This window comes from Apium graveolens, chromosome 1 (genome assembly GCF_009905375.1).
Source record: "Apium graveolens cultivar Ventura chromosome 1, ASM990537v1, whole genome shotgun sequence".
Classification (NCBI taxonomy): domain Eukaryota; kingdom Viridiplantae; phylum Streptophyta; class Magnoliopsida; order Apiales; family Apiaceae; genus Apium; species Apium graveolens.
Genome location: NC_133647.1, coordinates 116,690,421 through 116,762,509, shown reverse-complemented (window position 1 = coordinate 116,762,509; position 72,089 = coordinate 116,690,421). Strand labels below are relative to the sequence as shown.

Genomic DNA, 72,089 nt, shown 5'->3' with positions numbered 1-72,089 from the left:
TATTATAGGGACCCAAAAGGTGAAAACATTTTCTAAAATCGGGAGTCGAGGATCCCGAGTAGATTTTGTATATATATGTATATATATATATTTATATATATATATGGTTATAGTTTTCAAAACTATTAATCGAATAAGGGTTATTCGATAACTTTATATTATTATTGAATATTACTTGGATATTCATTCGAGGATGTATGACTCCTTTATTTTATGAATATTATTTATAATATTCATTCGAGGTATTATGACTCCGCTTATTACTGAAATATATTCTTTATTTCATTAAAGAATAAGGTGTCAATAATCAAACTTATTTTCGATTATTCAAATAAAGATAGTACTTTCATATAAGTATATCTTTGGTTATTTAATATCCATTTCAAGTATAAGTTTTAATACTTCTACTTCGATTATTTTTATAAGGAATATCTTTATGAGAATATTATTTAAATAATAATATTCAGACATTTTCTAAATATATTGGGACTGATTTACTTCATTAAATCAGCACTACTCCAAACACTCTTTAAAGTATTTTCGAGTCTTCAAAATGATTTTTAAAAGTTAGAGCGGATCCCAAAACTCATTTTTATATTTAAGATCTTCCTTTTAAAAAGGGGATTTAAATACTCGCTCAAAACCTGAGGGATCCGGCTCTATGGTGTATTTTATATTCGCAACAAGGTTGCAGTTTTGGTAAATGAATTGATTACTTACCCAACGTTCGGGAAGTAAGTCCATCTATTGAGTCGGCATAAGCAACATGGGCTCAGTGGGCGTCCATGATAGTGTAAGTGGCTCAGTGGGAGTCCATCAAATGCATAAGTGGCTGAGTGGCAGTCCAGCATAAGGTCCTATTGCGACTAGGGTGATGACCAGTGGGGAATTCGTCCATCTACTAGTAGAAAAGGTTACTTATTGGTATCTTTGCCTGATCAGCAAGATATCAGGTTTATGCCAAAATTCTTTCCTTTCCAAATTTATTGGATATTGCAATTCTGTTCATACTTTACATGACCGAGGTTTTCAGGAAACGTATGTATATATATAGGTGTATATATATATCGGGACTTAATGAAGTATATCATAACTTCATTTCCTTCAAAATATTTCAAAGATTGAATCTATTCAAGTCTTATCTTGTAGTCTCATCAGTGTGATGAACTTTTGAAACTAATTATAACTTGAACGGTGGTGGTACAAGTAGTATTCGGAAAAGATATAAGTATATTGGAGTATCTTGTAACTTCATCTTTTAAACTTATATCTAGTAAATGATTATCTTATGCATGACAAAGATTTTCAGAAAAACGTTGAGACAAGGTTAGATATATGAGATCACCTTGCAACGATATTTTTATACAGTTATACACTGGAACTCTGTGTGTATTATGCATGGAAGAGGACTTCCCATATTTTGAAAAGTATATATGTATATATATACTGAATATTTTGCGACTTCATCGCATTAAGATATCAACTTGGTTCATTTCTTTTGACCAAGACTTTCATGAGTACTATGAGAAGGCTCATATATTGTTAATCATTATACATATTATGTTGGTGGGCTTGCTGCTCACCCTTGCTTTCTTCTTTCATCACACAACAACAGATAGAAAAGATGAACATGACCAAGCTCCCGATTCGCAAGCGATTAGGAAACGTTCCGCAGTTTCCTATAGGCATTGATGTCGCTGTAGCTGAGGTAGGAACTACCAATAGGCTAGGCTTTCAACTTTTGATGTACCAGACTTATGTATCTTTATCAATTGTAATAATGGCAAAGAAATGTAAATTTATTCAGAAACCTTTTTAAGGTGTATTGACATATAATTGTGGAATAAAATGACTTGTGATTATTTTTGGATATTCATCTCTGAGACTATAACTTGTGGTGTGTGTGTTTATTGTGGGGTCACAGTACAGAGTAGTTGATTGTGTATTAAGATTGGGTGTTGTTAAGGGAAATGGAACTCGTGACAACCCGGATCCCCGACCCCGGATTTGGGGGTGTTACAGAAGTGGTATCAGAGCTAAGCGTTATAAACCTCAGAGATGATGTGACGTTAAGATAATAAGTTCACTAAGATAATAAGAACTCTTGCCAAGTTCATAGTCGGACTACCTAACGTAGTACTGACAGGTAAAACCCTTATGGGAACCCTTATAAATATCGTGATAGAAGCGTAGTTCGTTATCTTATATGATAGCGGGACTCCGAACCCTGAGGTTGAGGAGCAACAACGCGATGGTGTTTATTACTTATTGGAGATCAGATTATGGATCCGATAGAGCGTCCTAACGCGGGACCGGATGATGTTCATATTGAGGATGTAGCGGTTGAGGATGTTGTCCTAGAAGGGATTGTTGCTGAGAAGAATCCCGTGGAGGATCCTGACAAGAATGAATAAAGGACCATTGAGGAATTGATGACTATGGTTAGGGCGACTACCAGAGGTAGGATTGGCCGGTTACTACCAGAGGTTTGTTCAAGTTCCTAAGGATAGTAGCCCCTTTAACGCGGCTTACTCGTAAGACTGAGAAGTTCGAATGGACAGAGAAATACAAGAACAACTTTCAAGAACTGAAGCAAAGATTGGTGATGGCCCCTATGTTGGCATTGCCGGATGGAAAAAGGAGATTTTGTGGTTTGTATTGACGCTTCGCATAAGGAATTAGGGTGCTCTTATACAGCACAACAAGGTACTCGCGTACGCGTCAAGAAAATTAAGGGAATATAAAATTCGATATCCCCACCCATGAGCTTGGGCTCGTGGCAATAGTTTTGCCCTAAAAAGATTTGAGGCACTACTTGTATGGAGAGAAGTGCGAGATTTACCTAAGCCATAAGTGCTCTAGTACATTTTCATGCGGAAAGAGCTCAACATACGCCAGAGGAGGCGGTTAGAGCTAATCAAGAATTATGATTGGGAGATTCTGTATCATTCGGGGAAAGCCCATGTGGTGGCTGATGCCCTTAGTAAAAAGGAGAGACTCAAGATGATCATGTCTTTGAGAGAGTTTATAAGAGATTTTGAGAAAATGGAAATAGAAGTGAAGGTAACCGGAGCCGGTACCGAAAAGATGTTTGAGATTGCAATACAGTCCGAATTATCGGAAGAGAACATATTGTGACAGAAAAAGTGATGAATGAAGGCAGAGAGCTAACAATTAGATAAAAGATTAATACCGAGAAAGATGATAAGGGAATAATGAGGTATTCCTACAGAATTTGGGTTCCAAATGTTCAAGAGCTTAAAGATGAGATCTTAGATGAAAGCTAGTTTGAGGAATAAGATTTAGGGCAAACCCTGAATGTGATAGTCAGGGAGGACGCCATCAAGATAGAAGGAACCCATAACATAATGAAGTGGAAAATGAGGATTTTAACGTATAAGATAACCCCAAGTATGGGAGAAGGATGAAACATTTCATACTAAGGAAACAGAAAGACGAGTAAGGAAAGGAGACCCGAGACGGTACTTCTATACGGCAATTCATGGACCTGTCTAAAAAGAACTTAGACTACTATCCCCAACCACCACCTTGAGAGGAAACACTACGGTGAGAAATTCTTTCAGGGCCTTTAAGTCGCTAAGCCCTTAGAGTTCCAAGGAACAAGCTGACCCAGCCAAGGCAAGAGCCTGGCTAAAGAAAATATAGGAATCATTTGAGATTCTAAATGATGGACGAATCACAAAAGACTATTTTTGTCACTTACCCTCCTAAGAAAGAGGCCACCCGCTGGTGAAAGGCCAAGGAAGGCACAGAGCAAGAGATTATAATAAACTGATTTAAGTTCAGACAATTATTTTCGGGAAAGTACTTCCCAAGGTTATGGAGGTCGTGTAAAAGCTTTGGAGCTAGAACAAAAGTGGATGAGTATGATGAATTATGAATCTAAGTTGTAAAAGTTATCAAGATTCGTTCTGAGGACACGAATCCAGAATGACGGGATATTTGAAATCAATGCTTATGTTGTGTTGGTTCATGAAATAATGATAAGGGAAAGGAAAATAAAAAGAAACTGAAGTGGAAAGGAATATAAAGGCAATAGAGTTTGAGGAATGATAAGGAAGTTGGGTATGAGGAAACCCTAAAGACTCGTAGCAATAGAAATAGAAAAGTATGTAATCGTCAGGATGAGGGTGATTCACCATGAGTTAAATTGATGGTTGAAGGCATAAGAGATAAATATATTTTATCCCCTGTAAGTTGGGAGGATTTGAGGAAACCTTGAGATAGTTCGAAGGATAAATATTGAGACGCGGATAGACTGAGGAGACAAGGAAGTAAGAAATTAGGAAAATTGGATGAAGGAAGTGACCTTCAAGAATGTGAAGTGTAAGACCGGTGGCATGATACCCAGAAAGGGAGACGCCAGGTATGAGAGATATCCCAACATTGAGATGACTGTTGAGATAAACAACAAAAGTAAATAAGGAATTATTAAGAAGAAGTTCACGTTAAACACGACCAATATCTTCCAGAACATCCTTGTTATCGTTACCAAATTAGGCAAGACAAGCGGATAACCGTTGTTATCTTTTGGAGGCCATATTGATTGACCCCATTTTGAATACAAATGTTATTGTGAAATTAGGCATATACTATCGAGGTGGAAATGATTGAATAAGACACCCTTGTCAGGGATATATGACTTGATTTATCCATGGAAGGATGCAGGTACCTTTTAAAGGTGGAATTAAGGATAGAACATCGGTAACTTAAAATGAATCCTAGGGGAATGCATAAAGGTTGGCATTTCACCCTTAATAGGGACATCATGAGTTTTGACAGTATGATTTGGAAAGGGGTTAAGGTAACAACAACCTTTAAGAATCAGTGGAGAATTTTTTTTCAGAAGTATATAGACAATGGTTCTAGTAATAGTAAATGGTATTTTGATATGCCCTGTATCTAGGGAATACAGGAGGAACGATTGAAGGATAACCTTAGAGGTTTTACAAGGAGAAAGATAATATTCAAAATTCTCAAGAATAGAAATGTTGATAAAGGAAATATGACGTAATTATAATGTTGCCAAGTGGGGCACGTGTTAAACCACGAGAAAGTATGGATCGAACCAGTAATGGTCGAAATTGTTCAGGGCAATTAGGACTTAAGATAAAAGATGTTCTAATTATGATTGAGAGTCAGTCATGACAGTGATTAACCTCTAAAGACTGAGGGGATAACTTATGGAAAAATGGTAATTTTTTTTTTACTCTTCAGATTTTAAGGAAAGCATTTTCACATAAGCTGTGATTGAAATAAGGTAGAAAATTTATTTAGAGGTGGTTAAAATGACATTGACTGTAAGGAAATTTTACTATCAGGAAAGGCCAAAGAGGTGGCCGACACTTTAAAGGTAAGAGGATAATTATTGGCGCTTGTGCCAAAGGAATACAGTGATGATGGTTAAAGCTATGAAGGTTGTATTATGGTTTGGAAGATTGACATTCCTTCTGATGACTGTGCAATATCCAACCGTAATAGTAGTTGGTAAAGGTTTAATTCGTGTAATCGCCATGAGCGGGCTATCTATCTCAGAAGATACTATCTTGAGATAAGCCAGGACCATGTTTCAAAAAGGACTAGATGAACCCTTGAGTTAAGTCTTCTATTTAGGGCGTATGATTAAGAATGGTATTAATCTGCTATCGTTGCTTTGATTGAAACTCTTCTGCAATTTTATCTGCTTCATGTCATGTATGTATGTCAGGATCAGGAGTGTTCTTCATGAATCATGAATGGTGATTATGTTACCTCCTTAGAAGGATTTGATACGACATGTATGGACTCCGTATGGTTAGATATTAAGATTTCATGGAAAGTGAATGACGACAGTAGGTCAGTGGTGGACCATAGTAATGCAGTAATGATTCTGCGAGTAATGAGCTGATTACAACCGTGAGAGTTGTATTGGAATGGGTGTTGAGATTGAGTACCACTAATCGGGTCGTGGTAGTGTATAAGTTATCATTGATAGACTAATTAAGTCGATTATCTACCTATGATATATTTATTCCTTCTTATCGATAAAGAGTAGTATTACCCATACGAAGAAGGTTGCGGTATAGAAATGGATTCTAGTAACGATGAGGTCTAGAATGAGATCCCAGATTCGATTTTCGATATCGAGGGAGTTTCAACGGTGATTGTGTATAAGCTCAAGGAAGAGCCTGGGTCCATAGAATGATGGACGGAATAGCAAAAATATTTAGGTATGTGAGATACGATGCGATAATACTTGATGTTGATATAAATACACATATGTTTTGTTCTCCTATGACAAACCTCTATAGTTCAGAGGTAGATTCCAAGCCAGATATTTTGTGGTAGTATATTTTATATATATACAATTCTCTTCAGTTCGTTCTTTTCTCTCCTTTTCATTTCATATAAGCTGAGAAGAACAACCCTTCCACAAGGGGAGGTATTGCCGAATGACTATCTATCTGTGTGATAGAAGCCTAGTAGGATACCATCTATTGTTTAATTGCTTATCAAGTACTAAAGGCTGGCCACCTTCTGTACTAACTATGCGATATAACAAGTGTTCATGATCATAGTGATCTCTCAATAAATTCTTTTACTTCTATATGAAGGACCAAGCTTTCGAAGATTGAAGCAGCTAAAGGAAGTAGTATCAGTACGGTGGTATTCCGATTCTAACGCGTTCGTGATACTAAGGTTGACGTGGTTATTAAAAGGTTATAGAACGCTAACGAGCAAAGGTGTAACCAGTATAATATTAGGAACGGAAGGTAGTAGCGATTACGAACTGGAAAAGAATTGGTATTGAGAAGCAAAAGCTATAATGTTAGAAGCTATAATGAGAGTCTGTGCAATAGACTTGAAAGAAATTGGAATGATCACATAACGCGGATTGAGCTTTCTCACGACAATAGATCATATGTCAGTATTGAGATATCGCCATATGAGATTTTTGAGGGAAGACAATGTCGATCTCCCTTATGTTAGGATGAAGTTGTAGAGCGCAAGATGCTCGGACCCGCAGTAGTCCAAAGGACCAGGGATATAATAGATCTAATCAGAGGACGGCTGGTAGTAACCCAAGATGGACATAAGAGGTATGCTGATTTGACACGAAAGGACAAGGAATGGGAAGTAGGGGACCTAGTGTTGTTATAGGTATTCCCTTGGAAGGGGTTAATGAGATTCGGAAAGAAAGGAAAACTAAGCCCAAGATACATTGGACGTTTGAGATATTAAGACGGATTGGAAAGTTAGCTTACGAGCTAGCCCTACCCCCGAACCTATAGCAAGTCATAACATGTTTCACGTATCAATGTTAAGGAAGTGTAATTCGGATGCCAGATAAATTAGGGCATATGAGCGCATAGGCATGCGACCAGACATAACCTAAAGGGAGCAACCAGAAAGGGTTATAGATCGAAAAGGAACAAGTGCTTAGGAGAAGGGTTATTAAACTAGTCAGAGTTTGATGGAAGAACCACAATGTGGGAAAATTTACTCGAGAGTTAGAAAGTGCAATGTTAAAAAAATATCCCTATTCATTTTCTATCTGATTCCGGGACGGAATCCTTTTAAGGAGGGGAGACTGTAATAACCCCAATTTTTGGAAATTTTTGAAACCCTTATGAATAGTGTTTTTGCTGAATGAGAAAACTTTTCATGCCACACTATGTAGGGGTTCTGATATGGATATTCTGAGATTTTATTAGTACTTTATATGGGATATAAGTGTATGTAAAGATTGTCAGAATCCAAATTCAAACACTTTGATTTTTCCCGGAAATCCACTAGATACGAAAAGAATTGAATATAAGGTAACAGGATACGAAGGATTTAAATTAAATGATTATAAGAGAGGATCATAAAAAGGAATATAATGTATTGAGAAAGGTTAAGGGAACCTAAGTAATAAGATCTCGGGTATGATCCCTCAAACGATAAACGAAAATGAAAGTTAAGCGAACCGTATAACAGATCAGCGGTCATTAGGCAAACAATTAGGAAGTTAATCAAAGGGATTAGAGAGGATGACGTCACCCAACCAATGAGAAGATGACAAGGAGGGAAAGATGACATCACAACATGACATAGGCATGACATGGGAAGGAAGGAGATGTGGTGGATTATTAACCACACAAAATCAAGGTTAAATTGGTAATTAACCAAAAACAAAACAAAACTACAACCAACCAAAAGCAAAACAAAGCAAAACACAAAAATCTCTCTTTCTTCTACATCTTGCTCTCGGCTTTTTGAAGAAATGCAAGGATGGGAATTTCAAAACCCAAGCTACACACCTTCAAAAATCAAGAGGTTTGTTTCTTTATCTTCCATAATTCATAGCTTAGATGAGCCATAAGTTTAAGCTCAAGATTCCATGATTTTCATAGCTAATTAATTCACCAAAGATTAGGGTGAATAGTGTTTTCAAATTTTTAACTTTGTGTTCTTGATTTCATTTGCAAGATCAAGGTTATATAAGGATAAATCAAGGTTCTTTGAGGCTCCCTAGTAACTTTTCACCCTCTAAGGAAGGTATAACTTCTCAAACCCTTAGTCTTAAGTTTTGTTGGTTTGGATTTCATAATGTTTAGATGATGGGTTAGTGTAATGAGTGTGTACTCATGATAGAGCTTTGTTTAGTAAGTGGTTTTGTTGAATTTGGAGTTAGGAGTGATGCTTGTTAGATTTGAAGTTCTTGGTCACATTTTTGACTTGGTTTAGATGAATAAATTGGTAATATTGAGTTGATTTGGGGCTGTTGTAATGTAGTTTAGATGGAGGTTTGATTGGGTTGTGAATTGGAGTTGAATTGTGGTTGGTTTTGAATGGTTTAAATTTGGGAAATCGCGTAAACATAGCCGTCGTAACGTCCGATTTTCTTTAGACTGTTTTTGTGCATAACATTAGGACCCGAGAACCCCCTGCTAGATGTTGACCATTGCCATGTTTAGATAGCTCATGTTACGAGCTTCGTTTTGATATGTAGTTCGTTCGATTCCGATGCACAGTTTAGGACAAACGACCGTTTCAAATAACGGCGTTTCGCGAACGAAACATTTCCCCTCGCCTTACTTTGAAACATAGGTTAAAGACCAAAAAGGGTTAATTAATGTATGAAACATTTATGGTAAGTGTGTTAGGCAGTTGGTAAGACACTCGACTGTTGTTGTGATGTATATATGTATATGCATTGTCTTGTGATAAATGCATGTTGGTTAATTAGCAAATTCTTGCGATATATTGTAGCATGTGATATGGTATATATGCATGCCTGTTTCGTATTCTTGCCATATATATCTGATTGGTTCAGTTGATAATACCTATGCTAAAGGATAGCGGTAATTTGCATATACCCTTATTATAGGGACCCAAAAGGTGAAAACATTTTCTAAAACCGGGAGTCGAGGATCCCGAGTAGATTTTGTATATATATGTATATATATATATATTTATATATATATGGTTATAGTTTTCAAAACTATTAATCGAATAAGGGTTATTCGATAACTTTATATTATTATTGAATATTACTTGGATATTCATTCGAGGATGTATGACTCCTTTATTTTATGAATATTATTTATAATATTCATTCGAGGTATTATGACTCCGCTTATTACTGAAATATATTCTTTATTTCATTAAAGAATAAGGTGTCAATAATCAAACTTATTTTCGATTATTCAAATAAAGATAGTACTTTCATATAAGTATATCTTTGGTTATTTAATATCCATTTCAAGTATAAGTTTTAATACTTCTACTTCGATTATTTTTATAAGGAATATCTTTATGAGAATATTATTTAAATAATAATATTCAGACATTTTCTAAATATATTGGGACTGATTTACTTCATTAAATCAGCACTACTCCAAACACTCTTTAAAGTGTTTTCGAGTCTTCAAAATGATTTTTAAAAGTTAGAGCGGATCCCAAAACTCATTTTTATATTTAAGATCTTCCTTTTTAAAAGGGGATTTAAATACTCGCTCAAAACCTGAGGGATCCGGCTCTATGGTGTATTTTATATTCGCAACAAGGTTGCAGTTTTGGTAAATGAATTGATTACTTACCCAACGTTCGGGAAGTAAGTCCATCTATTGAGTCGGCATAAGCAACATGGGCTCAGTGGGCGTCCATGATAGTGTAAGTGGCTCAGTGGGATTCCATCAAATGCATAAGTGGCTGAGTGGCAGTCCAACATAAGGTCCTATTGCGACCAGGGTGATGACCAGTGGGGAATTCATCCATCTACTAGTAGAAAAGGTTACTTATTGGTATCTTTGCCTGATCAGCAAGATATCAGGTTTATGCCAAAATTCTTTCCTTTCCAAATTTATTGGATATTGCAATTCTGTTCATACTTTACAAAACAGAGGTTTTCAGGAAACGTATGTATATATATATAGGTGTATATATATATCGGGACTTAATGAAGTATATCATAACTTCATTTCCTTCAAAATATTTGAAAGATTGAATCTATTCAAGTCTTATCTTGTAGTCTCATCAGTGTGATGAACTTTTGAAACTAATTATAACTTGAACGGTGGTGGTTCAAGTAGTATTCGGAAAAGATATAAGTATATTGGAGTATCTTGTAACTTCATCTTTTAAACTTATATCTAGTAAATGATTATCTTATGCATGACAAAGATTTTCTGAAAAACGTTGAGACAAGGTTAGATATATGAGATCACCTTGCAATGATATTTTTATACAGTTATACACTGGAACTCTGTGTGTATAATGCATGGAAGAGGACTTCCCATATTTTGAAAAGTATATATGTATATATATATACTGAATTTTTTGCGACTTCATCGCATTAAGATATCAACTTGGTTCATTTCTTTTGACCAAGACTTTCATGAGTACTATGAGAAGGCTCATATATTGTTAATCATTATACATATTATGTTGGTGGGCTTGCTGCTCACCCTTGCTTTCTTCTTTCATCACACAACAACATATAGAAAAGATGAACATGACCAAGCTCCCGATTCGCAAGCGATTAGGAAACATTCCGCAGTTTCCTATAGGCGTTGATGTCGCTGTAGCTGAGGTAGGAATTACCAATAGGCTAGGCTTTCAACTTTTGATGTACCAGACTTATGTATCTTTATCAATTGTAATAATGGAAAAGAAATGTAAATCTATTCAGAAACCTTTTTAAGGTGTATTGACACATAATTGTGGAATAAAACGACTTGTGATTATTTTTGGATATTCATCTCTGAGACTATAACTTGTGGTGTGTGTGTTTATTGTGGGGTCACAGTACAGAGTAGTTGATTGTGTATTAATATTGGGTGTTGTTAAGGGAAATGGAACTCGTGACAACCCGGATCCCCGACCCCTGATTTGGGGGTGTTACAACTGAGATGCATTCCTGAAAGATTTCAGTTTCACCTTATTCTTCACTATATTTTACCTCAACACAGCTTCTATTTCACTTGAACACTTCAGCTTGTTCTTCAAATATTCATTTTCTTGCTTGACAGTTTCAAGCTCAACAAGCTGCAGTTCCAAATCTTGTTTCTCAATCTCAAGGTTCTCATTTAACTTTGACAGCCTACTCACTTCCTCAGTAGCTGCCACCATGCTTGTGTGGATATGAAACATCTCTATACTCATCTTTTCAACAGTTTCTTTATATTGGCTTATATTTAAATCAATGGTGGTTAGAGCTGGTAGCTCATATTTTGATGAGGATGATTTTCCTTGCTCAAGAGCCATTATTGCATAGTTTCCAAACTCTTCATTCTCATCTTCATCATCGATATCATCCCAACTTTTGCCTTCAGCAATGTAAGCCTTTCCTCTCCAATTCCAAATAAGCTTTGTCCTTCTTTACCTTCTTAGGCTTCATGCACTCAGTAACACAACTCATTACAGTTGAAGCACCTTATATTTGATCTGTCAACAAATCCAGTCTTGTAGCCACCTTTGCTAGCTTAGTTATACCGAGTCTTTGGTTTCCAATTATTGATGTTGGAAGATAATCCCTTGTTCTTGAAAAACCTAGGCTTCTTAACTCTAATATTAGAGAATTTCCTATCCAAGTCAGCTATGGATTGGTCCATCTCATCTAGATCATCCAAGGTGTAAAACTCATCTTCCTCTAGCTCCAAAACAACTTGCTTCTGAGGTCCTTCATTCTTTTACTCCACCTTTTGAATAACCGGAACTTGAGCATCTTGTTCATCTTCACTTGTTTCACTGTCATTCACAACTAAAGCACTGAAACCATCAACCACAAGTCCTTGGTTTGCCTTTAATGACTTTCTTTGCAATATTTCAAGCTCATAAGTTTTTAAGATCCCATATAAAACTTCCAGTGTTATTCTGCTCAAGTATCTTCCTTCTCTAATAGCAGATATTTGTTGTTCAAGGTGGTCAGGAAAAGCTAGAAAAAACTTTAGGTTAACCTCCTCAGCTTCATAATACTTATCATGAAGCTACAAGTCATTTATCAATTTGTTAAACCTTTCGAAAAATTCAGTAATTCCTTCTTTAGGCTTTGCAATGAATCCTTCATACTGAGACACAAGTATCCTCCTTTGATTTGATCTAACTTCCTCTGTACCCTCACACAAAATCTCAATCTTCTCCAAAATCTGTTTGGCTATGTCATAGTTGACAATATTGTTGTACATAATATTTTCAAGTGACTCTATCAGAATTAGTTACAGGCCACTACCCAGGGAGACTTTTTCCTTTTCAGTTTCACTGTATTTTGAAGGATCTTTAGGGGCATAATGAGCTGGAATGACCATATCTCCATTAGTAGATTCATCAACCCTTTACATGGGAGTAAAATGACCATTCTTGAGAATCTGTATATATAATGGGTTGTCCATCCTTATGAACAACATCATCTTCTTTTTTCAAAGTCTGTAGTTGATTTTATCAAAGGCTGGTATCTTGATACTGCTTATCTTTTGTGCACTCATACTTCCAAAATCTTTATCTGTTTTCTTTCAGATTTTGCTCTGATACTACTTGTTAGATATTGAGTACAACACAGAGGGGATGAATGTGTTTCTTTGGATTTTGTTTTAAAAAAAACTTGTTTGGATATGGTGTGTGAATAAAGTAGTTTAATTGTAGAGATATTGTGTTAGCGAATTAAAACAATAAGCACAATATTTCAAAACTCACTTAATTTGTATTAATTAAGTTTGTTTGCTACATATTCCGTGTTCTTAAAAATATAAGAACTCAGCTTCTTTCTTAAGAGAATACAAGAAAATTTGAACCAGTTTGTTATTTCTAAATTAAGGACCAATGGATGCTTTATACACTAGCAGCATGGTTTACAAAACTTGCACTAAAATGTACTAAACTCTTTTCTAAAGCAACCTTTTTCTATTTTAATTTCTAGCTTAGAAAACCTGTGCATGATCTTGCAGGTCTGTGACCATCCTTTGTCTACTTAATCTTGGCCCTTGATCTTGTATTCTCTCCAGCTACTTTGTAGACTTTTCAATCTAGTTGATAGATCGTTTGTTGACTGATAATCTTGAATCTTGAATTTGTTTGCATTCTATACTTGAGAGGCATATCGAGATCTCCAGTTTATTCTATAGGGAAGTGACATCTCGATAAGTATAATGACTTATCGAGATTTCTGAGTCCTCTATAGGTATATTTGACTTGTCGAGGTCTCTTGATCTTTGCATGTTAAATGACTTGTCGATATGTCTGAGATCTCTACATGTAGAATTGACTTGTCGATATCTCGGAGATCTCTATATACATTTTGACTTGTCGATATCTCTGAGATCTTTAATGAGAAATTGATTTGTCGATATCTCCAATATTCACTTCTTCATTTTGACTTATCGATATCTCTGAGTTCTCTACATGCAGAAATGACTTGTCGATATCTCCAATCTTCACATCTTCATTTGATTTTTCGATATCTATGAGACTTCTCTATAAGCCATTTTGGACTTCTTAATAAGTTATTCTGGAGTTCTCGAATGACTTCTCTAAATTGCTTGATCTGTTAATTGCCGATATCTTGACTTAGAACATTTTTCATAAAAGAGTTTATTCAACTCCAAGCTTCTTCACTTTTCTCTGAGGCATGATCATGGCTTAATCTTATTTCAGAGTTTATTTCTTAGTTTGAATCTGTTTACAAAAAAATACTCTAGTCTAATCTTCTAACCATTTTACAGACTCAAGTAATATAATACAAAACATAAAGTTGATTATCAAACAACTAAATCTTAGGGTTGTCAATGTGACTTAGTCTTATTATTATATAGGCATGTCTTACACAACGGAGATTGTGGCCATTTTCGGTATTACATTTTGGACTTAATGCTCCTCAGTACTCACATAAGTACAAAGGAATTTTTAATATAAATATAGAGGATATTATTTTAACTAATTAAAATATTAGAATTCTACTGTTAAAACACGTACTCATATAACTCCAACATACTTAGGTGCATATTTCTCTTACATTTTTTGCATGTTTAAAGTTTCATTAAAAAAACTCTACAAAAATACGATTTTAAAAATAATAAAAAATTGTTAGAATGTTCCAATATTGTAAAAGAAATTTAAAGAGTGTACTAATTTGAAGAAAACAAAATAGAAAAATAAAATTTTAATATATGAAATACATTGATCAAAATCTAAAAAGCAAATTAGTGTAAATTGGAATTGTAATAAAGTTGAAAAATTTCACAAATTCAAGACATTGTAAATTATAAATAAATGATATTTCTTATATTTATTTATTTTGAAAAACAATTTGCAATCTAATTTTTAAATAACAATACCTTATCCGGTAAAAATAAATAAATATACAACAAGAAAAATCATATCTCCACAGAAATAAATATCCAGAAAATAAAATTCACATCTTAAAAAGGCCATTTTTGGATTACCACGCCATGTATATTTGAAATATTTTCAAAATAAAAACTCATAGCATATATTTTTGTTGTAAAAAACAAAGTAAATTTTGGTATTATTCGTTTTAGTACAATGGATAAATATAAAAATCAAATTAATAAATTCAGGAAAAAGTTAACAGTTTTTGAATATTGGGCTTTACAAAAACTTAGTTTAGAATCCGTGCGATGCACAGATTGTTTGAAATATTATATAATACCTTTTTTAGAAAGAAATTGAATTGAAAATTTCAAAATATGATATTTGTTCATATATCTTATTATTTGATTTTACGTCGGATCAAAATAAACATTATTTTGTTTGAGTTGGTCTAGTTTTTTTCAAGTTAATTGTATAATATTGTTTTAGTATAAACGAATGCATATCTTATATTATTTTGAACGAATACTCTCTAATTTCGTTTTAATAAAATATTATGAATAAAATAGATATTGAAGAAACCTTGTAATAGTATAAGCACGTTATATGAACCAAATCCAAGTAATTATATATATTTAGGTTGTTTCTAATTTTATTTTAATTCGGTGTGAAATAATATTTATTTTAATTCGGTTAAAAATATTATTTTATTTTAACCCGAATGAGTAGTATATATTATTTAGTTTTAGGTTTTTGCCCGATTTCATTATGAAGACCAGTGAATTACCTTTCAATTATAAGGTAATTGAGAAAATAACTGTTTTAGTTGAAAAGCAATTGATTTTTATATTAATTAGAATTTAAAATAGATTTAAAATAATAGGTTCCAAAAATAATGAAGGGCGGGAAATTTATTAAAACAACATGATTAATTAAATAAGGGTAACTAAGTAATTTCAGCAAGTATTCAAACTATTTCAATATTAATTTGTAAAGAACACCTTAGAGATGCTAAAGTGAGATCAATGAACTTGGAGAATTCAATGAACTGGTAATTGATGTAGGAAGCAACCTTGATTTTAAGAGATTGCATGGATGCACACAGTCAGGGGGTTTGGTGAAGAAGTGGAATTTTATTCCGACATGGAATTTGTTTAATAGTAGTCTATTTAGATACGAATTTGATTTGATTAATATAATTATAATTACCTAGCAGGGGTAATTTTGTAATTTCAACAAGTACCGACCGACTGACTACCAAACTTTTAATTTTTCGTCTATTATAATATATTATAGATAAGCTAGATACATATATTAAAATGTTAGGAGCAATTGATGATATCAAGAAGAAACTATCAGAAGTTCATATCAGAACTTATACATCAACGGATGATGATGACATCGACGGATGTTGATAATCGACGGATAATGATATCGACGGATAATGATATCGACGGATAATGATGTCAACAGATGATGAAATTAGTATTTGTCACATCAGTTGATCTTCGAGAGGGAAAAGGAAACAGGAACTCACTGCGGTGAAAGACTTTTATCAGAAACAATTGTATAGGTTTCCTTGTTGTTGATAGAATATGATTCCTTGTACATTGTGTAGCTATGCTCTATATAAATCACAGATTAGGTTCATGCTATAAGCATTGCGACATTGTTAAATCTTTCGCATAATCTAGCAGTTCTCAAAGATATTTGTTCATCCTTTCGAGAGAGTACGTTTGTAATAAGTTTTTATCAATTAATATAAAAACTGTTGATCCTGATGAAACTTTGTCGAATTGATTGTATTAACTGTATTCACCCCCCTCTACAGTTGATTAAGGGCATAACAATTGGTATCAAAGCTTGCTGTTAACGTACAAACAATTTAAGATCTAAAAATTAATCAACCATGTCAGACAAAGAAGAAGAAACACAGAATCCGAAGCCACAACCCCTAGCCACAATATAGATAAGCATCAACATGAGTAGGTATGAAGTAATCAAGGTGCCTATCCTGAAGATACATGAATATCCAATCTGGAAAGTCAGGATGGCCATGTGCTTAGAAGCCGTAGATCCTGAATATCTGAATATGATATATGACGGTCCTCATAGATCAATAAAGGTAGTTGTTTCGCTTGCAGGAGAACCAGAGTAGATGATAGACAAAGACAGGAAGGACTACACTCCTAAAGATATCTCATCTATCATGAAGGATGCTAATATTAGACACATCTTGCATAGAAGTCTTGATAGTGTTACGTCCAATAGAGTCATTGGATGTAAGACAACAAAAGAGATATGAGATGCTTTAGAAGTAAAGTGTCAAGGTACAACTGCTATAAAGAAGAAGAGGATGACAGTACTTACTCAAAAATATGAGCACTTTGACTCAAGGGACAATGAGTCCTTAATTGAGATCTATGACAGATTTCAGAAGTTTCTCAATGACTTATCCCTTGTCAATAAATAATATGATTTGGAGGACTCAAACCTAAAGTTCCTACTTGCTCTCCCTGAAAAGTGGGACTTTAAAGTCACATCAATAAGGGATAACTATCAACTTGACAACACACCTCTAGATGAGATATATGGAAATCTGAAAACTCATGAACTAGAGATGGAGCAAAGAAGCAAGAGAAAAGGATCAAAAGATAGACCAGTTACACTCAAGGTTTAATAGAAGTCAATGGAGAAAGCTAGGAGGAAAAGCTACTCCAAAGGGAAAGCCATGATCGCAAAGTCAGATATTAAATCATCAAATTCTGATGATGACTCAAATACTGATACTGAATCAGATACTGACAGTGATCATAACAACAATGAAGATATGGATCAAATGGCTGCCCTATAGGTTAAAAGCTTCAAGAAGATGGCCTACAAAAACTTAAAGAAAGGGAGAAGATTTTCCATAAAAGGTTCCAGTTCCTCAAACTCTGATAAGAGGAACAACCGGAGAAATACTTATGGGAAGGAATCAAGATCCGGAAAACTTGACAAGTCAAAAGAGAGATGTTACAACTGTGATGGAATTGGACACTTTGCAGCTGACTACAGAAAACCCAGAGCTGAGAAGAAACAAGCCTTGATCTCAAGGAAGAGAAACTGGGATAATTCATCAGATTCAGATGATGGAGTCAATTATGCTCTCATGCTAAAAGCTGATGTTGAGGATAACATTGTTGAATTAAAGGTACATCAGACTACTCTTGCTTTTGATACTGATGATATCTATGAATTAAGATTATTTCTTAAGTCTCTGCATGTTAGTTTTAAGGATCAAACCTTGAGAATAATAGAATCAAGAGTGAAAACTTTGTGTTAAAGAAAAGGAATGATTACCAAGAAAAAGAGTTGCTTTCCATGCTAGAAATTCAAAAAGAAATAGATAATGATGTTTATGTTAAGGAAAAATTGTTAGAAAAACATGCTTATCTAGAGAATGAGTTAGCTAAAGAAAGAGAAGTCATTAAACTTTGGACTAACTCAGGAAAGTCAACTCATGAAATTTTAGAGAATGGTTGTTGGGGATCAGGATTAGGATATTCAGCTAGATCTAATTCTGATAAGTGAGGTGAAAAAGAAACTGAGAGAACGAAACCAATAAAAACTGATAGCAAGGTTAAACTGAACAAGGTTCAAATAAAGACCATTAAATTTAATCCTAGTGCTAATATTATTAAGTCAATCCATGAGGAAGGTACAACCTCAGCACCTAGATCAAACTTAAATAGTGATAAGAGTGAACAAGTTCACACAAATTCAGTAAACATTGGTTCAATGACTCAGAAACATCTTAAGCAAAAGCTGAAGGATCTACACATAAAAGACAAGAGGAAAAATTGAAATGGCAAGATAGGTGTTAATAAGAATGGAAATGATGTAACCCCACCTAATGCACCTAGAAAGACCTGTTCAAATTATGGTAACACTAATCATCTTGCTAACTCTTGCAAGAAGAATAAAAAGATAAATGTTGTTTCTTCTAAATCAGAGTTTAGGAATAAAACAGTTAGTTATAAACCACATAGTCCTTGTTTTTATTGTGGAAGTGTTTGGCATTCTATTTATACATGTAAAGAGTATCACAATTTGTATTATAATTATTATAAATTAAAACCCTCTTTAATTAAAGCAAAATCTGTTTTTGCATGTATAAATACTGATAGTAAAGATGTTAACATAAACTCTGATAAAAAGTCTTTTGCTGCATATGTTAACAAACTAAAAAAGGCCCAAGAATCCAAGCAAGTCCGGGTCCTTAAAAACACTAACTGATTCAAATTACTGATTGCAGGGTGACAGGAGGAATGCTCTAGTATTGGACAGTGGATGCTCAGGACATATGACTGGTTATAAATCCTTGCTATCAGAATTTGAGGAGAAGGCTGGCCCAAGCATTTTTATGGAGATGGCAACTTAGGAAAAATCTTAGGATATTGAAAAATCAAAGTTGGAAATGTCATCATTGAAAATGTAGCTCTAGTTGCAGGACTCAAGCATAATCTGATTGGTGTGAGTCAAATCTGTGACAGAGGTTACCATGTCAACTTCTATGAGGAGCATTGTGAAATTTTCCGTAAGTCTGATGGCAAGATTGCATTAACTGGTGTAAGACATGGTAGTTTATATGAAGCCAGGGTCTCCACAAGTATTGATAAGTCAAAAATTTGTCTACTGAGTAGAGCATCTATGGAAGACAGCTGGAACTGGCATAAAAGACTTTCTCACCTCAACTTCAACAGTATAAATGAACTAGTGATGAAAGGTCTTGTGAGAGGATTGCCCAATGCAGTTTTTACTCCTGATGGCTTATGTGACTCATGCTAGAAAGCCAAGCAACGAAAAATTTCTTTCAAGAGTAAAACTGAATCCTCCATTCTTGAACCATATCATCTATTTCATGTTGATCTCTTTGGTCCAATGAATGTTATGTCAATTGCCAAGAGAGGTATGCACTCGTAATTATTGATGAATATACAAGATACACATGGGTATATTTTCTGCACACCAAGGATGAATCTCCATCCATTCTTCTTGATCATGTAAGGGAGCTGGAAAAAGGATCAACATACAAAGTGAAGATCATCAGAAGTGATAATGGAACAGAATTCAAGAATATCTCTATGGAAGAGTTCTGCAAACTCAAGGGGATAAAACAAGAGTTTTCTGCTTCTGGAGCTCCACAACAAAATGGAGTTGTTGAAAGAAAGAATAGAACTCTGATAGAAGCTAAAAGAACCATGCTAGAGGAAGTATAATTACCTACCTAATTCCGGGCTAAGGCTGTGCAAACTGCTTGCTTTACACAAAATGCAACATTGATCAACAAGCATGGAAAAACACCATTTGAGATGGTGAAGGGAAAGAAGCCAAATTTGAAGTTCTTTCAGATTTTTGGTTGTAAGTATTTTGTTCTCAAAACTCATCTGGAGTAGCTAACCAAGTTTGATCTGTAAGTTGATGAAGGAATATTTGTGGGTTACCATTTGACCATAAAAGCCTTCAGAGTTTACAATCCGAGAACAAGAATAGTCATGAAATCTATAAATGTAACTTTTGATGACAAGAAGATAACAAGTCTAGAAGATGCAGATGACCATGGCAAATTGATCTTTGAAAATGAAGTACCGTAGGCTGAACTTTTAAATCCTAAATCTAATATAGTAAGTCCTGATATCACTCAAAGCTCTGTGATTCCACAAAACAGTGGAAATACTTCTAACACTGAAACATATGTTGAGGGGGAACAACATGACTCAAATCCAGAGACTACAACAAGTGAATCATCTCAAGAGACATCAGTAGGAAGATCATCAGATTCATCTTTCTCAAATTTTGATGAGTCAAATACTGATAACAATGGGAACACTAATTCAGGGGGAGCATCAGGAAACAATATTGGTACTAATCAAAGAAATAACAGAGAGTTCATGGAACAAGGGGAGGTTCATCTTTAAGGAGTCAACTTCTATCTGCAAGAAAATGGTCTAAGTCACACACACCTGACTTAATCATTGGAAACCCTGGCAATGGTGTAAGAACAGGCAAAGCCACTCAGAATGAATGTCTCTACCATTCTTTTCTATCTCAAACTGAACCTAAGAAGGTTGAAGAAGCTCTGCAAGATGCTGACTGGGTCACAACAATGCAAGAAGAGCTCAATGAATTTGAAAGGAACAAAGTCTAGACTCTTGTGCCAAGACCAAAGAACAGATATGTAGTTGGCACAAAGTGGGTGTTCAGAAACAAAACTGACAGTATGGGCATTGTTACAAGGAATAAAGCAAGACTGGTTGCAAAGGGATACTCACAACAAGATGGCATTGATTATGATGAGACATTTGCTCTAGTTGCAAGGCTTGAGGCAATTAGAATCTTTCTTACCTATGCTACTCATAAGAAGTTTAAGGTGTTCCAAATGGATGTGAAGAGTGCATTCTTAAATGGAGAACTCGAAGATGAGGTTTATATCGAACAACCTCCAGGGTTCATTGATCCAAAGTATCCAGATCATGTCCACTTACTGGATAAAGCACTATATGGACTGAAGCAAGCTCCAAGGGCCTGGTATGAAACACTTGCTCTATTTCTACTAGAGAGTGATTTCACAAGAGGTACAATTGATAAAACTCTCTTTTATAAATATCATGGTAAAGACTTGTTATTAGTACATATATATGATGATGATATCATTTTTGGATCTACTAATGATAATTTTTGTGAAAGATTTGCAAAGCTAATGCAGTCCAGGTATCAAATCAGTAAGATGGGAGAATTGAGTTATTTTCTGGGGTTACAAGTTAAACAAACTGATAAAGGGATCTTCATAAATCGATCCAAATACACCAGGAATCTACTCAAAAGATTTGGAATGCAAGACTGCTCAACTGCATCCACTCCCATGGCCACTTCAACCAAGTTAGATTTAAATAATGGTTCTTCAGTAGATATAACTAACTATAGAGGTATGATTGCCTCACTCCTTTATCTGACTTCTAGTAGACCTGATATCATGTATGCTACCTTTCTCTGTGCAAGGTTACAAGATGATCCTAGAGAACCTCATCTATTAGCTGTGAAGAGAATTTTTAAGTATCTCAAAGGCACCATGAATATGAAATTATGGTATCCTAGAGATTCAGACTTTAAGCTAATTGGATATTTAGATGCTGATTTTGCAGGATGTAAAATAGACTAGAAAAGCACTTCTGGAAGCTTCCAATTTCTTGGTGGATGATAATATCCGCCTTGAGTTCACCTCCTTACCCTCCGTGTTAATTCATGTACCAAGTCATCATGTGGATAATCTATTATATCTATAAAGTTGACCAATAAATGTTAATCAAGATAAAGCTTTACCTCCCGGATCAATGATACCATCTTCCTCCAGCATATCATCTTCCGGACCAAGAATGTTACCCTCCTTCCAGCAAACTTTTGTCTCTTGGATTAAGGTTATTCCATTCTTCAGTACTTCCGGATAAGAGGAAACTTCTATGGAAATAGTCTGTATAACAGCAAGTCATAAAAAGAGACATGCCATCATGTCATGTCTTTCACCAAGAAAGAAGCAAAACATATGGACCAGGAGGTAACTAGAGGTAACACCAAACATTATAAATATCAATATAACTCACAAGCATAAGGGATGGAATTTCTAACATTTACTCTCAACACTTTAGCATTCATATCACTCTGACATAATAACTCTTAGACACCAAACATTTATTTTCCGATTATTATTTCTTGTTATTCTCCACCACCAGTTACTTACTCTCACGCCGGAGGTGCTTGACGATCACCACACCCGGACGGGCATTGTTTTGCAGAGTCCCACCAACAGCTACACCACTCCTTCATACAAGTACCACCGGAAGAGGGAAAGTTTGGTAGAGTGGAACAAAAAGCATTATCATTTGGCGCTAGAAGGAGGGGTCTTATTTCTTTTAAAGACCCTCCATCCTTTCCAGAATACAAGTAACTTTTAGAGTTTAGGTACTAAGCTGATTCCATCAAATCACCCAACATCCAAGCAATAAAGAGATTTTCAGTCATAAGACACCTCAATAAGACCATCAAAATCAACAAGGTTACAAGTTAAGAACACGCAAGACACAAACAACTTGAACCAAAATGAACAGCAGTTTCACAAAACCCATCATAAGGTCATACCCGGCACCTCACACCATAGTGTACCCGCCTTTCAAAGGATTTTTCCCGGGGAAGGAAACCCTCTTCTTAACTTTGACCTCACTACTTTCGCTCCCAATCAAGTGGACTTCCTTCTCAATGTTGCTGCTAGCCTCCGAAACCAACAAAATGACCCTCCTTTGTCTAAAGGAAGAAAAGAACCACCACATGAGGAGGAGGCGCATAGTGCTATCAATGTTACCAAGTGACCAAGGACCATAAAATCCGTCTTCTCCCGCCTTGGTTCATCACAAGAAACTCAACATGAATGTTATGAGAAGTCTCATCACCGCCCTGAGTCGTGGAAAGAAAATCGTAGGAAACGGGATCTTAGGCGTGAACTTGAAGTTAAGAAGGCTGAATATGAGAAAGAAAAAAGAAGGTTAGAAGAAGAATACTACAAAGAGAAAGAAAGGGAAAGGTCTCCGGAGCCAACTCCGGTGGGCGGTGGGGGTAGTTCCCAGCAAGAATTACTCAAAACACTTATGGAAATAAAATGTAAGGTTGAAGGAGAAACTTCTACAAGTCCTGGTGAGTCACCCTTCACCAAGAGGCTTGAAGATGAAAGAAGGCAAACACATTTAAAGCATCCTAACCTAGACTCGTATGATGGAAGCGGGGACCCGGAGGAACACCCAAGTTACTTTGACCAACTATCACTTTTTTACGGGTATTGAGACCTAGCATGTTGTAGATTCTTTGCTTCCACCTTAAGAGGGAGTGCCCGAAGGTGGTTTTGTAGGCTTCCTCCGAGATCTATTGACACATGGAATGATTTTAAGAAAGTTTTTCTGAACAAATTCAAAGCAAACCAACCATATGAGGTACACACTATTTTTCTTGAAACCATTGCTCAAAGAAGTGGAGAAATGCTGGAGAATTATCTTACAACATTCAAGGAGGCTGTGAACAAGGTAGGAACGGTCAATGAGACAGTAGCCTTAGTGCATTTGAGAAGGGGACTAGATCCCTATGATTGTAAAAGATACATATGTAAACTAATGGAACAAAAACCAACCACTTTGGAAAGGGCTTATGAGTTAGCCTCTCACTTTATCACGGAGACGGAGGCAATGAGAGTGATGAAGCAAACAAGGAACCCGCCTCAGCAGAAGCCTCACTTCCAAAAGGAACGTTTAACTTTCCACCATAATAAAAGGCTTAACTTTGAGCACCAAGTACAACCACTCACGGACCTGTCGTTCCGAGGCAGAAACCTACCTTCGATAGGCCAAGAGCATCACATCCTCCTCCATCAAGACCAATGAGAAGACCTGAGCCTGAGTAGACTGCATTGAGCATGCCTCGAGCAAGTATTTTATGAGAAATACGTAACAAGCCCTTCTACCAAGCACCTACTCAACTTTGGACAGCCCTTGGAGATCGGGACATGACAAAACATTGCGAGTATCACGCCACCCATGAGCATACCATAGAGAAATGCCTCTCCCTTAAACACTTCCTAGAGAAGTTGGTCCACCAAGGACTTATCAACCAGTACCTTCCTCGACAAATTTCTATTGGAAGCAACTTAAGTGCACTTTCTACTTCCCAAGCAACAAAGGAAAAGAACGTTGTCAATGTGGTCTTTGGAGGCACATAATCTCCTCCACGAGCTCCTGAGATGCAAAAGATTTTAGCGATATCATAGAGGGTTATGGTTGGGGATGTTATCACATTCTCGGATGTCGATCAGGAGGGGGTCAATCCTTACAACACTGATGCTTTAGTTATAACCGTGGAGACTCGAAACAATGTGGTAAAAAAGGTACTGATTGACAACGGGTCATCGATGGATATAATCTTCACTTATTGTTAGGAAAGGTTAAGGTTGGAAGATAAGGTCGAAGAATTTTATGAGGAGGCACCATTATATGGTTTTGGACATAATGCAGTCCTCGTAGTGGGAATAGTGAGGTTGCCCATACTCTTTGGAACAACCCCAAAATAATTACTTCACTGCATAAAGCTTTTCATGGTAAACATACCCTCTTCCTGCAACATGATCTTAAGAAGGCTGACTTTAACCCTGTTAAGGGCCATAACCTCCACAACACACCTAAAAATGAAGTTCCCCACCGCGAATGGTATAGGGAAAATTAAAGGAGATAAGGAGGCCTCAACATATTGTTATGGCTCTGCTCTCAATTTGGCACAAACGGATCCAAGTAACATGAGGAAGGCTAAAACGGCTCATCGGAGGAGAGAAAAAAGAAGAAGGCATTTTGAATATCAGTAATATCAAAGGAAAATGACAAGAGATATCCAAGTAGTGGAAAACATGGAAGACCACTTGGCTGGATATCTAGAGCAAAGAATGGATCAAACCTTGAAGAAATGTTTACAAAAAGACAAGGAGCCGACGGTGACCCCCGCTGTGGAAACTGAAAAGATTGAACTTGTGCCGGAAGATGGAACAAAACGGATTAGTATTGGAGCTGGGCTTGATTCAGTGTTCAAAGAAGGATTAACAAAGTTATTGCGAGAATATGCTGACATATTTGCTTGTAGTCCAAAGGAGATGCGCGGGATAGACGAATCAGTTACAATGCACAAGTTGAATGTACATAAGGATGCCATTCCAAAAATACAAAAAAGAAGAAATTTTGCTCCTGAAAGGTAAAAGGCAATCGATGAGGAAATAGATAAAATGTTAGATGCAGATCTAATTTGTGAAGTCACTTATCCCAAGTGAGTGGTAAAAATTGTTTTGGTGAAGAAAGCCAATGGAAAATGGAGGGTTTGTGTTGATTATATGGACCTCAATGCAGCATGTCCAAAAGACCCTTACCCTCTTCCAAACATTGATTAACTCATTGATGCTACTTCAGGTCACCTCATGTTAAGTTTTATGGATGTATTCTCGGGCTATAATCAAATCAAGCTAGCACCAGAAGATAGAGAAAAAATATCATTCATTACTCATCGTGGAGTTTATTGTTATAAGGTCATGCCATTCGGCCTAATCAATCCTGGTGCAACATACCAGCGAATGATGAACAAGATTTTTGCGGGACAACTAGGAAGGAATATGGAAGTATATGTAGATAACATGATTGTCAAATCCTTACTTATGGGTACTCACCTAACGGACTTGAAGGAGTGTTTCGAGAAGGTGCGAGCACATAACATGAAACTTAACCCGGACAAGTATACCTTTGCCTTGGAGGCAGGTAAGTTCTTGGGTTTCTTGGTCAGTCAAAGAGGAATAGAAGCCAACCCTGATAAAATTCAGGCAATATTGGACCTACACCCTCCAAAAACAATCTGTGATGTGTAAAAACTCACGGGAAGGTTGGCGGCACTAAGAAGGTTCATATCTAAGTTGGCAGAAAGGTGTTTGCCTTTCTTTGATACTTTAAGGGGAGCGACGACGACGAAAAGGATTAAATGGACTCATGAAGGTCAAATCGCTTTTGAAGGATTGAAGGCATACCTTACCTCCCCACCATTGCTAGCAACAACGGCTCCATCCGAACCCTTGGCCATTTACTTGTCAGCTACTAATGCAACAGTAGGAGCAGTCCTAATTAAGGAAGATGAAGGAGGTCAAAAACCAATTTATTATGTCAGCCAAGTATTGAAGGATGCTGAAACTCGGTACCCTCCGGTAGAGAAGTTTGCATATGCCCTCTTCACAGCGAGTCGCAAGTTAAGGCATTACTTTCAAGGTAGGGAGATTAAGGTCATTTCTAATCATCTTTTAAAGAAACTCTTACATAAGCCAGACTTATCTGCAAGGTTGATTAATTGGGCTGTAGAGTTAAATCAATTTTCCATCTCTTATGAACCAAGAAAGGCCATTAAGGCTCAAGCCTTGTCAGATTTTATCGTTGAATTTTCTTTCGGTAGTCATGATAAACACCTGCTTCTGAAGATGCTTCACCTACACCGGAACCAATTTCTTCACCCAATCCGACATGGAAACTCTTCGTGGATGGTTCTTCCACATCAACAAGGTGTGGAGCAGGACTCATTTTGATTAGCCCGAAGGCTTTCAAGTGATGCAAGCAATCAGATTCACCTTTAAAGCTACCAACAATCAGGCGGAGTATGAAGCACCGATAGCCGGTCTGAACTTAGTAAGAAGCCTCCAAGTTCAACACCTTTCAATTTTTAGTGACTCCCAAATTGTGGTAAGACAAACTACGGGAGACTATGCTACAAAGGACATCACTCTCACCAAGTATCATGCCTTGATTAAGTCCCTTGTTGCCCTTTTTTCCACCCACACACTTGTTCAAGTGGATAGAGAGGATAATACGATGGCAGACTTACTTTTAAAGCTACTAGAGTAGGAAAAGGATCAGTTAGATGGTTTGGTCTACTTTGAAGAGCTGAAAATACCAGCAATAGAAGGTCAACAAATAAGGGAAATTTGTATCGCTGATGTAACTTGGATGACACCTATCATCGACTATTTGAAGGAAGGTATTTTACCTAAAGATCCCACCAAGGCCAAGCAATTTCGTTCTCTGGCAACAAAATACTTCATTGAGAAAGATACCCTCTATAAGAGAACATTCGACTCCCCCATTCTCAAGTGCATAGACCCAGATGAGGCTCTGTATTGTATGAGAGAAGTACATGAAGGAATTTGTGGAGATCATATGGGAGGAAAAGCTCTTGCCCATAAAATTTTAAGGCAAAGATATTTCTGGCCAACTTTATCCAAGGATTGCAAGGCATTTGCAAAGAAGTGCACACAATGTCAGCTTTTCAGTAATGTGCTAAAGCAAGCGCCCGCATTGCCATCCTCAATTCTCTCCCCCATTCATTTTGCCATGTGGGGGATCGATATCATGGGACCGTTCCCCAAGGCCAAGAATGAGCTCCAATACGTGATAGTTGTAATTGACTACATGACTAAATGGGTTAAAGCCAAGGTTCTAAGAACTATCGTTCAAGAAGATGTTATCAAATTCGTGAACGAGAACATAATCACAAGGTTTGGAATTCCGAAGGTGATGGTTTCAGATAATGGAACCCAATTCGTTGGGTCGAAGTTCGTGAAGTTCTTATCTGATAGAGGAATGAAGCACAAAAAAGCTTCAGTTTGCCACCCCCAAAGTAATGGGAAAGTGGAGGTCACAAACCGCACAATTGTGCGAGGTCTAGAAAAACGACTCCAGGCATCCAAAAAGAAATGGCTGGAAGAACTTCCAAATGTGCTTTGGGCTTATCGCACATCTTCGAGAAGTAGCACAAAGGAACTCCATTCAAGCTGGCATTCGGCACGGAAGCTCTTCTTCCGGTAGAAGTGGGTTCACCATCTTACCGAGTCCTAAACTTTGATGAGGAGGCCAACATTGAAGGACTTCGAGATAATATTGAATTTCTTGATGAAGTAAGAAATGAAGCTGTGGAAAGAATGGATAAATATAAGGAAAAAATCAAAGATTTCTTTGCAAAAAAAACAAGAATTAAGAAATTTGATGAGGGCGAATATGTACTTCGTGCAACCGAGGCATCTGACCCGCGACACACGGGAAAACTTATGCCTAAATGGGAAGGTCCATATAAAGTAAAGAAGGTGTTATGCCTAGGGACTTGTAAACTAGAAAGATTGGATAGAAAGATTGGATGGAACCGAAGTTAACTAACACCTGGCACGACGATAAGCTCCGCAAGTATTACACTTGAAGCAAAACCGTCACAAGTACTACTACAATTGAATATAGAGGGTGTAATTCTATGAGCCTTCATAACATATTACCGATATTTTCAATGATTTCAAATTAAGATATTTATATAACTGGTTTTCATGAATGAAATTTTTTTCTTTTGTTCGCATTATTTTAAAATTTAGATGAGTCAAAACATGAGCACTGTTGCCTCAGAAATAACACAACTACAAAGATCTCAGACACAATACAATACCTCGGGAAATCAGAAGTGTATGATTTACCTTATTAAAATTCAATCAGGAGTAACTCAGACACAAAAAACTATTAGTATCTCAAACACATTATCATGCTTGCTTCTAATTTGAAGTTAAAACAAACACAAGACGGGTAAAACCGTTTAAATATAAGTCACATTATGAGATAAAAGTCACATTAATTTCTAAGACACTTAAGACATTGTATCATCTAATAAGGGAGGGACACATTGCAATCAAACTCGTCTTAAATACTAGTACTACGAATTACCAAAGTTGCAATGCAACAGAAGGTTCCAATACAAAGGATAAATGAATAACAAAACATAGGTTCTAAAACAACCTAACTCGAAAGAAAACTACGTAATAATACTGCACACATGCAGAAGAAAAATGTCAAGGTTGTGTCCCCTGTCGGACTCTCATCCACTCCAGGAAGAAGGTCTCAAAGTCATCTCCTGGTCGACTGAGGTCGTCCATTAAAAAACTCTCGATAACATTCCAGAACAAGTGGTGTCATCTTCCGACTTTCGACACCAATGGCTCTCCTGAAATCCTGACTCTTCTTGAAGGCCACTATGTGATCCTCTAAATCCTGCTGGTACCTCGGAGTGACTTTGTAATCCCGAACCACATCTGCCGGAGATGTAACTTCAGCTAATTGCTCCTGAACAGCCTTCAGGTCTACCTCCTGTAGTCTAATCCTCTCCATGGCATCTTCTAACGACCTCTCGGCAGAAATAGCAATAATTACAGCTTCCTTCACCTGATCCTCTAGGCGCTTCCTGGCAGTAGAAAACTCATCCTCACATTCAACTCTGATAAGATCCATATCTGCTACTAACCCATCCCTCTCCTCCATAACCTGTTTCAACTTTTGTTCTGCTCTTTTTCTTCTTCCCAACTCCTTCACAACATCATTCACCAACCCACGACCATAGGCAGCAGCCTGTGATAAAATACAAGGCAAATAACAACATATAAGATTTTACATGGCGGAAAATATATCAATGAGATATCACGTATGCAAATAAAGACGGATGAAAAGAATTATTTACCCGAACATTATACTTCTCAAATCTCCGGACTTTCTTTGGTAGCTTAGTCTTCTCGAGTTTCCAATGATCATCTTGGGTCAGCATCGTGGTCATGTAAGACCTAGGAGCCGTGGGGAATAAATACCCCACACCTGGTCTCCGCACACCGGTGGTAGAATCCACAACCTCATCATCAGAGGGTACCTCGAATGATGTATCTATCACACGAGATCCAACTCTCCCTCTCAAGCCAAGCTTAGTCCGAGAGACAGGAGTCTTATGACGAGACCTTGGAACACACCTTTTTTCCCTGCTACCCTCACCAAGGTCCAACCTACCTTACTCCACACATGACTTTCTCCTGTCACTCGGAACAGTTTCCTCAACATGTTTCCCTTTATTAGGAAGCACACCTACATACATGCAAATAGAAGATTAAAAATATTCCATCATTTACTAAATGTCCAACAACATAACTTAGACTTGGAGGTAGATATGGAAGTAAATATGACTCCAAGACATCATACCCATGATCGACAGCGGCTCCTCAACATCCTTCTCACTCTCCTCCACGGCAAGTATACCAGTCTCTGCCACGAAGGAGGTACTCATTACTCCAATGGTGCTCTCAGAAAATGAAGAATCCAAATCAATAAGGCTAGATGGAGCAACAACCTATTTGTGTCCACCTGCATTGGCACCTCCCGATTTAAAATCACAATACTTTGCCTTGGATGTCTAACTGGCTCAACCACGTCACTCATACCTTCCCTACCTTCCTCTGTATTAACAACCTCCTCATTAGTTACACTATCCCTCAATCTTCGGTGTTGCACCCCTATCTCAGCATCACTCATATCCGTTTCCAACGGTGTTTCATACTCTACTCCCACCATGTCCTCTTTCAGGCCCTCTATATCCTCAACATCCTCATCACTGGACACATACTCCTCCTCACCATCCCCATCTAATTGCTTCTGCAAATGTGTGGGTGTGTAACCGGGGAAGTCTTAAGAAGTTCCTCAATCTCTTTCCCATTCTCTCCCCAAGCAAACTCAGCTCTGTCCATCGATCTAGGAGGATACACTGTCAAAGCAACATCAATTAACATCGTTAAAATTCAAAATACTAAAAAGGGAGGGGAAGGTAAGAAACACATCCACACCATATAACACCAGTAATTTAGAAAAGTGCTTACCTTGATACCTCTTTAACTTGCTAACTGCGTAAAACTCGGTTTTATCCCAAGTTTTACCAAATATATGTAGCAACCTCACCAAGTTCTTAATGTGATTCTCAGTCAACTTGTCTTTTGGAACAACACATTTCGGCTTACAACATGTGGAAAAACCTGGCATGTAGCCCCAATCACCACCGCGCATAATAATGTACTCGTACTGCCAATTCTTCAGAGTTTTAGGTAACCTCACAGGTTTAAAGCCTTCAGAAGCCATTCATATCTGAGTATTCTTGTTACACTGAAATAACTCAAAAAAAGGGGTCACAACAGACTTGTTCACAGAAAAGAGGGAAAAGAAGCCCTAAAAGTTGGTTGTCGATCATTTTGGTTGCAAGCGGAAATGAACCATAAGATGAGACGAATAACATTAGGTGAGAACTGTGTTGGAGTACACTTAAACTCTTGTTTGAACAAAGCCACTAGAAATCTGTGGGGTTTCGGCCTCAAACCGGCCTTAAAGTGCCCAAGAGGCATCGCTATCTCATCATGACCAAGTTGAGAGTACAACCTCTCGTGAGGTGTAGGGACCCTCCAGGAGTAATCACCTCCGATTTGAAACGCATTAGAAAGAACATCCTCCCACTTGGAACTTTCAAAAGAGGTTGGATATTTTAAGTGCTCGAATTTTCCCCACTTAGCATCCAATGCTTCTTTCTTCAACTGAGGAGGATGTGAAGTGCGGTGTCTCCGATAGAATTCATCCATACTAGCAAAATAAGCCTCTTGATCAATAGTAGCAGGAGCTTCGGGAAAGAGAGTATTACTATCCGACTAAGTCCCATCCGTGTTTAACAAGCTCACTATAATCTTTGTCCTATTACCTCCCATTGAACTTCTTCCAGCCATCTGTCACCAAATCACAACCAGCAGTCAGAAATATTATCAATATAACAAAAAAAAAACTACCAACAAATACTATAGCGAGAAGATGGAGTAAGGACGATAAATACAGAGTTATTATACCACGCAGGCAACAAGTTCAACAATTCAAGGTTTAACAACCTTCTATATCTTTTTTCATCTATACTATAAGCATGCTTAAACACACACAACACACGCAGCATAAAAAAAAATATACCCGATCATACTTTACTTTGTCAAAATATCTTGTCACAATATCCATTCCCACCAATTTCTTTTACTCAAATTTCTCTTCACAACAAACTCACATAACACATTTTATTCCCATGATTTTAAACCTTCCTCGACCCGTAGATCAAATTTTAAACAAAAGAAATTTATCTTGACAAAATTATTATTTTTACTTACCTCATATTTAACAATTAAGCATTTTTACTATTTGTATATTTTTCCATATAAATGCTCACAGTGTCCCTCCACGTACACTTATACCTGATAAAAACAAATCAGCAAAAAGAAATCTCACTGCTATACTCATCTAATACTTCACAAAAAAATACCCTAGCCACCATTATATTATATTTTAATTATTTATTTCATTATTACCCTCACATTTATATTTATTAACCTAGTACACACATTTACTTTACTTTCAATAGTATCTACGTGCATAGATAAATCAATCCTGCAAGGTCTAGTAATAAACAAACTCATACCACCTGTGTACCTAGTCCCTTTGCAGTATGTTTAAAAAAATAATAATACAGTACACTCAATACCTTCCCCCTTCCACCTTATACCTAATACCCAACACCCAATACCTTGTACCTAATACCTAATATACCTCATACCCACCATCTCACAAACTCCATATAACTTCTCAAAAATAACCACCAATAATCACCCATCAAATACATAAGATCTCTTACGTTGAACACCACATATAAGAAATTAGGCCATATATTTGTAGCTACTTGCTTCCTAGCCCACACACCTTCCCTGGCTAAGAACACACACATATAGCTTATATCTAATCCACCAAATTATAATTTATTAATTTATCCAAGTCAAAGACGTATACCCTCTTTTCTCTTCTATGGGTCTTTACTCTTTACCGCAGTCTCTTTTTTAATTAACCACAAACCCTAGACACCTACCAACACACATTTAAACTTATAAACATGTGCAAACATAGCATTTATGGACCAGTATCAACTCAAGAAAACATTCATCCAGTTACAAATAGTAGATACACATAAACACATACAAACTCACATATAAAATCTATATAACCACGAGTCCATACATGCATAATACATCCATTACCATTTTCCGGGTGTTCATTTCAAATAGGAGCCATAGAAAGCCATAAACACAAACGCGAATGTACCCATCTTCCTTACTGTATACAATACACACTATATTCACAAAAAGAAAAGATAAATCTTCCATAAACACCACATATAATCATGATACAACTAGTGTAAGGGAGTACACATACATCTATATACATCTGAGTACAGTTCAAGCACAATACTGCTAAGCAGTACGAACCAGACAACTAGTGTAAGGGAGTGTAGAAAATCGGAATAATTTGTGTACCTGTTTGGCTGGTTGCAGTTGCTCCAGGAAAGAAAACGGAAGAGGCCGGTGTTTTCTTTTCTTTACATGTTCCCTTTTGTTTACAATATTAGTCTTTTGAAAAGCTGATACAGGCTCAAAGAGACACTTGAACACCTTTTTATATCTCCAGTTACATGCACAGACATTCACGAGTATATTTGTTTTGAGTATATTAGCAAAACCAGGCCCCTTGTTTTATAAAACAATCACTGTAACAAAGGACACCAGGTCTAATACTTATTAAATTTCCAAAATCTTACAACGGTATTATTACTAGTCAGATCTTACTTTATTTTTTAATTTATTATTATTATTATTATTATTATTTTTTATTTCTCATGATTTTATTTTTATCTCTAATTTTATTTCTCTCTCTTTTCACTACACCATATATGGGCTTTCCCAACATTTTTTTGGTGTTACAAGCAAAAATATTGCTTTAAATCACTAAAATTTGATTTATTGTAACAGTTTATTTTTATGTTATAATAAAGGATAATATGTGTTACCATAGACATGATAAGATTTCGATTGCAACACAAAATATAGTGTTAGTATTGATATTAGAATTAGTGTTACAGTAGACTGAATATTTAGGCGGGCGCACCAATATTTTATCAAATTTTTACAAAACTTTAAGCGGCCGCTCATTTATTTTGGAAAATAAAATATCAACACCCGCTCTTACACTTTATTCAAGTATTAAACACTCTCGGATGAGTTTAACGATTAGGGTTCCATTCATCACAAAAACATAGAGCCTGGTTGAACAGATTCATCAAGCTTATGCTTGGAACAAATACATCTATTAGCAAAATTTGACGAGTTTTCAGGATTTCGCTTATAAAATTTCTCGATCTTCTGGGCCTTCTCTTGGTGTCTTTATGGAGAAAATCCTATTTTCAGAATTTTAATTACAAAAATTGGGCATATTAAGCTTGCAAATCGAGCTTCTCATCTAGCGCTATCAACGTCTCTGACATCGAATCGAATTGTAAGTATCCAATTTTTAGGATTTTAATTGAGTTCTTCTTGGTTGCTAAGTTTGAGTTCTTTGATTAGGCTGTTCTTCACTTCCTAGGTGTAACAATCACGATTTACTAAACACAAATCAAGGTAATTAACCATTACTGAGAAATAAGTACTTGTATCTTTTCTAATTGTGCTTTTCTGCTTGTCAAATTTCCTCTCTTATTTCCGCTGCTATATTGAGTTTTTGTGTCAAAGATTTGAATGCTTAATATTCGATTTAGGATACATTGCTTATGTATGATTGAGAAATCCCCTCAATTTTTCAGCTATTTCTTATTAATTAACCATGTAGATTTGTTTACTGCACAGTATGGTCACCTGATTGGAACATTATTGATGTCCAGTTTTTACTGAATGTCAATTATTTGTAGCTTGTGCAGAAGATGGGGAATGAGAGCTATTATATTTTCCTTCTTTGACATAGCCACAAATAACACAAGGTGTGTTCAAGAGAGAGCATTATATAAAATATGAAGCACTTTAGCTATGTTGATGAAACTATTGAATTCTAGGGTACCTCAATGATATATTTCAAAATTGAAGTAAACACTTATTTTAGCGTATTTTTCAAGCGTCAGTACTGAATGTTACTATTGCTGTGGGTTAATCTTGTGACTTGCGATTCATGAAACAATATGTAACATGCAATTTATCGTATTAGGACTTAGAAGTTAACTTGACAGTACCCCTTGATAGATTAACTACTACAGGGAAATTAGTTTATGGCCGTACTTTTGTTCCTCCATGATCATGAATAATTGCAAGAGTATAATATAGAATTTCTTAGAGGTAATTTAGAAAAAGTAAAAAAAATCTCGGAGGTACGCGAATATGCCTATCCATGATTATGATAGCCCTTCGCTTGCTCACATTTTTTTGAGCAATTATGTTACTTATGTATGCATAATTTATTTACATACTGTGGTATAAAATGCGGATTTATACACTTGTCTAGAGATTGCAGATTTTTTGTGCAATATCATAAGATATTTCTGTTTTTCGTGCGATGTCACTAGGAACTTGTTGCTGAATGTTAGGCATAAAACACGCACTAATTATTCATGCAAGTATACGCGTTCACAAGTAATATAAAATAATTTCTAGTTCGTTCTCACAGAGACTCAGACTAATTATGTTCAATTAACACTTACTCACCAATGTATGATTACTTCTCAATGTCAAAACTATAACACTTAAATTTGATTAACTAATTATTAACTACAATTAACTACGAAAATTAAACACTTAATTGACACTTGAATTAATCAATATTAAACACACATGAGATCATAATTTCATTACTACTTCCTTCAATAGTTATCGTTATTACCCTTAGCATGAAACAGTGATGATATTAATCGAACATCACGAAACTGATAAAAGCCAACTTTCGTTGTACTAATACCATTCTACCAAACATCCACAATTAAGATAGAAGTTGAATAGGCATCAATTATGTTGAGACCCTATATGTCTACAGAATTTGACAACATAACGATTTAAGCACAAGTTATTCTTTATGATTATACAGGGCAAGTAAAACGATTAGAGTTATCCACTAATCATGCAGACTCATACATGAACCTATGCTAGCATGGCAAGTTCTAAACCTCAAGATCCACCGTCGCTTCACAAGAGATTAACAACCTATCTTATGTTTTCGCGACGCACATAAGACGAATAAGCGCAACCTATGCTAGATATCATACAATTATCACACACTAAGGTATTAAACAACTAACTAAAGAAATCCATAGTAAATCCGTTACGACCCCATGATCACGATTAGCCCGTGATAGAACTCATCGTCACCATGGGTTCATATGAAAACATGATAATAACACACAATATAAACTAATAAAAATACTTATTAAAACCAGAGTACGTCACAAGAGTAATAAGGTTCAAAGTAAAGAAAACTAGTATCCACTGATACAACGAATAAAAGAATCACAAGAAAACATATGTTTCCTCTTCTTCATTGCGATGTGCTAAAAAGGTCTTCTTCCTTCTCTTCTTCCTCCTTGTTTGATACCATGCTTTTGTGAAACATCTCTGAGAACTACTTATATAGAAGCCCATAAGAACCAGCCGTCTCAGAAGTCCAACAGAATAAGGATTATAAAAAAATCAGTATTTAAAATTCTCGCCCCTGAGCAGCCGCCCAACATTCCTGAGCGGGCGCCCAACATCCTGAGCGGCCGCCCAGCATTCCTGAGCGGGCGCCCAGCAGGCTACTGGAAAATTTCTCATTCTGCTCCCGATTTCTGCTGCGTTCTGCTCCTAACTTCCCACAACAAATGCCAAGCACTTCCCTAGGTTTATTTCTGATGAATTATTCCTACATACGCAAGTTATACCCTGAAATGCAAAAATACTAGAAAAACGCATTAAATACACAAAATACCTGATTTCAAGACATCAATTCAAGCCATTATAAGACGTGATAAGTGGCAAAGTGGTATAAAATGCCACTTATCACACCCCCAAACTTAAATCGATGCTTGTCCTCAAGCGTCACAGACTCAAAAACAAAACAAAAACATGCATGAATGCAATCTTCATGAAATGCAGCGATCCCCCTCACAATGACTAAACCAACCAACTCATGAAATCTCAACAAATGCAATTAGGCGAATAAAGATCAACCAAATCATGCAAACTAACATACAATTAGAAACGTGTTGTGTGCGAATGCTTATAGATATGCTTCGAAACTAGATCAATTATCATAACTCGATTATCCTCAAGGCAATCACATGATTATACGAAGAATAAATTCTAGGCACAAAATGACTTATAACACTTCAAGATCACTGGAGCTTATTACGGAATCATGTTTTTATTCAACACACAACAAATGCTTATTTGACCGTGCAATGAGTGAGGTCCACAAAAGACTTATGCAATGGCATCCATTTAGCGAGCATTAGGTTAACGGATCCCAGACTATAAAAGCCTTAGGTCACTAGGAACAAAGTCCCCTAAGAACTTAATAACTCGAATACCAAAGAGCCCACTCGTGATCAATTATGCATTAACTCTTTATTTTTTTCTTTTCCTTTTTTTCTTTTTTCTCTTCTTTTTTTCTCCTTTTTTCAAATTTCTGAGCAAGTGCGTTTCGCTCCATCTTGCTCAACCCTAGACTACTCGCATAAAAATACGAGCCGGCTACTAGTCATTTGACGCCTAGCCACAATTAGCAATGAATTCCAATTTTTTCTCCAATTTTTTTCTTTTCATGCCTTTTATCATTAAGAGCTTATCATAAATTCTAAGCATAATCAATAGATTAACCTCAAAAACCATCAAACCATGACAACCCTCTAGTCATTAAGCATACTCTAAGACTTAGTGAAATTACAAGTGTTTCTAGCATGCATGTCAACCTACAAGACTCAATCATCACTCTAACGCTATCACTACACTTGCATCAATATCACAAATCAATCGGTAAAGTAACCCAAAAGTGATCATGATATATGCATGAGCTAAATGACATGTTAATAAAGCTATAAAATAAAAAAACTATTATATGGCAAAAATATGCAACTATATGAACTAAACTATCATGAATATGTAACTACATGACACACACACAAAAATATTCCTTAACTACCACCCCCAAACTTAAAATCTTCACTGTCCCCAGTGAAGGTAGTAGAAAGGAACATAAGGTATACCTACTCGGAGAAATCATCATCATCACCCTCAGAGGGTGGAGTGTCAGGAGGCGGATAAGCATAGTCCTCACCAAAAATGGGCCACTGGATGTCAGCTCCAAGGCCTCTGATAGCAGTCCCAAGTGCAAGGGTGAGCTCCTGAGCGAACCTACTCTGCGACTCATACATCGCATCCATCATTCTCGACAGCCTCCTATACTGGGCATCAGCCATCCCAACACCTTCCTGGGCTCTAGAAGAGCCTGCTTCATCACGACCCTGACTGGGCCTAGCCATGGTAGCACCAGCTGCTGGACGTCCTCCTGGAAGACGATATCCCAAACCATGCTCCTCGAGCTCTCCACCCGTCCACTCCTGCATCGCATTCAGAGTCGCTGAGTCAATAGGAGCGGACGACATCTGCAGCTGCTCGTGAGAAGGCAAATGAACTCCCATTGCTCTGCACAGATTTATGACAGTAGATGCATAAGGGATGTTCATGTGTTTATCCCCCCTCAAAAACTTCAAAATCCCTTGGTAGATGAACTCACCAAGGTCCACATAATACTTCTCATTCAAGATCCCCCATAACAACCTTGCTCACTCAATTGTAACCTCATGTGCATGCGAAGTAGGCAAAATATTAGCACAAATAAAATCATTCCATGCACGGGTATACCTATTCATCGCAATCGCCGGAAAAGAACGATACTCTTTAGATCCCGTCTTGAACCTCCACACCGTGCCCGGCTGACAGAGGGTAGCCACAATCAAATCCAAATCAAAATTCTCGGGTGTCTTCTCATTCCAATTCTCCTCCGTGGGCTTCCGTTATCGCTTCCCAATAACACGACAAATCGCCTCCGGCTGATAATCCACAGTAAGCCCACGAACAACAGTAAACCCATTCTTTTCAGCCTTGGTGTTCGCATAAAACTCGTGAACGACACTCATTGGAACCGCCTCCGGTGACTCACAAAAAGAAATCCACCCTTTCTCCGCAATCATCTGTAACAACTCACCATCCCTCCTCGATGGTAAAAATCCCCTCTCCTTCAAAATCGGCTTAGCCAGAAGCCTAGTATACTCCTCCTCAGCAGCCCTATCCATCAAACGAGGTCTCGCAGCAGTTCCCCTCGAAGAATCAGCAGTAGGAACGGTGCTGCTGCTATCAATAGTTCGGGATCTCTTAGGTGCCATTGAAACTGAGAAAAAGTGTTTAAGAGTTGTGTTTTAAGTGTAGGAGAGAGTTTTAAAGTTGAAAGTATATGGGAGTGTATATGGAGGAGTTGTGTGTATATATAGGGTAGGAATTAAAGTTAAAATTAGAGTAGGAGTGGGGTTTGTGGGAGATAAAATGTGGGTTGTAGTTTGAATTTTGTTTTTGGGTTTTTCTGATTTTTTTGGATTTTTATATAAGGCAAAAAAATTCTGACATTCGGGTCCTGAGCGGCCGCCCAACTTTCCTGAGCGGGCGCCCAGCATCCTGAGCGGCCGCCCAGCTTTCCTGAGCGGGTGCCCAAGGGGTTTCTGGAGAAAAGTTTTTTTTCTGCCCAATTTTCTGATTTTTTTGGGTTTTTTTGGATATGGTACTAACTTCTAAAGGTTCCTAAAGGTTAAAGTCTTGGGTTGCCTCCCAAGAAGTGCTTCTTTTACGTCATTATCTTGACGTAGAGGAGTTCGATCAAGTTGACAATAAAATGACACTAACCACTTCCCGGTTTGCCGTGTCCCCATAGTAATGCTTCAATCTCAGACCATTAACCTTGAATGCTTGGCCAGGATCACTCTCAAAAATCTCCACCGCTACATGTGGAAACACAGTTTTGACAATAAAAGGTCCAGACCACCTTGATTTCAACTTTCCAGGAAAAAGTCGGAGACGAGAGTTGAATAAAAGAACTTGTTGCCCCAGCACGAATGACTTAGGAGATAGCTTCTTGTCGTGCCACCTTTTTACTTTTTCCTTGTACATTTTGTTGTTCTCGTACGCTTGAAGTCGAAATTCATCAAGTTCATTTAACTGAAGCATTCGCTTCTTCCCAGCTGCATCTAGATCAAGGTTCAACTTCTTCAACGCCCAATAAGCCTTATGCTCAAGCTCCGCAGGTAAATGACATCCCTTACCATAAACAAGTTGAAACGGGGATATCCCAAGTGGAGTCTTGTATGCTGTTCTATAAGCCTAAACAGCTTCATCGAGCTTTAAAGACCAATCCTTCCTTGACGGACAAACAACTTTCTCCAGAATGTGCTTGATCTCTCTATTAGACACTTCAGCTTGACCATTCGTTTGCGGATGATAGGCAGTAGCAACACGATGATTCACATTGTAGCGCTGCATCATAGAAGTGAACTTACGATTGCAGAAATGCGACCCCTCATCACTTATGATTACCCGTGGTGTTCTAAACCTTGTGAATATCTGCTTATGGAGAAAATTAAACACTACCTTTGCATCATTCGTTGGTAGAGCCTTGACTTCTACCCATTTCGAGACATAATCTACCGCCAGCAAGATGTACTGATTATTGCAGAACGAGACAAATGGTCCCATGAAATCGATTCCCTAAACATCAAAGAGCTCGACTTCAAGCATCACATTTAAAGGCATCTCATCCTTTCTGGTAAGATTCCCCACTCTTTGGCAACGATCACACCTTAAAATGAACTGATGCACATCCTTAAACAATGTAGGCCAGAAAAAACCTGCTTGCAAAATACGAGCTGCCGTCTTTTCACCACCATAATGTCCACCATAAACTGTGAAATGGCAGTCTCGTAATATCCCCTCCGTCTCACAGAATGGGATACATCTCCTGATGATCTGGTCAGCTCCATGTCTAAACAAATATGGTTCATCCCACATGTACCACTTCACCTCATGCAAAAACTTCTTCTTTTGAGTTGCATTCATATTAGGAGGCATTATATTGCTGACAAGATAGTTCACAATATCTGCGAACCGTGGCTCTTCCTCCTAAACTGAGAATAACTGCTCATCCGGAAAAGATTCGTTGATCAATATCTTATCTTGTGAAGTCGAACCGGGATTCTCCAATCTAGAGAGATGGTCAACTACTTGATTCTCAGTACCTTTTCGATCCTTGATCTCTAACTCAAATTCCTGTAGCAAGAGCACCCAACGAATAAGTCTAGGTTTCGAATCCTTCTTTGAGACCAAATAGCAAATAACAGCATGATCAGTGAATACTGTCACCTTTGTCCCAAGCAGATAAGATCGAAATTTTTCGAAACCAAACACTATAGCCAAGAGCTCCTTCTCAGTAGTGGTGTAGTTCATTTGAGCTCCATTTAGAGTCTTACTAGCATAGTAGACCACATGAAAAAGATTATTCTTGCGCTGCCCAAGAACTATTCCCACTGCATAATCACTTGCATCACACATCATCTCAAAAGGTTCTGTCCAATCAGGTCTCGTAATAACTGGTGCAGTTATCAAACTCTTCTTGAGAGTCTCGAATTCCGCCAAGCATTCATCATCAAATTTGAAAGGCACATCTTTCTCGAGCAAGTTGCACAACGGCTTAGATATCTTCGAGAAGTCCTTGATGAAACGCCAATAAAAACCCGCATGACCAAGAAAACTACGGATTCCTTTCATAGAAATAGGTGGTGGAAGATTTTCAGTGACTCCCACCTTGGCTTTGTCCACCTCAAGACCCTTGCTAGAGACTTTATGCCCAAGAATAATGCCTTCTCGCACCATAAAGTGACATTTTTCCCAATTGAGCACCAAATTAGTTTCCACACACCTTTTGAGCACCGAACGAAGATTATTCAAACATTCATCATACGAATGTCCAAAGATGGAGAAGTCGTCCATGAACACTTCGACATTGTTTCCAATCATATCAGAGAATATAGCCATCATGCATCCCTGAAAAGTGGCAGGTTCACCACATAAGCCAAACGAAACTCTGCGAAAAGCAAACGTGCCAAATGGACAAGTGAAGGTAGTCTTTTCTTGATCTTCTGGTGCAATACAAATCTGATTATACCCTGAATAGCCATCCAGAAGATAATAATACTCATGACCAGCCAACCTGTCAAGCATCTGATCAATAAATGAAAGAGGGAAGTGATCCTTCCTCGTGGCTTTGTTCAACTTTCTGTAATCCATGCATACCCTCCATCCTGTGACTGTTCGAGTGGGGATGAGCTCGTTCTTCTCATTTGCTACCACAGTTATACCTCCTTTCTTAGGTACACATTGCATGGGGTCACCCAAGAACTGTCAGAAATAGGATATATGATTCCTGCATCTAGCCACTTCAGAATTTCTTTCTTCACCACTTTTTTCATAATAGGATTAAGTCTTCGCTGTTGCTCAACAGTCGGCTTACTACCCTCCTCTAGCAGAATTTTATGCATACAGTACGAAGGGCTGATCCCTTTGATATATGCTATAGTCCATCCGATGGTCGATTTGAATTCTCTCAAAATCCTCAAGAGCTTGTCCTCCTCACTACCTGAAATGTCAGATGTAATAATAACAGGTAAAGTAGATGCATCACCTAAAAAAACATACCTCAAGTGTTCAGGCATTGGTTTAAGCTCCAAAGTAGGTGCTTCCTCAATAGATGGTTTGACCTTTCCTTCAGCATTCTTGAGATCAGTAGTACCAAGAGTTTCAAATGGCATGTCTAGCTTTCGCCTCCAAGGAGAAGCATTTAGATATTATAGCTTCTCATTGCCATCCTCATCGTCACTATCAAATTCCCCCACTAAGGCTTTCTCTAAGGCGTCAGACATTAGCATGTGATCAAGTTCTGAAGTTACCGCAGAATCAATCAAATCCACCTTTAAGCATTCCTCGTCTTCTGTAGGGAATTTCATTGCCTTGAATACATTGAATGTCATATCCTGATCCTGTACCCTCATAGTAAGTTCACCTTTCTGCACATCTATCAAGGTACGGCCTGTAGCCAAGAAAGGTCTTCCCAAGGTTATGTGAATCTTCTTATCTTCCTCAAAATCCAAAATGACAAAGTCTGCAGGGAAGAAGAGCTTATCCACCTTTACTAACACGTCCTCCACGATGCCTCGTGGGTATGTAATAGAACGATCAGCCAATTATAGAGACATGTAGGTGGGCTTTGGATCAGGCAAATTCAACTTTTTGAAGATAGACAATGGCATCAGATTGATGCTTGCTCCTAAATCACACAGGCATTTGTCGAAAGACAACTTGACGATGGTGTAAGGAATGGTGAAGCTACCTGGATCTTTAAGCTTTGGAGGTAATTTTTGTTGCAGCATAACACTGCACTCTTCCGTTAGAGCAACGGTCTCAAGGTCATCCAGTTTCACCTTCCTTGAAAGATTACTCTTCATGAATTTTGCATAACTAGGCATTTTCTCTAGAGCCTTAGTGAAAGGTATGTTGATGTAAAGTTCTTGAACACCTCCAGAAACTTACCGAACTGCTTATCCAATTTTTGTTGTTGCAATCTCTTAGGGAAATGTGGTGGAGGATAGAGCTGTTTCTCCCCTGTATTACCCTCAGGCAGAGTGTGTTCAACAGTAGTCTTCCTTGGTTCCGCCGCTTTCTCCTTTTGCTTCTCTTCTTTATCAACAACTTCAGCTTCCCCATCTTTCGCTTTTTCAGCATCAGCAACTTTTCCAGATCTTAAGGTGATAGCCTTTACTTGCTCCTTAGCTTCCTTCCTTCCTGGCACTTCAGTATCGCTGGGAAGTGTGCCAGGTTGACGATTGAGCACGGCATTGGCTATTTGACCGATTTAATTTTCCAAGGTCTTGATAGAAACAACCTGACTTTTGCATAACAACTTAAGTTCCTCGAAATCAGCACAAGAAGGTGGAACAACACTTCCTTGTTGAGGATATAATTACCTTTGAGTGTAATGCTGTGGTTACTGGAATGCAGGTGGATTAAACTATTTACTTACGCCTTGCTGATATGGTTGCTGAATAGCATTCTGATTATTGCTCAGCTAAAATTGGGATGATTTCTGTTGTTAGGATGATAAGTAGCTGGCACAGGCTGCTGCGGTCGCTGATAATTGTTCACATATCGAACAGATTCATTAACAAGAGAACACTGATCCGTAGCATGAGAACCTGCACAAAGCTCACAGACCATAACTATCTGATTGACTCCATAGTTGGCTAAAGAATCGACCTTTAAAGACAGCGCTTGGAGCTGCGCTGTAATAGCTGTAGCTGCATCGACTTCCAGGATACCTGCTACCTTCCCAGGCATCATCCTTTGAGTTGGGTTTTGATGCTCATTTGCAGCCATAGTTTCAATAAGATTATAAGCCTCAGTATAGCTTTTGGCCCACAAGGCGCCTCCAGCTGCTGTATCGAGCATGGGCCAAGATTGGGCCCCTAAACCATTATAGAAACCACTGATCACCATCCAGTTAGGCATACCATGATGTGGACATTTTCTTAACATCTCCTTGTAACGCTCTCAAGCTTCGCACACAGATTCTATTGGTTGCTGCGCAAATTGAGTAAGAGAAATCCTCATAGCCGCAGTCTTCGCCATTGGATAGAACTTCACCAAAAACTTTTGCGCAAGATCTTTCCAAGTAGTGATGGACCCGGCTGGTTCAGAATGTAACAGTCCTTAGCTTTATCCCTCAGAGAGAATGGGAAAAGCCTCAACTTGACAGCCTCATCTGTAACACCATTATATTTGAAAGTACTACAGATCTCGATAAAATTCCTGATATGCATGTTGGGGTCTTCAGTCGCAGCACCTCCGAAAGAAACGGAATTCTACACCATCTGAATAGTGCCCGGCTTGATTTCAAAAGTGTTAGCCTGAATAGCCGGATGAAGGATGCTTGACTGAATGTCATCAATTTTAGGCCGAGAAAAGTCCATAAGAGCTGGATCTGCTACTGGAACTATACGATCACCCATGATTACTGGTTCTTTCTGCTCACTTTCTTTATCCAAATCTTCAAAATCTATCTTCTCCGGAATATCAAGAACTGAGTCTGTCTCCTCAGCCGTATCTAAAGTTCTCTTGCGAGTGCGAGAACGTGTTTGCATAAACGCTCGCTAGAATACCTGAAACACAACCGGAAATAATAAGTAACACATCTTAATCAATGAGTCCTAATGACCACTGATGGCAAGTACATAAACTAAACAAATACTCCGAGTCCCCGGCAGCGGCGCCAAAAACTTGTTAGGCACAAAACACGCGCTAATAATTCACGCAAGTATACGCGTTCGCAAGTAATATAGAATAATTTCTAGTTCGTTCCCACAGAGACTCAGAGTAATTATGTTCAATTCACACTTACTCACCAATGTATGATTACTTCTCAATGTCAAAACTATAACACTTAAATTTGATTAACTAATTATTAACTACAATTAACTACGAGAATTAAACACTTAATTGACACTTGAATTAATCAATATTAAACACACATGAGATCATAACTTCATTACTACTTCCTTTAATAGTTATCGTTATTACCCTTAGCATGAAACGGTGATGATATTAATCGAACAACATGAAACTGATAAAAGCCAACTTTCGTTGTACTAATACCATTCTACCAAACATCCATAATTAAGATAGAAGTTGAATAGGCATCAATTATGTTGAGACCCTATATGTCTACAGAATTTAATAACATAACGATTTAAGCACAAGTTATTCTTTATGATTACACAGGGCAAGTAAACGGTTAGAGTTACCCACTAATCATGCATACTCATACATGAACCTATGCTAGCATGGCAAGTTCTAAACCTCAAGATCCACCGTCGCTTCACAAGAGATTAACAGCCTATCTTATGTTTTCGCGACGCACATAAGACGAATAAGTGCAACCTATGCTAGATATCATACAATCATCACACACTAAGGTATTAAACAACTAACTAAAGAAATCCATAGTAAATCCGTTACGACCCCATGATCATAATTAGCCCATGATAGAAATCATCGTCACCATGGGTTCATATGAAAACATGATAATAACACACAATATAAACTAATAAAAATACTTATTGAAACCAGAGTACGTCACAAGAGTAATAAGGTTCAAAATAAATAAAACTAGCATCCACTGATACAACGAATAAAAGAATCACAAGAAAACGTATGCTTCCTCTTCTTCATTGCGATGTGCTAAAACGGTCTTCTTCCTTCTCTCCTTACTCCTTGTTTGATACCACACTTTTGTGAAACATCGTTGAGAACTACTTATATAGAAGCCCACAAGAACCAGCCGTCTCAGAAGTCCAACAGAATAAGGAATATAAAAAATCAGTATTTAAAATTCTCGCCCCTGAGCGGCCGCCCAGCATCCTGAGCGGGCACCCAGCATCCTGAGTGGCCGCCCAGCATTCCTGAGCGGGCGCCCAGCAGGCTACTGGAAAATTTCTCATTCTGCTCCTGATTTCTGCTGCGTTCTGCTCCTTACTTCCCACAACCAATGCCAATCACTTCCCTAGGATTATTTCTGATGAATTCTTCCTATATACGCAAGTTATACCCTGAAATGTAAAAACTCTAGAAAAATGCATCAAATACACAAAATACCTGATTTCAAGACATCAATTCAAGCCATTATAAGATGTTCTAAGTGGTATAAAATGCCACTTATCACTGAACCCTCTGCTCCTGCAAAGTTCAGTGAATTCCCTATCGGTGGCAATTTACTTACGTGTTTGTATAGCCAGCTAAAGGCTTGCTTGTTTCTTATTTTCATGTTTCTTTTTTAGTGTTTGATTTATAATGTCATATGCTTAATTCACTTCTCTATTACGTAACCATTTGACCAGCCTTCTAAAAATTGTTAGATTCAGTAAATTGTTTTTGATTAGTGCATTAGAAGTAGAAGTGTTTTCCACCGAAGTACTTATGTACTTATGTAGTCATAACTGCCTACAGGGAATGTGAATACCACTGCTTGGAACTAACTAATAATTATTAACATTCAAGGGTGCATGTAAACTATAAAGTTGTAATACCATGCTTCTTTGAACCTCCTAAAAATTAGGAGTCTTTTTTAATCAGCAGAAAGTGTACATTCAGCTTGACTCCTAAAACATTGTATATCATATATCTTATTAATTGTATTAGATATTTTACTTCTTGTCTTAGACTCTTATTCAGTTTAAAGGATACATAACCCTTGTTCCTTTACTTTCTGTGTATTTCTCTAAATTAGTGTTGTTTTGTTTTTGTTAATGCAGAGTGATTATGTGCATGTCTTGCAGGTCTCTGACCCAGCGCATAGTGGGGTGCTCAATTTTTTTTGTTCGATCATTTGAACCATACTAATGTACTGTTTCATGACCCTAAAGAGTTTTAGGTATCTTGTAATTATACTGATTTTTAAATAGTTATAATTCTGTTATTTGTGACTTTATTGTTAGGTCACACACACTGTAGAAGGGGGTTAAATACAGTGCTTACTACAATCAAATCGAATATAAGAACTCAAGTAACAGAACACAAATTTTATTCAACACAATAAACTCTGTTACAAAGAACTGTTCTCTCTCAGTGATGAACAAATTATCACGAGAGCTGCTAGGGTTACAATGAATAATAATCTCGATTAAGATAACACATATAGTGTAAACCCTATCTGTGTTTATATAGACACACAGTTACAAGATAATCTTCTAATTGATATCGAATATAATTCTGCTTCCTAATATATATCAACTAGTTATCTTTTCTTCCAAGTATTCTATTCTTCATAGAATTCTTCTCCATGCATAGCTCTTCTTATGTTTTTCTTGATCTTCTTTCCTTTCAATCAGCCGCCTTCCTTATCTGAACGTCTCCTTAAGTCCTGATATTATCTCCTGATAACTATCTCCTGATAACTTAAGTTCTGACAACTTAAGTTCTGATATTTTAAGTCCTGACTTCAGTATAAGTACTGATTTCCAGTTAAGTACTGATTTGTCGTGTTAAGTAAGATCTGAAAACTAAACACAAATCATATTAGTCATGACATCACAAATATATCTAACAATCTCCCCCAACTTGTAAATTAGCATAATATAAAAGTTCAACAGATATTTGATGATGTCAAAAACATTAAGTACAAATGCATGAGAATTTGACTAGATAACTACAACTTACAGTCCTTATAGCTTTACCATCCTCAAAGTCTGATAACAGCTTCAGTCTGTATATCCTTCAGAATTTAAGCAGTTGTAGATCTTTGACTTCGCTTCAATTTCTGATCTCTTTGATATCAGGAGTTGTTCTGAGATAGTTCTTCAACAGACATCTCTCAGCATATTCAAGTTCATAGACCATCCTCCTTTTAGCATTTTTCAATTCAACTGTATCTTCAACAGTTTGAAAGATAGCAGCCCTGAGATCATTTATTTTAGCTTTCCTTATATCCTTATCTAGTTTGATGATATAGGCTTTATCAAACTCTAGATTGAATTTAAGTCCCTTAATACCATAAAATGTAGTGATGATTTTAGCAGTATTAGGCTTCATTTCAACAATATCTCCACTGTGAGATCTGTACTTAGGACAGTATGGCCTGTCAGACTTTACAGAGTAAAGTTTCTTCTCCCTTTGAATATTTGATTTTAAACACCCTGCAGCACCATCTGTTGATCTGTTTTTCACTTGAAGTAAAAATAGAACATGTTCCAGTTCTTCAAAATACTTCAATGAAATTGCATTCTCCCTAATTTGGAATACCCTCCCATCTGTCATAAAATATAACATGATATCTTCTTTCAAAACAGAGTGGTAAACCATTTGTACAGATTCAAGTTAATTCAATCTCTCAGGAGTTGCTTCTACTCCTGGTTCACTTAAGGAAGTTGGATCATTGGTAGTGTTGTGTATTCTCTTTTCTTTAGAACTACCCAATACTGATTTGTCTCTTGCTTCCTTTCCTGTAACAACTCTTGCTTCAAAACCACTTGATGTAGTCCTCAAAGGTTGAGTCTGTTGAGCTTTGGTGAATCCTGGTAGTAGAATCTTTGAAGGTTTAACATGAGCAATGTTAGAGGTTTCTTTTTCCTCATCTTCTGATATTAAGCCAACTTGAGCTATGTCAGAGGTTGCTTGCTTCACTGTCATATCAGAACTTACTACATATTGACTCTGAACAACTTGAGCCATGTCAGAGGTTGATTGAGAAATCTTCTTTTTCATCAGAGTAAGACTAACATCTTCTTCATCAATTATTTCTTCATCCATGATTGGCACATATACCTTTACAGGTTAATAAATTTTTTCTTTGCCCTTGGATCTTGGATCTACCTCCACTTGTGATTTGGCTTTGTTTGCCTCAGAATTTGTCCTCTCCTTAATCACAATACCCTTAGGTTTTGGAAGTTTCTTTTCAACAACAGAAGCTTTAGACTTGGAGTTGACATTTTCTGCTTTAAGTCTAGCTTCTTCTTCCTTTAGACTTTTAAAGTCCATTCCTGGATTTTCTTTGAAAATAATCTCTTTGAAATTTCTTCATCAAGCTCCAGATGTCCAGTAGAACTTATCCTTTTACCAGTATCAGAACTTATTCTTCTCCCAGTATCGGAACTTGTTCTTTGACTTGTAGCTCCAGCTTTGCTTGATGAAAAACCTTTGCCTTGACCATGACCTCTACCCGTTCAAGTGTTTCCCTGGTCTTCATTTCCATCATCCTTACCCTTCAGTGGTTGAGTAGATTTGCATTTGGACTTAATCACTTTCTCCCCCTTTTGGCATCAGCAGGTAAAAGAAGAGAGACAAGCAATTCCACTGAGGATTGGATCTCATTGAGTGGAGTTTGCTGAGAAGCTTGATTCTTTAGAATTTCAGAAATTTGATCTTGTTGCTTCTCCTGAGTCTTTTCAATATACCCAATTCGGTCAAAGGCTGGCTTGAAAAATCAGTTCTTTTCCAATTTTATATTCATATCTTACTGGATCAGAGATTCTTGAATTTTATTCACCTTGTCATGAGTTATTGAGTGTTGACCCTGAAGGTTCCTTGTACTCAATGCAGTAACTCTAAGCTATGCCTTGAAATCATCATTTATCAGTATTTCATCAGCTTTGGGAAGGTGCTCAACAAGAATTTTTTTAGTAGGAACAAAAGTAACTTTGTTCCATTCCTTAGTCCACTCATTTCCTCTAGGAGTTTCACTCCAAGGTACTGGTGCATCCTCTCTAACAAACTTCTTAATCAAATCAGCTTTGTTAATTGTTTATTGATGTGCATGTCCTAAAGGACCAGCTGCATCAGCATCTACATTTGTAGCAGCTTCACCAGTAATTTCAGCATTGTCAGCATCAGAACTTACAGAGCCTGCAGTATCAGCATCCTCTGATAAAATAACAGTATGTGAGGCTATAGAGGCTTCAACATCATCCTCTAAATTCTGATCTGCAACTAAGTTCTGATCAACAACCAAATTTTGATGCACACCTAAAATCTGATCTTCATCATCTAGATTCAGAACTGGCGTTGATGGAATATCTGCATTGAAATCAGCATCCAAAAGTGGTGTTGTTGGTGGAGTGAGTTGAGTTGTTGGAGCTTCCAAATACAGAACCTCAGGCACAACCAAGTTATGTATGTCTATTTCAGCACTTGTACCTGGGTCTTCAGCATGTACTGGATCAATTATAGGAGACACAGGAGGTGTAGACACTTGCTCTGGAATATCCTCTTGCTCTTGAATAGGAGACTTTTGAGCTTGAGTAAAGTCTGATTCAGATGTAGGAAGTAATTCAATGACTATAGGTTCTATTGGGATCAGAGATTCTTGACCCCCTTCCTTAGCTGCTGCTTCCAAAATTTCTTCAGAGTGTGATGATACACTTACAACCCTCCTGGCTCTTTGCTTTTTAAGTCTCTTTGCAGAATTAGAGACTTTGGGAGCTTCATCATCATAATTTAGCTTTCTAAGCCTTTTGAGGGGCCTAGAACTCCCAGTTTTAGTATCTTTCTGAGAAGAGATCTTCTCAGCTTCTACAACAACAGGTTCTGATATTGGAACCTGTTCCTCATTATCTGACCCATCTCTTAGAACAATTCTCATTCTCTTCTGTTGAGACTGAGGTACTATCTTAGTCATCTTGGGTTTTGAAGATGAAGGCTTCACTGGATGTGCTGAAGGTTGAGGTTGAAATGACTGTGTTGATTTGTAATATGTCCTGATGGAGGGTTGAGTTGTTTGAGGTTAAGAAGTTTGAGGTGTTTGTGTAGTTGTGGTATGTTCTGATGGTTGTTGTGTTGGTTGTGATGAGTTGGTGGGTTGAACATTAGGATAGACAGATGTATAAGTTTGTGGATCAGCATTTACCAAGATTTGTTTTACTAACTGAGGAATCTGTAAGGGTCTCAGCACTGGTTTCTTATTGTCAGCATTTAACAAATCATTAAAAGCCCTTTTTGCAAGCTTAAAGGGTGTAATTAAATCACTGGCTAGTGGGGTCTCATTAGCACAACAAAAAGTATATATAAGCTGACATAATCTAGAAAAGTATACTACATTCCTATCCTCTGTCATCCTGTCCCCTATGAAACCTAGCACAACACTTGCAAAATCAAAATGAGTTTGATGAATAAGGGCATACCCGATTTGCTGACTCATTATGGGAATAGCATCAAAGTTGCAGCATTTATTGGCGAATGCCTTTGTGATACAATCAAAGAAAAAGCTCCATTCCTTTCTGATATTTGATCTTTTCAGTTGACCCAGCTTTCCCAAACTCTTCTCATAGCCCAGAATGGCCATAAGCTGCTGTAAAATAGGATCCTCCACTGTTGATAATGTACAACCTTCAGGTAAGTGGAGAGCTTTACGAACTGCTCCAGGAGTAACCACATGCTCGACATCTCCTGATGTGAAAACAATGCTTGGAGTACTAGTAGCACCACCTTCATCAAATAGCCCAGTTCACCAAAATGTCAGCACTTGTTTGCTTGAAATAGATTGGGGTTGGGTCAAAGCATTACCCAATCTCACTATTGGCTAATAAATCTTGCACAAAGTGTAGATCTGATGGAGCTTCAGCCTTATTGAAGATTACAGCGTAGTTATTTGGTACAAACTTGGCTCCATCAACAATTAAATCCTTGGGTGCCATCTGAAATAAGTGAGAAATTTGTTTGCCTGAAAGGTGTTTGAGAAAATGTCTGTAAAGAAAACCGTCAGAAAATGTGAGAGAGAATAAGAAAAGAGAGAGAGTGAGTAGAATAAAAATGAAAATAAAAGATTTGAAAATCTTTTATCTCTTTTACTTAGACACCCCACGTGACAGCAGTTAATGAGAAGTGGAACAGACCTTTACACCTGTCAGCCATGCAGCAGTTAAGGCAAAAGTTAATGGGCACGGTAAATAAGTAATGATTACATTGCACGTTCAGTTTTTTTAAAATAACTGTTCCTACTAAACAAATGATTATTATTACTTTATCTCACATAAATCAATATTCTGAGAAAATATGACCGTTCAACTAATGACCAAAATTAAACCAAGTAAATAAATACTGCCACGTCAGCATCAGAACTTGATTATTATCAGAATTTAAAAGTCATCAGAATATGGCTCCTTAACTCGAAAAGTGAATATGTATTTCTGTAATTCTTGACACAAATACTAATATAATTTCATCAGAACTTAATCATCAGAACTTCCATCAGAACTTGTCCTCAGAATTTATGCAACTGACACTTAAACTGTTCATCTAAAATAACATTTATCACCACAGTAATTTTCATCATTCATATGGAGTGTAAGTGTGTTCAATAAGCTAAATATCAGATAATGAGTAAAGTCTGATTCACTTCAGTACATCTTTGAAATAAGGCATAACTAAGAACTTTGCTTAAAATCCGTCATTAGTCTGAATTCTACTATAGAATGAGTTCATGCATGAGTCCACCTCAACTGTTTTATGCTCATTTTATGCATCTTTTGAAATTCCTTTTTACAGTGGCTTCTCAGGGTAAGTGAGTCACAAGAAAATTTTATTTTGCTTTTCTAATGCATATTACTTAATACCAGCAATGCACTTAGGTCTTCCCTTCCACATATATTTTTCTCTAGATCTCAAAGGAGTACGTGATATTTATTTCTTTTATTTTCTTTTTCTTTTGATAAGTGAGGCTTATCAACACTTAGTACATCCATCAGATTTACTAACATCAGAACTTAACAGATAAGAAGCACTATTCTAGTTTTTGACTTAGTAATAAGATACACAAAGTAAATTTTAACCAAGCTCAATATCAGAATTTTCTTGTGTTAAAAGATTTCCACATAAACAATTACTTCAAATATGGGATTATTAGTATATTAAACACTACTAGGTCAACATCTAGCACAGTTATCCTCATTGGATTGAATAGTCACAGAAATATTCATATCACTATCAGAGTTTAGAAATTCACATCAGACAACAATCAGCACTTAGAAATTTTCAATTTTAAGCACAAAATACACAAAGATAATAATATCTGTAAATACTGATCATAAAGTCTGATGTATCAGAACATAAACTAAGCAGATTTAGAGGAAGAACCTGAAACCATTCCAAGTTCATTTACCAATATTGTAAAAGTAGCTTCACACAGTGGTTTTGTGAAGATATCTGCTAGTTGTTGATCTGTTGGAACAAAATACAATTCCACTGTACCTTCATCCACACGTTCCCTTATGAAGTGGTACCTAATGCTGATGTGCTTTGTCATTGAGTGTTGAACTGGATTACCTGTCATAGCAATAGCACTTTGATTATCACAGTAAATAGGGATTTAGATTATGTTAACCCATAATCCAGTAACTGATTCTTCATCCAAAGAATTTGTGCACAACAGCTTCCTACAGCAATGTATTCTGCTTCTGCAGTTGATGTGAAAATTGACTTCTGTTTCTTGCTAAACCAAGAAACCAATCTGCCTCCAAGAAATTGGCAGCTTCCACTTGTGCTTTTCCTGTCAATTTTGCATCCTGCTAAATCTGCATCTGAGTAACCTATTAGCTTAAAGTCTGATTCCCTAGGATACCACAATCCTAGATCAGCTCTACCCTTAAGGTACTTGAAAATTCTTTTTGCAACTGTTAAGTGAGGTTCTCTTAGATCTGCTTGAAATCTTGCACAAAGACAGGTAGCATACATTATATCAGGTCTACTTGCAGTTAGATAGAGTAGTGAGCCAATCATACCTCTGTAATCAGTAATATCTACAAAACCTGGAGGTTGTTCAACATATACTTCTTCTTTTAATTCTCTATTAAGAAAAGCACTTTTTACATCCATTTGAAATACTGTAAACTTTTTGTGAGCAGCATAAGCCAAAAATATCCTTATAGCTTCCAATCTTGCAACTGGTGCAAATGTTTCATCATAATCAATTCCCTCCTGTTGAGAGTATCCTTTTGCAACCAACCTTTCTTTATTCCTTGTAATTATGCCATTACTATCAGTTTTGTTTCTGAACTGTAATATCCCATATTTTCAAATATTATTATTATTATTTGGAATTATTTATGTGAATTTTATGTGAATTTTGGTGAATTATCTGATAATTGGAATTGATGTTTGGGTATTTATATGTGATATTATTTGAATACTATAATTTTTATGTGTTCAGAACAAAATATAGATAATTGTGATATTTTTCTGGTAATTTTTGGACTGTTAGATGATTTTATAATGATTTATGTAATTATTAATTATTTTCAGAATAATTACAAAATTATTTTATAAAGCCGGGAATCGTCCGACTTCAATTGTTTTTGCATTTTTACAACCCGAAACTCTTCCGAAAACTCCTTCCTAACCTAATCTGATAATTCTGAACGCTTTTCGAGTTTTGACTTTTTCGATCCGGGGTACGGTTTGATCCGTATGACTCCCGGCGTGAAATTTTCGAGACGCAAATCATTTTATAGTCCGATATCAATTCGTATTCCCAAAAGGCGAGATATTATTACCCCATTTTCGTATAAAGTATTTTATAAGAGTCTCTGTTTTTATAATTATCCAAAATTAGTATTAAAATCGTATCGTCTTCTTAGTTACTTAGCGGCTAAGTAACCTATTTTCGAATCCGATATGTAAATAAATTTATCGAAATATTAAATAAATAAAATATGTGATGGTTCAGTTAGTTATGTGTTGCTGTGTTATCAATTGTTTGTGAATTATTGGACGCAAAGGTTAATTTTATAATTAATTATTGAGCTGTATGAATGTAATTCGTTTTAAAATGATTTTATTGAATATTTATTCTCATAAATGCTAAAATTGCTCCTAAAATTATTTTTGTTGTTTTATAATTTTATTTATTATTTTTAGGAGTTTATAAAATTTAGAAATCAATATTTTATTGATTATTTATCGTTAAATGATTTTCTGAGTGTATTTATTTGTAAAATTCGTATTTAATTCTAGAATTCTTCAAAAATTTTGAAATTTATATTTTATTAAGTTCGGAATATTCCGAGAATTTTAAAATTATTTTTGTAATTTTGGGATAAATTTTACCTGCGCGTTATTTCGTTTATTCGTTAAAAATAGGTATAAATTGTGTTTCAAAAATTATTTTAAAATTTTGAAAATTCTATTTTTATTAACTTTTAATTATTTGTGATATGTTATAAAATATTTTGTTAATGTTCGAGTTTTAGTTACCGTGAATTGTTCGTTAAATAGGTATGATGCGGGTCAGATAAAGTTTTGTCGCGAAATTTATATGATAAAGATAAAAAAAATAATAATAATAAAAGGGGGGGTTTTTAATCAGGTATAACCCGTTCTCTTTCTTACCCCCGGTTCATCCCTCTCTTCTCCTTAATCTCTCTGTCGATCTCTTCCTCTAATTCTCTCTCTCGATTACTCTAGTCTCTCTCTCTCATAATCTCTATCTCTACCTCTAATCTCTTTATCCCCTCTCCATTTTCTCTGATTCTTTTGAGACTCTTTCCTTTCGGTGATTTTCCGGCCGGATTTTCCGGCGACTCCCTTGCTTCCTCTCTTTGAATTGATATATATACGATTGTATATATATATAAGTGTGTGCTGCTGTGTGTTAGTGACAGTGTGTGTGTGTGTGTGTTTTTTTTTGCGTGTGTGTGTATTTGTGTTGGCGTTTGTGCCTGTGCGTGTGGTGGTCTGTGGTGGTGTGTGTCTTGGTGTGTTGCTTTGTTCTGCTGCTACCATCCTTTCCGGCGAGTATTTCATTTCCCGATTGTTTTCCGGGCTGTTGTGCTTGAGTTCGGTTGTGGCTTTACTGTCTATTATTTCCCCAAGTTACTAGTTGAATATTAATTTGGGTTTATTGAATTTAGTTGTTTCGCAGGAAAATATTTGAGTAAATTCGTGATATAAACATAACTTCGTGCGGAAAATTATTTAATCGATGGGGTTTACGTAGGATGCCCGGGATTTACGGGAACCAGTAAATTTTATCGCCGTCGACAATGAGTTTTAAAACGAGTCGACGGTGGACTGTGATGACGTTGTTCTGAGTCCTACGATTTAAAACACAAAATATGAATAAAAACTGTAAAATATGGATTAAAACATAAAAATACGGATGATAACGATTAATAATTGTATTTAGTTGTTATTGGTCAAATTGCGAATTGGCGTTGTTAATTGAAGTTGGTGGTTGGATTTTGAGATTGCGATTGATTGTGTTATTGCGTTTTGACGTCGGGATGTTCGACGGGTAGACCGATAAACAAAGGAGACGCTGCCCGATTTTCGGGAAATTAATTCTGAAAATACGGGAACGTAACCTACGATTATCGGGGACGTCGAACGAGAATATATGTATAATTAATTTTTTATGAAACCTAATTACGTGTTGGGACAAGATATTTTTATAAATGAACCGTTCGTCCGTTTAATACGAAACGAACGCCTCTAGACTCAGAAAAATATTCCGTTTCCAATAAAAATACTTTCGAGACCCAAATTCTTTTGTCTCGAGAGATCGCTTATTTTAAGAATCCTTATGAGTCGATTTTTGATCAATAAATTATATTTTTGACCCAATTTCTGTTTTAAACATACCGAGTCGAACCTTTTGACGAATCGAGTCATATGTGATATGAGTTATGTGATATGTGAGCTATGTGTTTACGTGTTATGTGAGTTATGTGCATATGTGGATCAAGAGTCCTGTGTTTGTCTGTTATATCGATGTGTGGGCTATCGTATGGGTAGACGATAGGTTTTTGACGCACAGTTCATCGAGTGATTATCGATTAGACGATTAAAGTTATATCTTTTAATTATAGATGCGAGTCTTTCAAAGACGACCAGGACCAGATGGTATGAATGAAGACTGGAGTTGATTATAATGAAATATTGTGTTGCAGCACTGTATGGGCAACAGGCCAAAGAATTAGTAGAATAAAGACGGTGATGCTTTGAAACAGAATGTCAGAATAGAAGCATTTTTTGCGAGTGTGACTAACTGCTAAATCTCAAAGGCAAGTATCCCTATCATCACTTATTGTTCAAGTGATATTTATTTTGAATCTTATCATGCAAGTATTGCTTTCCCTATTCAGTTCGTAATAGATAAATGTTTTACATATCGCTGAATTAAATGATTCTGTTTATGCAAGTATTCTTCTACTATTCTATGTTCAGAATAGGTAAGTGATTTTACTTATCAAATTACTGGATTTATAAATATTTTGGATTTTGAGAAAGATGATTTTATTGCGTGAATTCCTGCCCAAGTGAATGGGGGAATAAAATTATTTAGGATGTCGATTGATTCGGCTCATTTTTCAATAAAAAGGTTTTAAGATTGGAATGGTTACTGGTTATTGGTTACAGCGTAGGTGATCGAGATATCGGTCCAGCTGTAATATCTTTCAAGGCTAGTTATGCCTTTTCTGGCGCCCTACAGGTACCGAATGTCTTTGGGATATAGGTAGTACCTATATTTACGGTATGGCTGCGGGATACCGGTGTTGTTTCGTGACTGATCATCGGGAACAACATGAAATGTTATTGGTTCCAATCTAAAATTTGTTTTCCAAATTGTTTTGGATAATCAGGGAACAAATGATTTATCAACTGAGTCTGTTTTGGATTAAAAATGAATTATAGTTTTGGTTCAGATTCTGATTTATGCCGATAATTATGTTGTTGTTAAATATCAAATGTGGTATTAGTATAGATGATTGATGTTGACTTAAGTATGGAATGTTGTGAGCATCAAAGTTCGTATTGATATCTAATTTGATATGATAACAAAATAAGTATTAATATCAAGAGTTCGGTTTTGAGTAAAGTTTATGATTCATTCCATAATCATTGCTTCTTGTTATTGTTGTTTATGATATTTCCGTAAACACAGTTTTACGAGTTTTAATCTCGTCAAGATTCAAAGTATTGCTAAAGCATTTCGCTCAAAAATATCAAAATGGTTTTGAATACAATTAAGGAATCAATTATGGGGTTCCTCAACAAAAATTTTATGATTCAGCAATTATGATTTTTAAATGTTCTGCTTTGATGCAGATGTCGGTTTTATATCAAAACGACCCTATATATTATAATTAACTTGCTGAGCATTTCTTCCGCTCATACTTGCCTGTTTTCAAATTTAACATCCAGTAAGATTAGCTTGCGCTGTTTAGCCGCGTAATTCGAGGAAGCAAAGAAGAAGCTCTTGGAAGGTGGCTGGTCCAGGGATTGCGGGCTAGTGTAAGTTTTATTGTATAAAGTTGTTTATATTATATTATATTATATTATAATTGTGTTATTTTATAGATGGGCCTAGTATACTTCTTTTCGAAGTTATACTAGCGGGTTAGTTAGAATTGGAAATTTATTGAACAGAGTTTTAAAAGAAATGGAAAAATTATTTATGGAATTTGGAATTCTTGTTTCTAGAACTGTAACCTTAAAAGATCTTGGATTAGTTTGGGGTCATAAATGATAAATATCTTCCGCTGGAATTTGTTTATTAATTAAACAGGTTAATTTGGATTGAAGTTTTATAGTGACGACCAAATCCCCTGACCCCGGATTTGGGGGCGTAACAGGTTGGTATTAGAGCTGAGGTTATAGTAAACTAGAAACGAGAGTGAGTAGGAGTGTGTATAGCTATGTGAGGAAGTTTGAGCTCATATCGAGTTCTTGTTGGACTATTGGATATAGTACCAACGAGTAAGTTAAGATAGGCGCATTCGTTCGAGATGGTTGTGTTCAGCTAGATGGGACTCCGGGAAGCTGCAAACTTCTATTGTGGAATTTTACGAGACTACTACGATTCGATGATGATGAAGATTATCGATATCCGTGGAACATGAAGAAGTATCTAGAATCAGATGGCGAGTCACCAGAAGAGTTCAAATTGAAGATAAGTATTATGACTTTGGCAATACCTTCTCTTTCTATAATTTCTTTTGACCTCTTTCAAAAAAAAGAGGTATCTGTTAGTGGATATATTCTCTAACACTCCTTTAATCATTTTATGCCAGAATTTTTATTCTCTAGATTTCATTTCCTTCAAAAATATTAGCTTTGAAATCTTTCCAGTTTTATTCATTTGATTTTGGATTCTTTTGATCTTCTTTTATTCTGACTGAGATGAACAACCCTAACTATAGAGGACACAAGGTATACCTGTCTGTGTGATAGGAGTTGGATGGGACGCCATCACTTGTGTGTATTGTGAATACATGAAGGTTAACAACCTTTAGTAATGTCTTAATTTGGACATGCAATACCAAGTTCATTTGATCATATTGATCTCTCAGTTATTCTTTTATTTCAACAATAAGTTTTCTCAAATTTAGATTTTGGTCCCGTTATGGCATCAAATTCTTTTCTTTTTGAAATTCCATGTTTTTATCATTCCAAATATTTGAAGGTATGCCAATCAAGTTAAACTGAGTTATCTGGGTCAAGTCAAAGTAAGGCGATGTGATGAGATTACCAAGAGCAACAATGGACTGCGATGCGGTTATAATATTAGTGGCGTATAGCGAAGTCAATCTGTTCCTTTATTTCTCTCTCTATCTATCTTTCTTTTTCTTTCTCTTTCTCTCCATCTTTCTTTCTATTCTTCTTTCTCGCAATCAGTAAAAGTAATTCTATTGAAGAGTTGGTCAAAGGAGGTGGGATGGAACAAGGTGCACATTGAAGCTCCTATAAAAGTTTTATTATACAAGAAATACAAGATTTATTTGAAATTATGGAAAATTGAGTTTATTTGGAAATGGAAAGTTGGCTAGAAGATCCCTTAGTGCTTTCTTCTGTTGATTCCGAGGACGGAATCCTTATAAGGGGGGTAGATTGTAATATTCCATATTTTCAAATATTACTATTATAATTATTTGGAATTATTTATGTGAATTTTATGTGAATTTTGGTGAATTATCTGATAATTGGAATTGATGTTTGGGTATTTATATGTGATATTATTTGAGTACTTTAATTTTTATGTGCTCAGAACAAAATATAGATAATTTTTATATTTTTCTGGTAATTTTTGGACTGTTAGATGATTTTATAATGATTTATATAATTATTAATTATTTTCAGAATAATTACAAAATTATTTTATAAAGCCGGTCCGACTTCAATTGTTTTTGCATTTTTACAACCCGAAACTCTTCTGAAAACTCCTACCTAACCTAATCTGATAATTCTGAACGCTTTTCGTGTTTTGACTTTTTCGATCCGGGGTACGGTTTGATCTGTATGACTCCCGGCATGAAATTTTCGATACGCAAATCATTTTATAGTCCGATAACAATTCGTATTTCCAAAAGGCGAGATATTATTACCCCATTTTCGTATAAAGTATTTTATAAGAGTCTCTGTTTTTATAATTATCCAAAATTAGTATTAAAATCGTATCGTCTTCTTAGTTACTTAGCGGCTAAGTAACCTATTTTCGGATCCGATATGTAAATATAATTATCGAAATATTAAATAAATAAAATATGTGATGGTTCAGTCAGTTATGTGTTGCTGTGTTATCATTTGTTTGTGAATAATTGGACGCAAAGGTTAATTTTATAATTAATTATTGAGTTGTATGAATGTAATTCGTTTTAAAATGATTTTATTGAATATTTATTCTCATAAATGCTAAAATTGCTCCTAAAATTATTTTTGTTGTTTTATAATTTTATTTATTAATTTTAGGAGTTTATAAAATTTAGAAATCAATATTTTATTGATTATTTATCGTTAAATGATTTTCTGAGTGTATTTATTTGTAAAATCTGTATTTAATTCTAGAATTCTTCAAAAATTTTGAAATTTATATTTTATTAAGTTTGGAATATTCCGAGAATTTTAAAATTATTTTGGTAATTTTGGGATAAATTTTACCTGCACGTTATTTCGTTTATTCGTTAAAAACAGGTATAAATTGTGTTTCAAAAATTATTTTAAAATTTTGAAAATTCTATTTTTATTAACTTTTAATTATTTGTGATATGTTATAAAATATTTTGTTAATGTTCGAGTTTTAGTTACCGTGAATTGTTCGTTAAATAGGTACGGTGCGGGTCAGATAAAGTTTTGTCTCGAAATTTATATGATAAAGATAAAAAAATAAAAATAATAATAATAATAAAAAGGGGGGGTTTAATCGGGTATCCGTTCTCTTTCTTACCCCCGGTTCATCCCTCTCTTCTCCTTAATCTCTCTGTCGATCTCTTCCTCTAATTCTCTCTCTCGATTACTCTAGTCTCTCTCTCATAATCTCTATCTCTACCTCTAATCTCTTTATCCCCTCTCTATTTTCTCTGATTTTTTTCAGACTCTTGCCTTTCGGTGAGTTTCCGGCCGGATTTTTCGGCGACTCCCTTGCTTCCTCTCTTTGAATTGATATACAAACGATTGTATATATATATATATATAAGTGTGTGCTGCTGTGTGTTAGTGTCAGTGTGTGTGTATGTGTGTGTGTTTTTGCGTGTGTGTATTTGTGTTGGCGTTTGTGCCTGTGCGTGTGGTGGTCTGTGGTGGTGTGTGTCTTGGTGTGTTGCTTTGTTCTGCTGCTGCCATGTTTTCCGATGAGTATTTCATTTCCCGATTGTTTTCCGGGCTGTTGTGCTTGAGTTCGGTTGTGGCTTTACTGTCTGTTATTTCCCCAAGTTACTAGTCGAATATTAATTTGGGTTTATTGAATTTAGTTGTTTCGCAGGAAAATATTTGAGTAAATTCGTGATATAAACATAACTGCGTGCGGAAAATTATTTAATCGATGGGATTTACGTAGGATGCCCGGGATTTACGGGAAGCAGTAAATTTTATCGCCGTCGACAATGAGTTTTAAAACGAGTCGACGGTGGACTGTGATGACGTTGTTCTGAGTCCTACGATTTAAAACACAAAATACGAATAAAAACTGTAAAATACGGATTAAAACATAAAAATACGGATGATAACGATTAATAATTGTATTTAGTTGGTATTGGTCAAATTGCGAATTGACGTTGTTAATTGAAGTTGGTGGTTGGATTTTGGGATTGCGATTGATTGTGTTGTTGCGTTTTGACGTCGGGATGTTCGACGGGTAGACCGATAAACAAAGGAGAAGCTGCCCAATTTTCGGGAAATTAATTCTGAAAATACGGGAACGTAACCTACGATTGTCGGAGACGTCGAACGAGGATATATGTATAATTAAATTTTTACGAAACCTAATTACGTGTTGGGACAAGATATTTTTATAAATGAACCGTTCGTCCGTTTAATACGAAACGAACGCCTTTAGACTCAGAAAAATATTCCGTTTCCATTAAAAATACTTTCGAGACCCAAATTCTTTTGTCTCGAAAGATCGCTTGTTTTACGAATCCTTTTGAGTCGATTTTTGATCAATAAATTATATTTTTGACCCGATTTCCGTTTTAAACATACTGAGTCAAACCTTTTGACGAATCGAGTCATATGTGATATGAGTTATGTGATATGTGAGCTATGTGTTTACGTGTTATGTGAGTTATATGCATATGTGGATCAAGAGTCCTGTGTTTGTCTGTTATATCGATGTGTGGGCTATCGTATGGGTAGATGATAGGCTTCTGACGCACAGTTCATCGAGTGATTATCGATTAAACGATTAAAACTATATCTTTTAATTATAGATGCAAGTCTTTCAAAGACGACCAGGACCAGATGGTATGAATGAAGACTGGAGTTGATTATAATGGAATATTGTGTTGCAGCACTGCATGGGCAGCAGGCCAAAGAATTAGTAGAATAAAGACGGTGATGCTTTGAAACAGAATGTCAGAATAGATGCATTTTTTTGCGAGTGTGACTAACTGCTAAATCTCAAAGGCAAGTATCCTTATCATCACTTATTGTTCAAGTGATATTTATTTTGAATCTTATCATGCAAGTATTGCTTTCCCTATTCAGTTCGTAATAGATAAATGTTTTACATATCGCTGAATTAAATGATTCTGTTTATGCAAGTATTCTTCTGCTATTCTATGTTCAGAATAACTAAGTGATTTTACTTATCAAATTACTGGATTTATAAATATTTTGGATTTTGAGAAAGATGATTTTGTTGCGTGAATTCCTGCCCAAGTGAATGGGGGAATAAAATTATTTAGGATGTCGATTGATTCGGCTCCTTTTTCAATAAAAAGGTTTTAAGATTGGAATGGTTACTGGTTATTGGTTACAGCGTAGGTGATCGAGATATCGGTCCAACTGTAATATCTTTCAAGGCTAGGTATGCCTTTTCTGGCGCCCTACAGGTACCGAATGTCTTCGGGATATGGGTAGTACCTATATTTACTGTATGGCTGCGGGATACCGGTGGTGTTTCGCGACTGATCATCGGGAACAACATGAAATGTTATTGGTTCCAATCTAAAATTTGTTTTCCAAATTGTTTTGGATAATCAGGGAACAAATGATTTATCAACTGAGTCTGTTTTGGATTAAAAATGAATTGTGGTTTTGATTCAGATTCTGATTTATTCCGATATTTACGTTGTTGTTAAATATCAAAGGTGGTATTAGTATAGATGATTGATGTTGACTTCAGTATGGAATGTTGTGAGCATCAAAGTTCGTATTGATATCTAATTTGATATGACAACAAAATAAGTATTAATATCAAGAGTTCGGTTTTGAGTAAAGTTTATGATTCATTGCATAATCATTGCTTCTTGTTATTGTTGTTTACGATATTTCCGTAAACACAGTTTTACGAGTTTTAATCTCGTCAAGATTCAAAGTATTGCTGAAGCATTTCGCTCAAAAATATCTAAATTGTTTTGAATACAATTAAGGAATCAATTATGGGGTTCCTCAACAAAAAAATTATGATTCAGCAATTATGATTTTTAAATGTTCTGCTTTGATGCAGATGTCGGTTTTATATCAAAATGACCCTATATGTTGTAGTTAACTTGCTGAGCATTTCTTCCGCTCATACTTGCCTGTTTTCAAATTTAACCTCCAGTGAGATTAGCTTGCGTTGTTTAGCCGCGTAATTCAAGGAAGCAAAAAAGAAGCTCTTGGAAGGTGGCTGGTCCAGGGATTGCGGGCTAGTGTAAGTTTTATTGTATAAAGTTGTTTATATTATATTATATTATAATTGTGTTATTTTATAGATGGGCCTAGTATACTTCTTTTCGAAGTTATACTAGCGGGTTAGTTAGAATTGGGAATTTATTGAATAGAGTTTTAAAAGAAAGGGAAAAATTATTTATGGAATTTGGAATTCTTGTTTCTAGAACTGTAACCTTAAAAGATCTTGGATTAGTTTGGGGTCATAAATGATATATATCTTCTGCTGGTATTTGTTTATTAATTAAACAGGTTAATTTGTATTGAAGTTTTATAGTGACGACCAAATCCCCTGACCCCGGATTTGGGGGCGTAACCCCCATTTTGTACCAACAACAGATCTGTTCTTTGGTATTGGCACTAGGGTCAAACTTTATTTCTTTCAAATTCATTTAACTCTTCCTGCATTGCTTGCACCCAATCAGCATCTTGAAGAGCTTCTTCCACTTTCTTTGGTTCAATCTGAGAAAGAAAAGAGTGATAGAGACATTCATTTGATGTTGTTGTTCTAGTTCTTATACCTGCTTTAGGATCTCCAATAATCAAGTCAGGTGTATGTGGTTTAGTCCACTTCCTTGCAGATGGAAGATTATCTCTAGAACAAGATGCTCCCCTTTGATCCATGCTGTCTTTATCAATATTTTATGATGCTCCCCCTGAAATTATGCTCTCTGAGTTAGATCCTTCAGAATTTGAGTTTCCAGAATTATCAGAATTTGAGTTTCCAAAATTATCAGAACTTGCCCCATCAGAACTTGATGAATCCAAACTTGACGAGCCTGTTCTTGGTTCTGATGCTTCTTGAGATGTGGTTGGATCTTCAATATGCTCCCCCTGCATAGGTGCATTTTCCTTTGACATAGTCACCACAGTTTCAATAACATCATAGTTTAACCCATCAGAGTTTGCAGTATCAGGATTTACAGAATCAGAATTTAAAACTTCATTCTAAAATCTCAGCTGATCATGATCATTGAAATCTTCAAGTCCTGTAATCTTCTTATCATCAAAAGAGACATTGATAGATTCCATGATAACCCTTGTTCTTAAATTGTAGACTCTGAAGGCTTTTGTGGAAAGTGGATATCCAACAAAAATTCCTTCATCAGCTTTTCGATCAAATTTGGATAGCTGTTCAGGATGAGTCTTAAGAACAAAATACTTGCATCCAAATACATGAAAGTACTTCAGATTTGGCTTCTTTTTCTTCACCATCTCATATGGTGTCTTTCCATGCTTGTTGATAAGTGTTGCATTCTGAGTAAAACAAGCAGTCTGCACAGCTTCAGCCCAAAAGTAGCTTGGTAACTTTGTTTCATCAAGCATAGTTCGTGCAACTTCAATAAGAGTTCTATTTTTCTTTCAACAACTCCATTTTGCTGTGGAGTTCCAGGAGCAGAGAATTCCTGCTTGATTCCTTGGTCTTTGCAGAACTCTTCCATAATCAAATTCTTGAACTCAGTGCCATTATCACTTCTTATGATTTTCACAGAGTCTTTTTATGATTTTCACAGAGTCTTTAACCAATTTATCCAGTTGTTTGACATGATCAATCAAGATAGATGCAGTTTCACTTTTTGTGTGCAAGAAATACACCCATGTGTATCTGGTGAACTCATCCACTATGACCATAACATATTTCTTCTTTGCAATAGACATGATATTCACTAGACCAAATAGATCAACATGTAGTAGGTGATAAGGCTCAAGTATTGAAGATTCAGTCTTGCTCTTGAAAGAAGATTTTCTTTGTTTTGCCTTTTGACAGGAATCACAAAGGCCATCAGGAGCAAATACTGATTTTGGCAGTCCTCTCACAAGATCTTTCTTGACTAGTTCATTTATATTGTTGAAATTTAAATGAGAGAGTTTCTTGTGCCAATTCCAGCTTTCTTCAATTGATGCTCTACTTAACAGACAGATTGCAGAACCATCAGTACTTGTTGAAAGCTTGGCTTCATAAATGTTACCATGCCTGTATCCTTTTAGAACAACTTTGCCTGTAGATTTGCTTACAACTTCACAGTGTTCTTCAAAGAAATCCACATGATAACCTCTGTCACAGATTTGACTAAAACTCAGCAAATTATGTTTAAGTCCTGAGACTAGAGCTACTTTTTCAATGATGACAGTCCCAAGATTGATATTGCCATATCCCATAGTTTTTCTCATGTTGCCATCTCCATAAGAAACACCTGGGCCAGCTTTCTCCATAAAGTCTGATAGCAGGGCTTTATTTCCCGTTATATGTCCCCGAACATCCACTGTCGAGAACTAGGATGTTTTTCCTGTTGCCCTGCAATCACAAAGACCACTAAAGATTAGTTTTAAGGACCCAGACTTGCTTGGATCCTTTGGCCTTATTAAGTTTGTTGACATTTGCAGCGGATTTAACATCATAGTTTATGTTAATATTTTTCTTATCAGAATTTACAGTATCAGACTTTGCATCAGGACTTACACTAGAAGGAATAATGCTAACTTTCTTTAAAGAAGGTTTTATTTGATAATAATCGTAGTACAAACTATGATATTCCTTACAAGTATAAATGGAATGCCATAAACTACCACAATAAAAACAAGGATTTTGTGGCCTATATTTAACAGACTGACTCTTAACTCCTGATTTTGAAGATAAGGAGTTTATGTTTTTATTCTTCCTGCAAAAAGAAGCCAGATGGTTAGAATTTCCACAATTATAACATTTCTTTCTAGGAGCATTAGGAACAGGCTTATAATCATTGCTTTTATTCACACCTTCCTTTCCATTCCTATTTTTCCTAGGTGACTTTACCTTGTTTACATTCTTAACATCTTTCAGCTTGTACTTAAGCTGCTTCTTTGTCATTAAGCCTATGTTAACTTCAGTTGGCTTATCCTGTTTTGGTTTGTCAGAAGTTAATTTCTCTTTTACTTCTGATTTATTAATATCAGACTTTACAGATACAAACTTAACAGGATTTACCTTTGGCTTTTGTTTAACAACTATAGGCTCAATTTCTACAGTTCCTTTATTATTCTTATCATCTCCATAACCTAAGCCCTCTTTCCAATTTCCACTACTTAACAAATTCTGAGTTGTTCTGCCAGAGTTAGTCCAAGTCCTGATAATCTCTCTTTCCTTTTCTAACTCAATTTTTAGAGATTCATTCATTTTAAGCACTTCATCTCTAACATAGAAGGCATCATCTCTATCTTTCTGAGTTTGATGGAACATAACTAACTCTTTTTCTAAATAATCATTCCTCTTTTTATATGCAAGATTTTTAGAAGTTAATCTTTCACATGTTAAAGTTTGATCTCTATAACTAATGAACATGGTTTTAAGATATCTTCTCAACTCAGTAATATCATCAGTATGAAAAGCATAAGTTGTTTGAGGTACCTTTGACTCAGCAGCTTCAGAACTGCTATCAACATTTTCCATCAAAGCATATTTCACCTCACTTTCAGAATCTGAAGTGTCTGTCCAACTTTTCTTCTTTGTGACAAGAGCCTTGCCTTTGTCACTTTTTCCTTTCTTGCAATTAGGAGATATGTGGCCTTTCTCACCACAGTTGTAGCATTTGACATTTGAGTAATCTCCTCTGTCACACTTTCCTCCTTTGCCTTCAGATTTTCTGAAACCTTTCTTATCAGAACTTGCACCTTTCCTGGAAAACTTCTTTCCCCTTCTGAATTTCCTGTATTCAATCTTTGTGATTCCTTTCACCAAAAGAGCACACAGCTTCATCATCTCTTTATCAAGGTCCATCTCAGATAGACTTTCAGTTTCTGAATGCTCATCACTATTAGGACTTGATGACTCAGTATCAGACTTTGTGATGAGAGCCTTTCCTTTTCCTTTCTTTGAGACAACCACTTTAGGGGATTCCTCCTCAGCCTTGAGAGCAACTGTCCCTGACTTTATCCCATACCTCTTGCTTCTTTGATTCATCTCAAGTTCATGAGTCTTGAGCATACCATAAATTTCATCAAGAGTAGTTTCATCAAGAGCATAGTTGTCTCTTATAGTTGTGGCCTTCAAATCCCAACTTTCAGGAAGAGCTAAAAGGAATTTGAGATTAGTGTCTTCAAGATCATATTCCTTATCCACCAGTGACAGATCATTCAAGAGTTTGACAAATCTATCATATAAACCAGTTAATGACTCATCAGGTTTTGAGTCAAAGTGCTCATACTCTTGAGTGAGTATAGTCCTCATGTTCTTCTTAATTGAATCAGTTCCCTGACATCTTGTCTCCAAGGTATCCCATATCTCCTTTGCCGTCTTGCAGTTAATTACCCTGTTTGACATGACATTATCAATGGCACTGTGCAGCAAATGTCTTACCTTTGCATCCATTGCAATAGATGAGATATCTTCAGCTGTATATTCACTTTTCACCTTTGGTACAGTCTGTGCTGGCTGATCTGCAACTACAACAGAGAGCTTGGTTGGCTTATGTGGTCCATTAATTCTGTCAAGGTATTCTGGATCTGTAGCTTCCAGAAACATAGACATCATCACCTTCCATATGGGATACTCAGAAAGTTTCAGTATGGGAACCCTAATAGTCTCATATTGATTATGGATTTGAGTCTTTGGAGTTTCTTCAGTTTTGGTGGGCTTGGTTGGAGTTTGTGCTTCTTCAGACATGATTGCTTTTGGATCTTTACTGTATGTATGTTAACAGATTGCTCTGATACCACTTGTTACGTCACACACTATAGAAGGGGGTTGAATACAGTTTACTACAATCAAATCGAATATAAGAACTCAAGTAACAGAACACAGATTTTATTCAACACAATAAACTCTGTTACAAAGAACTGTTCTCTCTCAGTGATGAACAAATTATCACGAGAGCTGCTAGGGTTACAATGAATAATAATCTCGATTAAGATAACACATATAGTGTAAACCCTATGTTGTGTTTATATAGACACACATTTACAAGATAATCTTCTAATTGATATCGAATATAATTCTGCTTCCTAATATCTATCAACTAGTTATCTTTTCTTCCAAGTATTCTATTCTTCATAGAATTCTTCTCCATGCATATCTCTTCTTATGTTTGTCTTGATCCTCTTTCCTTTCAATCAGCCGCCTTCCTTAACTGAATGTCTCCTTAAGTCCTGATATTATCTCCTGATAAATATCTCATGATAACTTAAGTTCTGACAACTTAAGTTCTGATATCTTAAGTCCTGACTTCTGTATAAGTACTGATTTCTAGTTAAGTACAGATTTGTCATGTTAAGTAAGATCTGAAAACTAAACACAAATCTTATTAGTCATGACATCATAAATATATCTAACATTTATGTTATCATTGCGTTCTCGCCTCATCTCTCTCTCTCTCTCATCTGTCTTATACTAAAGGTTATTAACATTTAGTTCACAGGATGACTTGGCCAAGAGAATGGGCCAATACTCTGGTGATTATAATTTATTAATCCCACAAAACAAGCATATCCTGAAGGTATATCTCTAACAATGAACACATATTAGAAAGTAAGCAACTTATTCAAAGTGTATTGTACTCTAGTATATGTTCTCTGGTCTATGCATATGTCGATAAACTCTGTAGGACTATGTTTGATGAATCCTTCCATTTTTCGTATGTGAATGATGATTGAATTAAAAAAAATTAGTTATATATTTGAAACACTAAGAATTTAGCTATTTTTATTTAACAAAAAACGAAGGAAATTTTTTCTTGTTTGACAAAAGATTTGAGTTGTGGAGCGTAAACCTAAAATGCCATAGTGAGTATATAATTACAAGGATCTATTTGTGTCTGGAGTCTGGACCCCAAATTTTCTTGATGAAATTGGTAAAAAGATGATAACAATGACTAATGCAATCACATAGTTGATACCTACATAATATATTTTTCATTATATACGGTTTGCTCTATACTTGGATAGTTTGACAAGCATCCCTGTATTGGAATTAGGACTTCTTTTGTATATTCTTCTTTCTTGATACATGTCACCATACTATATTCACAGTGACGTGCTTCTCACGAATCTTCTTAAATAGGTACCTTAAAGTCTAATAACTTTGATAGATTATTATATGAACAAATTCTCTGATTTAATGAGCCATATTATTTCTTTTCAGCATGTTCCACCAATTGTGTGGAATCACTTTGTTGCTGGTCTAAATGTGCAGTTGAGAACCGTAAAACATGGTTGGATTCATTCTGCTCTAATACCTGTGATTAATTGGATAAAAAGTCACAGGGACCCCCAACTTAAGTTTCATGGGGTTAAAATTGAGCTTGGATTGTTCTAGGCAACTGCTAACGGGTACTACAAGCTGGGTATCTTAGTAGTTGTTGGCGATCATTCTCCCCATAGTCTCCATCAATCGGGTTTTCTGGAAAGTGAGGATTGCCCAAGGTATATATGTGTTACAGGATGCAAAAGGTCATATTTAACCTGCTATAATTTACTTGTTCAGGTTACATCTGACTATACTATATTTTGTAAATTGTTGAATTATGTCAGATGTCGTATTGTATGTCAATAGCCTCTGTTAGGAATATGTGTATTAGTTTGATGATAAGTTAAACAAAACACTTAAGTAGAAATCTAGTGTTAGTAGCCTCAACGGATAAGACCATTTTGGCTATCCGTTGAAGGAGTAGCTTTACTTAGAAATATGTTTAGTATAGTAGCACATTTCATTCTCTATATTTAAGTTGTAATTCTTAGATGTTGTGGGAAATTATCAGTCATGTTGACTACTAGTGGATATGCAAATAGGAGGGCTAATTGTAAATATTTCATGCCTTGTAATTTTGTATAAGTGAAGTAGTATCAACTGATATTAAAGGCCTTCAACGGATGAGAAACAAAGCTTCAACGGATGTCTCTAAAGCTTCAATGGATAACATCCATTAACGGATGAGTGCTTCAACGGATAAAGCTTCAACTGCTAATGCATCAACGGATAAAGCTTCAATGGATAAAGTCATCAACGGATGAAAGCTTCAACGGATGCTTAGTTCAATAGTAGTTGGTAGTGACAATTCATAAGCTGACAGAGGCACATGGGTTGACAGAGACAAACTGGAATGTGGCAGCCTCTAGGAGGAATCAAGAAATTGCAGCATTTCCATTCTAGTACAAACAAGGAAGTATTCAAAGATTCACAGCTAAACCTAAATTGCATTGGATATAGAAATGAAGAAGAAACATGTGAAGAATCTTTTAATTGTATTTT

General features: G+C 36.2%; 1 long non-coding RNA gene and 1 other non-coding gene across 2 annotated transcripts; both read left to right on the top strand.

The window, feature by feature from the left end:
• Positions 1-34,314: 34,314 nt before the first annotated feature.
• LOC141720505 (uncharacterized) lies at positions 34,315-47,753 on the top strand. The gene is made up of 4 exons (XR_012574405.1): positions 34,315-34,637; positions 34,706-34,759; positions 35,047-35,115; positions 47,554-47,753. It is a non-coding gene; the product is annotated as an uncharacterized LOC141720505 (long non-coding RNA).
• On the top strand, positions 44,754-44,860 carry LOC141680386 (small nucleolar RNA R71). Its single transcript, XR_012558322.1, has one exon. It is a non-coding gene; the product is annotated as a small nucleolar RNA R71 (small nucleolar RNA).
• Positions 47,754-72,089: the final 24,336 nt, after the last annotated feature.